The sequence below is a fragment of the Cnephaeus nilssonii genome (assembly GCF_951640355.1).
Source record: "Cnephaeus nilssonii genome assembly, chromosome: 13".
NCBI lineage: Eukaryota > Metazoa > Chordata > Mammalia > Chiroptera > Vespertilionidae > Cnephaeus > Cnephaeus nilssonii.
The window spans coordinates 12,806,583-12,878,671 of record NC_137084.1 but is presented as its reverse complement, the minus strand read 5'-3'; positions in this window follow the sequence as shown (position 1 = coordinate 12,878,671).

Here is a 72,089-nt window from a genome sequence, read left to right as displayed (position 1 = left end):
AAAAACTAGTGTGGGTTATTGCGTTGCACACTCAGAAACAGGGACCACTGATAACCCGACTTAATCATAGCCAGGTCACTGTTTTAGGTATCTATTGCTACATAACAGGTTACCCAAACTTGGATGCTTAACGCAACATGCACGTGTTATCTCACAGTCCTGTGGATCAGAAGTCCAGGCACACCTCTGCTGGTTCCTCTGCGCCTTGTCCCACAAGGCTGCCGGTAACCTGTTGACAGGGCTGTGCTGCTTTCAAGCTCAGAATCTTCTTCCCAACTCTTATGGTTGGCACAATTCCTTGTGATTTTAGGGCCGAGGTGGTCATTGCTCACTGGCTGACAGCTGAGAGTCGCCCTGTGCTTTTAGAGGGCGCCATAGCTCCTTGCCAGGGCTCTCCCTTGGCCTTCTCACAGACCACCTGACACATGTGGTAGCTTATGCCTCCACCCCAGCAGGAGCATCTCTTGCTGCCGTCAGCTAAGAAATGGTCGTCTGTCATGTAACAATCACAGAGTGACTGTTGCATCACCTTTGTCCTATTCTAGGACTAGAAGCAAGTCTGATTCTGCCCACATCCAAGGGAAGTAGGTTATACAGGGATTTGACTCATTGGAGGTCACCTCAGAGTTTGCCCAACCCAAGAGACTCAGTTTCAAGGAGCTCAACTGACCAATTGTGTTTATCTAAATCATTGGCAGAACATGGATTTTTAGATTAGTCTTGGGTGGTCTGTCAATAGAAAAAAGTTAAACCAAAATTGTTTGTTGTTTTAAATGCCACACTAAGGGTGTAATGCTGATATAGTGAGCAGGTGATTCGGCAGGTTGTTTTAATTTATATGTGGGATATAAAACTGAAAGTAACAAATAAACAAAGAAGAAAAAAACAAGTAAGCAAAATCTCACAGACACAGACAACAGTATGGCGGTTACCAGGGCAAGAAGGGTGGTGGTAGGGGTCGGGGGGAGTAAAGGGTAAAGAGGGCTAACTATATGGTGATGGAAGATAGGTTGACTTAGGGTGGTGGGCACGCAAGGCAATATACAGATCATGTATCATAGAAATGTACACTTGAAACCTACATAATCTTATTAACCAATATTACCACAATATATTTAATAAAAATGAGATTAAATTAAATTTAAGAAGAGGTCTTCATAGAATGTGAAAACAACAATTGATGAGTTTGCTCCTTTTTCTTTTACAATGTAGGTAAAGTATTTGTGCAAAATATTAAATAGTTAATTTACAAAGAGCCTCTGGCCCTAACATATGGTGGTGGTTTGAAAAATACTAATTTTGCTAAACTCTGATTTTTGTGGTAATTGCAACCACATTTTAAGTAGTCTGCATTTGTGACTGGAATCATTCATGTGGTAAACATTTAGGACTAAAGGAAAGTTAAGTGTTTGGCAAAAAACATGGATGGCTATGCAAATTGAAGGTATTTCTCCATTCTTAGTATTGTTATAGATTCTTAAATATTTTTGGAGCAATCATTTCATAATATGTGGGGTCCCTCAGGAAGAAGTTGGTTATTTTAACTGACCCATAGCTAAGATAGCATATCCAAACCTGAAATGTAGTCGATTACCATCTGTTTCTAAATCTCTAAAGTCTCCTAATTTTGCAGTTGAGTATTTCTTTCCAATATCTTTTTCTATGTTTAATTTAAAGTTATTTCATTTTGACACTCCAATAACAACCATGGGCATATGTTGCATGTATTTGGGGAGATATTGTTTTTTATTGCATTATTAGTGCATTTAAATACAGATGCTATGATTATAATTAGTTTTAATTCTTAGCCCAGGAATAGTTTCTAAAACTAGTTCACCTAATTTGATAAGAATATTATTTTTGATACAATGCAAATACTCAGGTATGCCAATGCAATATTGGAAAGGAATATAATTTTTTAGGTATAACTGATTCCTCATTATTCCAATCATGACCTGCTCTCCTTCTTAGCAGATAATCAGGCTAGAGGTAACTAGCATTCTGAAGCATATCTTCACCATGTATATTTTATATCTTCACTCTATACCGATGAAAAAATAGCTATGATTTTCCTCAGAGTGAAGCTTATTCTGAAAACCTAGCTGAAACAGTTGGAATGTGGTATAATCATTTGCCCTGCACATCTTATTTTGATTATTTTCTAGACAGGTGAGCTTTAACATCTACTAGAATACTATAAGCATGTTTAAACTTAAATTTTGTTTCAAAACATATTAGGAAATAGATTGTGAGAATAAATGAAAGATGTATACTGACATCAGTTCCTTTTTAGGAATCAATATATATATCAACACATTTTTACTGAGTTATATGAATTGTGATATTTTATCATACCTCTGATTGAAGACACACAGATAGGATAGTGCTATTCTAAATATAATAACTCAGTTCTTGATTGTATCCTTATGTCAAAAGTCACATCGAAATTTGGAATGCTGATGACACAAATGTAATAAAGGGCCCTTTATGCATTTATATCCAGTAAAACAACATTAGAAGATGATACATTCCCTCTTCCTTATGGTTAGCAATTTGGGTCTCATGATTCTATATTAAATTTATTATTTGTTGGTATATAATTTCCAAAGATTCTGTTTTTAGCATTAGTGTCTATGCTTTGGCTTTCACTATAAATTATATGTTCACACTCAGATCTTGAAAATATGTACTTGGGGAAATAATCACAGTACATGGCCATTCAAAAACTTCCAGGTTTGGAAAGAGGCTGGTCAAATGCGCAGGAGGTGACAGCAGGTCTTGATACTGAACCTGTGGGCGTATAACTTTCTTTTGGACTCCAAGAATCATGAGAGAATCATAGTGCTTCCGTTCCTCTTAACTCTTGCTCTGTGGTCTATTCTGCAAAATCAACATCAATCATGTGGCAAAATGCACAATTGGAAATAGTCGGGCCTTCGTTAGAATGGATCCCTAAGATAAATCTGCTGCCAGATGGGAAGGAGATAAGTAGAATTGAAACCATTTATAAACCAGAGTCTTTAAGTTTTATGCTGCCTTAGGTGTGGCTCTTATCAAGCCTGGATGGTGGGCAGGGGTAGAGGGTAGGTGTTCGACCCATAAAAACCTTGCTCTTCCTAGTACATGCAGGACATATATAAGGAAGAGTTCATGTTTATCCCGGTCTAGTGTCCACTACAACATAACTTCCCTTATTTTGATATCATTTAGTTGTGTGTTGTGGTTTTCTCCAGGAAGTATTAGTTATTTGATTCAGGCTTCTGGGAAGGTCATATAACGACTGAACACACCTAAAAACTAACTACGTGTATACTCCTTTCACATGAAAAATCTGGCTTTATCACTGAATATACCTTATCCTCGCTCTGCTCTCTGCCCTTAATCCAGTTATATTAGTATCATAGATACAATTGGCTACAGGGTAGGTGGGAGTTTCCTTATTTTTTCTAGATGGAATATATTTCTCTTTGCAGCAGCATACTCTGTGTTGAACATAGTCACATTTAAACATATAGTGATATTAGTACACAGAAAGTTCAGCCTAGACCAATCATTAAACTAACATTTTCAAAGTAAAAATATCTATTGTGAGTAAGAAAGGACATGGAAACTGGCATACCCTTGCTAAACAGTTATTTATTGTATAGTCTTGGTCATACCTTGTATCTTCACTAACCATCAGTTTCTACATGTTTAAAAATGATTAATTTTAGGTAGATTCTCTTTAATTGTCTTGAGAATTATATGGAAGATACTTTCTTTTACTCTGCTCTTCTGGCCACTCAGAGGTCGGCAGACAGCTTGTTAAATGAAAACAAAATCAGAAATATTTAAAATGCATAAAAGTGGAAGATTATGAGTCATTAAAAATTTAAATTCCTGTACAGTTTTTCCCCCATCAATTCATTTTAAATATAAGCTGCAATTTGACACTGCTCAATTCACCAACCTCCCTAAGGGCATCCTGTTTTCATAACAGGAGTTCAAAAATGTGGTGACCTCATGATACATGGATTATATTTCAGCAAAGGGATCGATAGCTCACTGAGTGCCTTTGACTCTAGAGGGAAATAACACTTTTAGGTGGAAACCTGCAATATACTTGGACATCTGCATAATGACTGAAATTAGCATGGGTTTACATAGTACACAACTCTGTTTGAATTTTGATGCCTTAGAAAGGAACAGAAGGTTTTAAATTTTCTAAGGGAAAGGCTCTGAAGGGTGTGAAGGCCTAACACAAAGGGAGCCCAAGGTGAGAGGCATGTCATAAATGGATGAAGGGACAAAAAAACTGGGTTCATCAAAGGAAAATGTATTTTCTAACCAAAAATGATCCATTGCTGCTTATGTGTTACAGCACTCTTACCCTTTAAGGATGTTATTAACAGGTGACCTCTCTCCATTCTGCTGATTGAGAGGTGATGTAGTGAAGCTTATTCATTAGACAGATATCTATGACCATAAGTTCCTCATAGAAATACTTGTGTGAAGGGAGAGGAGGAAAATTGGGAAAAGAGAGGAAACAAAAATGGGAGAAGAAAGAGAGAATAGAGGAGTGGATGAAAGATAAGAAGAGTTAGGGTGAGGTGGGCAAAAAACCCCCACGAATGTCAGAGGGAAGGAGAGGTATCCAGAAGAGATTAACCAAATAATTTATATGCATACATGCATAACCCATGGACGTAGACAATAGTGTGGTTAAAGCCTGGGGAGGGGTGGAGTGGAAATCAGGGTTTCAATGGGGGAGGGGAGATCTGTAATGCATTTAACAATAAATATAAATTATAAATGAATAAATACATAAACAAACTTAGAATCTGCTTGATTATATGGTTTAACAACCATGTGGTTCCAAACGTTTCTAGACTTTGTGGCTATAGGTGAACGAAAAGCAACGTACTCTGCCTGGAGTTTCTGAGATCTGCCAAGATTTTCTGCCCCACTCTGCAAGTTTGGATAATCAGAAATCATTCCTGTCCTCCTGTTGGTACTGACAGTGGTAACCTGTACCTGAGTTTGTGAGCAAAAGGTGACTTACTTGCAAAGCTGGCCAGAACTGTGGGTTTCTGTTGAGTTCTTCAAACTCCATGGGCCACAGAGGAGCTTGGTGAAGTGATTCCCTCCTCTAGTGTATTCTTTGTGTCACACAAACCCCATCATTTGAATTTTGTCCCAACTACACAGAGTCCATAGATTTACTGATACTTAGTGTGTTTTCCATAGTCTTATTACTCAGTCAGCTATATCCTTCTATTCTCATTTCGGGTTGATATTATGAAAGAATAGCAGTAAGCTGATTTAAATCCAGCCATAAAGACATTTAACCTCCTAGACTGCCTTTGTCTTACTGTCGATGATGGTAGTCACTTTCTTTATGAAATACTAAAAATGTCTCCTGGTATTGTATAAGTAGGAGATAAATAAACATATACGATTATAACAGTAAAGCAGAAAGAAAAATGAGTTCAGACATTAACCCTCAGATGTGCTGGATGAATAATAACTGGGTGAGTGAGGTTGGAAAGAGCCCTTGGTGGATAGTTTTGAGCAAGTTTTAATAATTTTCCCCTTACCTGTTTCCCTGAATTTGATAGATATGTGCCCCATTTTCTTACAATACTAGTCCCAGATAAGTGAAAAAATGCAGGAGCAGATAGAAGCAATGAAATTTGAGACAGAACCTGTTCCTAACAAAACCAGAGATTCAAGAGAATTAGCCTGTTTCCCAGAGCTCTGCTTTTCCATCTATAGAATGAGGACATGGACTGTGTGATCCGCTATCTCTTTCTACTGTAAATCACTTTCTGTAGCTTCATTTTTCTTATCTGTAAAAATGGGAAGAATGCCTACTCCACAAGGTGACTCTGAGGAGTAAAAGAACACAGTTGAATATCTTTCTCTGCACACATCTACTGGATTCCTGAATTTAGTTATCGAGAGTTCACAGAATGAGTTCAAGTAGTGAGGGGCATAACACTGTTTGAATCTATTTGAGTTCAGTATTTCATATAGCATGTGGTGCATTTTGAATAGTGAAGATTTGTGAAATGGCTTTAGGTCCTGGATATCTATTGAAGCACCTGACCTATTCTGGTCTCCTTGACCTTGGCGATAAAGACAGCCTTGTTCAACTTTGCATCCCCAGCATCTATCACAGTGCGTAACAGTCAGGAATGCCCAGTGGATGTTTGTGGCCCTGAGGCCAGTCACAGGACCTTGCTGAGCCTCAGGACATTGGCTTTAAAATGTACTAAACAATCTGTACTAAACAATCTGTCAGAGTTTTTTTTAAGAATGTAAAGATCATTTCAGAAAAGGTAAAATCATAACACACATGCAAATATAAAATGAACAGGTAGTAAAGATTTTACATAGCTCATTAAACGAGAGAACCAGGATTATTATAACTAAGTAAAAGAAAAAAACTAAAATAAATGCATATTTTATAAATCAGGAATATTGAGATTAAAATACAAATGGAGGTAAAACTATCTTCTTCCACAGTGGACGGGGAAATCTATTGACCCTTGACTGGACAAAATACAATTTGTTTGTCTATAGAGAAGAATTATTTTGTACTGCTAATAGTTAGTTACAATTTACAGAGTTGTAAATTCTGTAGAATTCTTCTATGGAATCAGAATCTTATAAACAGAAGGGTGTACTATGGACAATGTATGGTTTTACATTGAAGCACAACTTTTTCTCCCACATAAATAAATTAATCATGTAAATCATTTAATGGTGCCTTATGCATAGCAATCTTCAAATAAATGGTTATTAAAAATGTAGCAATAAGATAGTGATAATAAAATAGATTAAATGTTTTATAGGTACTTCATAATTTGAATCAGAATTGGAACTAACATATACTTAGTGTGTTTCCTAGAATTGATATTTACCCTCCTATGTAATTCAGGGTTCTCCTTCTTTTTAAAAACTATTAGCTGTACTATGTTTCTTTAACATGTACTAGAAGAGTCTGCAACAGGCATAGCACCATGCCCATGGTAACTTCTCAATTGTTAGATTCCTTTTCACCCTCTCAGGGCATGCAATTACAAGCAAATTGTAGTCAATCCTAGATATGAAATCTCTAATCAATAAACTTTCATTAAGCCTTTCCATTCACCTGGACTTCTACTAGATGTAATTGTAGATGCAAAACCACATTAACATTCAATACAGTTTTATATTTTAAAAAAATAATAGAAATGGTCAAATGTTTTTTAGTGAGAGTAATGGGAGCTAAAAGCTAACTGATCATCCAACATTTATTGAGGTTTACATATTCCTAAGTACATCATTTTATTTTTTTAATTTATTGCATTGACATCTATAATAATCCTACCTAATAAAAGAGTAATATGCAAAATAACCATCACTCCGCTACACCCACCAGCCACGCCCACCAGCCATGCCCACCAGCCAATCAGAGCAAGTATGCAAATAAACCCAACCAACAGGGCTACAGCCACAGAGAGCAGGAGGGAGGCTTGGGTTTCCCAGGCAATAGAGGAAGCCAAGCTTTCCTCCTGCCCTTGTCAGCCTAAGCCTCCACTCAAGGCTACAATGTTTCAATTATAGAAGGTAAACAAATCCAAACAGAAATGGCGGCAGCCACGGAGCTGGAAAGAGCGGGAGGCTAGGGTTACCCCAGCAATGGAAGAAACAAAGCATTCCGCACACCCTGGCCTGCCCAGGCCTCTGCTTAAGGCTACAAAGTTTCAATTATAGAAGGATAATAAACTCCAACAGAAATGGCTGCCGGCCACAGAGCAAGCAGGAGGCTTGGCTCCGCTCCAGGCTACAAAGTTTCAATTGTAGAAGGGAAATAAATTCCAGATACCAGGGCCTCCGCTTGGGTTGCCAGGGGGCATGGCTGGCCTGAAAACCACCACAGGCCCCGTGCTCAGGCTGCCCCATGCCCAAGGGAACCCTTATCCTGATCCGGGACACCCTTCAGGGCAAACCAGCTGGCCCCCACCCGTGCACCAGGCCTCTATCCTATCTAATAAAAGAGTAATATGCAGATTGACCATCACTCCAACACACAATATGGCTTCCCCCATGTGGTCAAAGATCCTGCCCCCATGTGGACACAAGATGGCCACCACAAGAGGGCCAGCAGGGGAGGGCAGTTGGGAGGCACCAGGCCTGCAAGGGAGGGCAGTTGAGAGGGAGCAGACCTGCAAGGGAGGGCAGTTGGAGGCGATCAACCCTGCAGTGGAGGGCAGTTATGGGTGACCAGGCCGGCAGAAGAGGGAAGTTGGGGGCAAATGGGCTGGCAGGGGAGCAGTTAGGCATCAATCAGGCTGGCAGCAGAGTGGATAGGGGGTGATCAGGCTGGCAGGCAGAAGCGGTTAGGGACAATCATGAAGGCAGGCAGGCAAGCAGTTGGGAGCCAGCAGTCCTGGATTGTGAGAGGGATGTCCGACTGCCTGTAAACGGGCAGTCAGACATCCCTCGAGGGGACCCAGATTGAAAAGGGTGCAGGCTGGGCTGAGGGACACCCCCCCATGCACGAATTTTGTGCACCGGGCCTCTAGTAAAAGCATAATATGCTAATTAGATTGGACATCCTTCTGGATGTCCTTCCAGATGACCTTCCGGATGAAGTCAGGGCTGTGAGGAAAGCCCGGGTCCTGGGTGCCTGCTGGCGGCTGGAGGGAAGCCTGGGTCCCAGGTGCCAGAGGGAAGCCGGTGCCAGCAGCCAGGGGAAGGAAGGCCTACTCTTGCATGAATTTTGTGCATCGGACCTCTAGTATATATATAAGTTTATATAGATTTCAAGTGTATAATTCTGTGATACATGATCTGTATACAGTAGGTCCTCGGGTTACGTCAGAGATCTGTTCCTATGACGCTGGCGCGACATAATGCGATTTTCGCCGTAAGTCGGAAACCACCTACATAAGCACCTACATCATTCACATGAAGCACATACACAGCAGTAACAAAGTGAAACAGTAAAAAAAAAATGTAAAAGAAAGGTCACAATTACTGACCTTTACTTGTAGGTAAATAAATAATAAAAAACATAAAACACATATGTACATATGTAGAAATGATGGAACTTTTTTTTTTTTTATAAATAAACTAGAGGCCCGGTGCATGAATTCATGCATGGGTGGGTTCCCTTTGGGTGACCTGCAAGGATCGTGCTGAAACCCACTGTCCAACGCCGTTTGCAGCTCCTACCTGCCACTCCCGCTCATCCCAGCCCCACTGTGCCTGCTGCGGGCTTGTGCCCAATCAATCCTGATTGGAAGAGGTTCACACTGCCGCAGGAGTGCTCACCAACCATGAACCCTGTGTCTGGCATCTTCCCAAGTGGAGTGGCCTGCGGGATCAGGCTGAAACTGGCTCTCTAACATCCCCCAAAGGGTCCCAGATTGCAAGAGGGCTCAGGCCAGGCTGAGGGACTCCACTGGTGCATGATCGGGCTGGGGATGGCTGTGGAAGGGCTCCAGGGTGTGACCAGCCCATCTCCCTCAGTCCAGATCAGCTGGACCCCAGCAGCAAGCTAACCTACCAGTCAAAGCATCTGCCCCCTGGTGGTCAGTGCACATCATAGCTAACGGTTGAGCAGCCTTAGTATATTATTAGCATATTACGCTTTGCTTAGTTATTTGGTTGTTCTACCGTTCGGTCTATTTGCATATTACCCTTTTATTATATAGGATGGGAGACGGCGATGTAACCACGAAACGACATAAGTCGAGTCTGACATAACTCAAGGACTGTCTGTATTACATTGTAAGCCCAAAATCAAATAATCTTCCCTTATCATTTTTTGTGTCCTTTTATTCTATTTTATACAGGAGTTACTGGATGCAGAGAGATAACGTATCTAGATCACCAACATGGAAACATCCTGAAACTACTTCGGAGTCTCAATAAATTGACTGGATTCAAGTTTAGCAAACAAGGAAACTGGTCCATGGACAATTTGCTGCAGGTAAGTGAGAGATGTAACTTTCTCCCTTAGGATCCCTCAAAGATTCATTGACTGTGGGATAGTTCATTACATTTCAGAAGATTTTAATATCCTTTTGGTATAGCCGAGAGTTTCTCTTCTCTCCCAAACGTCCCCATGTGGATGCCAACACTTGGCTAAATGTCTAGCCATTTCTTTCTTTGCATTTGGGCTTCAGTCAGTTACAGATGGAGGATGCAGGCGGAGAAGGTACCCACATCATAAAACTTTTACTAGTGGTGCTTCATGTGGAGGGGCGGGAGTCCAGCTGTTTCTGAACAGATGTTTCTTCGGACTGCCCCTGGAGCGGACAGAGTGGCCTGCCCAGGATTCAGGATGAAGTAAGCGGACAAAGAGTGATGCCCTCTGCCTTTTTTTTTTTCTTTTTTTGAAACTTGGGCACCAGTTAGGTCATTCATGTGAAACAAAGTGTTTGAGAAAGGTAGCCAGCTGGTGAGGTTGGAAAGCTTGATGTGGTGACAACACGGACGTATTTTCTGTTGGGCTGTTGTGAAAGTTGAACTTGGCTGAATGAATTGGTGGGGGAGAATGAAAGTGTGAGTGACTCTAACAGGTGGCAATCTCTGAGCTGGGCCTGAGTGGTAGCATCGTCTGTAGATGTGCCATCACCAGTCAAGGCCACTTGAGCCTGTACCTATGGCCTGTCCAGGTCTATGACATGAAAATCACCTGTTCATTCTTCTGTGGGGTTTCAATGTGTTGAGGAGAAAATTAAAAAAAAAAAATAAAAAACACATCCAATTATAGTAACATTAAGCTTCATCTATGGCTGGGGAGACATTTGTACTTGCCATTTTAATTGGGAAATCATACTTGAATCATTCATGCTGTTTTAATGTTATAAGAACCTGGGGACCTTGGCAGGTGAAATTGCTCGTACATTTTCCTGTTAATATGTGCCTCTATCTGGGTTGCATGTATAACAGTGATCTCTTCTGAATTCCCAACTCAAGAGCTTCCAGGAAGTTTTTTATTTCTTTTGTAACAACTTCATCACAGTACGTTGATTAAGCTAAATTGGACCCATGTTATCTGTGTTTGAGGAGATCCCTTTGTTTCAAGAGTCACATAAGAACCTAGATTTGGAGGTGTTTTGTAGCATGTAAAGGGCTCTCTAAAGATGAGGAGGCAATGGTAAGATAAAGATACGGTACCAGCACTCAAGAGGAACATGAATCAACAAAGGAAAAATAAAACACTTGAAGGTGTTTTTATTTAAGTGTATGGGTCTCACTCCTTTGCCTGCAATCTTATTCTTCTATTGATGGCAAGAGGGTGGATATTGTCTTCTTTGAGTTAGGCTATTTTGTTTAGTGGAAGAAAAAGACTCATGTAAATAACCCAAGTGAAAAGAGAATTGTTCTGGTAACAAATGTGAACTGAAACTGAAACAAAATTTAAAAAAAAGAAGAAAACAGCAACTTATGTTTGTACCATTCTCATGAGCAACAGGGAACTTAACTCCTTACAACCTACTTCTCCCTGAACTTCCTATTCCATTCCCTCTCTCTCTCTCTCTTTCTCTCTCTCTCTCTCTCTCTCTCTCTCTCTCTCTCTCTCTCTCTCTCTCATTCAGTGTGATTCTCGGGAGATTCACTTGAGTTATTGGGTACATCAGCAGTTTATTCATTCTCTTTCAACTGACTAGTATTTCGTAGTAAGGATATACAACAGTTTGCTTAACTTTGTACCTGTTGAAAGATGTCTTGATTTTCTTTCCAGTTTGGGACTATTATACTTAAGAAATTGTTATAAGCATTCATGAACAGGTTTTCGTGTGAGCATAGAATTTTAATACATTTCCCGGAACTGCAATTGCTATATTAAATGGAGGTCTCATATTTGTGTTTTTATTTCCAGCTTTAAGATATAATGGACATTTAACATAGTGTAAGTTTATAGTGTACAATGTGATAATTCAATGCATGTACACATTGTGAAATGTTTACTGCAATATGGTTAGTTAACGCATGCTTCAACTCACATAATTGTCATTTTGTTGTTCTTATGGTGACAAAATTTAAGATCTACTCTCCTACTTTCAACTATACACTACAGTCTTGTTAACTATAGCCATCATGCTATACATTAAATTCTTCAGAAGTTATTCATCATATTCAACGTTTGTACCTTTTGACCAGTATCTCACTTACCATTCCTCTCGGCCCAGCTCCTGATAACAATCAATCTACAATTGTCCCCCCTGCCCCCCGCCTTATTGTCAGTTTTACCTTCCACTGTTTCAATTACCCATGGTAAACCATCATCCCAAAATACTAAATGGAAAATTCCAGAAATAGAGAATTAATATTTTAATTTGCATGTCATTCTGAATAGCATGTTGAATTCCTATGCTGTCCTGGTCCACCCTACCTGAAATGTGAGTTATTCCTCTATCCAGTATATCCACACTGTATATGCTACCTACCTATTAGTCATATAGCCATCTCACTTATCATGTTGACTGTTGCAGTATCACAGTATTTAAATAACTCTTATTTTACTTAATAATGGCCCCAAAGCACAAGAGTAGTGATGTTGGTAATTCAAGTATGCCCAAGAGAAGCCATAAATTGCTTTCTTTAAGTGAAAAGGCGAGTACATACAAGATAATTTGAGAGAGAGTTCACATTCACATAATTTTTTATTACAGTATGTTGTTATAATTGTCCCATTTCATTACTTACCGATAACCTCTTACTCTAATTTATAAATTAAGCATTATCATAGGTCTGTATATATAGGGTTTAGTACTATCTATGCTTTTAGGCATCCACTGAGGCTCTTCGAATGTACCCCCTTAAATAAGGGGGGACTATTGTACTATCTGTTCCTGAGTTCAATGGTTTTAGATTCCACATGTGAGATCATATAGTATTTATTTGTCTCTCTGTGTCTGACTTATTTTACTTAGCTTAATGCCCTCAAGGTTCATGCATGTTTTGCAAAGGCAAGATTTCCTTCTTGTTACAACTAAATAATACTTCATTGTATTTATATAATAAAATAAATTATACATTTATATATTTTTTCTTTATTCATTAGTTGATTGACACAAGTTGTTTCTCTTTTTTTTTATTATTATTATTATTTTTTATTCTTTTAATTTCTTTATTGATTAAGGTGTCAGATATTTGTCCTCATCCCCCCATTCCCATCCCACACCCCTCCCCATGGATGCCCCAACCCCCTGTTGAACTTAACCATTGGTTAGGCTCGTATGCATGCACACAAGACCTTTGGTTGATCTCTCCCTTCTCCCCCCACCCTCCCCTATCCTCCCTCTGAGGCCCGATAGTCCGATCGGTGCCTCCTTGTTTCTGTTTCTGTTCTTGTTCATCAGTCCATGTTGTTCATCATTTCCCCTAGATGAGCGAAATCATGTGTCACTAGAGATGTACTTATAAGAATTGAATGTGCGACGGGCAATAATAGTTATGCTGACAGGCAAAAAATCAGTCTGTAGTGAGTTTCTTTCTGGACCAACAGTTCTTTTGAGACCCAATATCAATGTCCACCAGTTCCTTATGAGTACATGTCGGCACTGACCCCTCAGCTCTGGATGGTGGACAAATGGTGATAATGCAGGTCCGACTCCCTCTGGTTTGGTCTCGGCCGGACCCAGGGGGGGCACGGCTTCACCCGGACCCGGGACCCAGGCTCACCCGGATCCAGGGGCCCGCGGCCTCACCCGGACCCGGGACCCAGGCTCACCCGGATCCAGGGGCCCGCGGCCTCACCCGGACCCGGGACCCAGGCTCACCCGGACCCAGGACCCAGGCTCACCCGGACCCAGGGGCCCACGACCTCACCCGGACCCGGGACCCAGGCTCACCCGGACCCAGGGGCCCACGGCCTCACCCGGACCCGGGACCCAGGCTCACCCGGACCCAGGGGCCCGCGGCCTCACCCGGACCCGGGACCCAGGCTCACCCGGACCCAGGGGCCCGCGGCCTCACCCGGACCCGGGACCCAGGCTCACCCGGATCCAGGGGCCCGCGGCCTCACCCGGACCCGGGACCCAGGCTCACCCGGATCCAGGGGCCAACAAGTTGTTTCTATGTCTTGGTTATTGTGACTAATGCTACAATAAACAGGGTAGTGCAGATATCTGTTTGAGATGGTGATTTCATTTCTTTTGTATAAATACCCGGAGATAGAATTGCTGGCTCATCTGATACTTCTATTTAAAAATTTTGAGGAGTCTCCTTACTGTTTTCCACAGAGGCTGTACCAATTTATATTGCCATCATCAGTGCACCGGGGTTCCCTTTTCTCTACATAACTTGCCAACATGACCTAGCTCTTGTCTTTTTAAAGTAGTCATTCTAACAGTTGTAAAGTGGCATTGCATTGTGGTTTTGATTTGCAACATGAAAGGCGGAAAGAGCTCCCCTTGCTGGGAAAGGGAGAGTGGAGGGACCTGCCAGCTTCCACAGTCTTTAGGGACACTGCATGAAGGACCCTCTTTGGTCTCAGCCCACACAGAGACTGGCAGAGCTGAGATGTACAGAGAGGCTAGGAACAAGGAGGCCAGGCAGGGGCCACCCGTTTCTGCTGTGCAGTGGGAGCAACCAGGGTTCCCAGGGTCCCGCTCTGCAAAGGACCGTGCCAGCTTTTGCCACGAAAGAAACTAGGACAGCTGCTTCAGGCCCCTACAGATTTCACTGGTTTTAGCCCCACAGGTTTTCACGTTTGCAGATGCCAGCCATCTGAGTGCCACCCCACTGTCCCCTGGCCCTGGGTCCTCAGAATGTGAACTGACAGCCAGCCAGGCCTGTGAGTGACTATTTAAGGGTAAAATATCAGCTGAGTCCCCCTTGTTGATTTTTGCCCTTACAGCTGTGCTTTTGGTGTCATATAAAAATATATATATATATGTATATTGTCAAGACCAACATCAAACGCTTTTTCTCTAATTATCTCATCAAGGTTTTAATTTTTATTTCCCTAAATACTAGTGATATTTGACATTTTGACATCACTGTTTATACTTATTTACCAGATTTATATTCTCTTTAGTGAAATGTCTTTTTATGTCTTTGGCCCATTTTTCTAATTGGATTGTTATTTTTGTTATTGTTGTTCTTTTTGGTGTGTGTTGTGTGTGTTTTTTGTGTGTGTTTGTTTTTTTTTTTGTTTGTTTGTTTTTTGCTGTGAGTTTTGAGAATACCTTAAATATTCTATGTACTAGTTTTTGACAGATATGTAGTTTGCAAATACATTCTCTCATTCTGCAGCTTGTCTTTTTATCTTCATAATGAGAATTCACAGAGCAGAAGTTTTTATTAATGGAGTCCCTTAATCAGTTTTTCCCTTCGTTTGGTAGGTATACATGCAAACCCATCTCAAAGAGATGGATGCTTTACATAGAAGGGACATAAAAATAATTATCAAATAAAGACATAATTGCTAAATTAATTGATTTAATGAACTGTCTTCTACAGGTTAAATAATATTCTAGGTACTGAGAAGAGCATATGTATGGGATACAGAGCTAATTACCGAGTTACATAAAATCCATTAGCGATGCTACCATAGAAAGGCTGCCATAGCTATAACATAGAAGGAGAGAGTCCTCTTTCATCTCCTCGGAGTAAGGCCATGTCTTGCTGATCTTTGCAAACCATTACTCACCATACATAACTTGCTCTAGAGATTTAGCATTTGAGCTGCTGGGAAGTAATCTGTCTCATATTTTCCAACATTTTTGAAGAAAATGAGTTTTTTAAATATTTCTAGATAAAGTACTCACACAGTTCACTTTTTTTTTTTAAACTAAGTTAGACAGGTCTTTGTGTAAATCCTATTCCTTCAAATGAATTGAAGTATTTATTGTTCTGGCCTTGGTAGAATCAGAGGAAAGATAAAAAGCATTCTTCACTACTTTTAAATATTTAAGATCAATTGCCCCCTTTATCTCATTATATCTGACCTCAAATGTCAACCACAATAGCAGGATGTTTGACCATATATGTATGTAGACTGGTGGTCTGTGAGTCAAATGTCAATCCCCCCCATCCCATCACATGCAAAAATACTTTATAAAACTACAATGATTAAATAAAAATGGCAGCATAGGTTATCAAGATGATTTCACAACTTGTTAAGTCTATACGTAAATATAGCCCAAGGGAAAGCTCTGAATCTTATCTATTTCTATCAAATCTGTCAGACTGGGGATCACATAAACAGTGGCTTTCCAATTACCTAAAGAAGGGACTTTATCCACAAATATGAAAAGCCCTTGACAGAAAGTCAGAAGCATAGCTAACAAACTCTTCAGTACGTCACTCCCGAATGGAGGATGCAGGCTCAGAGAAAACAACAAGAGCCCTATTGGAGAGCATCATAAACCCTGCTGCGAGCAACCCTGATGGAGCAGAAACAAGCCTTGCTTAATGCAAGGCCAGGGACCTGCTTGCAAAAGCATATGAGTTCTGCTCATCACAGGCTGATGAAAAGACGTATTTCTGACCTACATCATAGACACTTAGAGGACATCAACTGTGTATTTGATAAGGTAGGGTATATTCAACGGGCTTTCTAATAATGAATATTTATAGGATCTTATTTTTCAAAGCATCCTGGTTTTTGTTAGGTTGGCTTCATCATAAAAGGTTTGCACTTTGGGTGAAAAGCTTTCCATTCATTGGTGCCTCATGGAATAAAATAAATAAATAGAAAGTGAAGTTTAAAGTAGGTTGAGTTGTACTTTACACAACTCTCAGTGAAGAATAAGGATAGCACATTGAAATAGGCTGTATTTATGGTTGGTACATCCTGTTTCATGGAAATTCACTTTAATAAGTTTTCTATACAGAAAATCAGACTCAGAACTTACACTCTTAAAACTTCCAAGAATTTAGAACCTTATGGCAGAATTGTATCTGTCATTTAAACCTTATAGTTGCCACAGTTGAGAGGGTCAGGGTGCAATACAGTACCCAACATAGAAAATGATGGATATTCATGTAAAAATCTGTGGGTTTTAAGGTTTCCAATGTTATCGGGTTTTAAAAATTGCCTTGCATTAAGTTAGTTCTTTTAAAAGTTTTATTACATTCAGATTTAAATTTCTTTTAAAGGTACATTTGATATTGTCATAAACAAAGTCATTATTAGAAACTCAGAAACAAAATAAGATTACAATCACTTTGTTAAGGAAGAGAGAGTAAAGATATTTAAAAGATATGTATAAATGAGAGGCAGTTACTTCTTATTACAATCATTCTGAATGTGATTTTGCTGCTTCTCTGATGGTATAATACAGGGTTTAGTCATTTCTGAGCCTCCTTCACATGACCTAGTTGAGGGTTGAGAGGTGATAAGGAGAAATCACAGGGGATATAATCAGAGTGACTGCATCTTCTTGCCATATTTCAGTTTATCAGACATTAAATTTAAAAATTTCAGGTATACATGAAGCACCATTTGAGAGAAAAATCAGTTCGTATTGTGTCAGTCTCTTTTCCTGGCTTCCCCACTAGGTAAAACAATTGTATTAGTGGCAGTAACTCAATTTTCTCAACTTATTTTTTTCCAGTGACAAATGTGCTAAATATTATGGGAATCCCTTATGCTTGACTTTTCACATTTTACATCTTTAAGCTCCATGTTCATGTTGCAAATATAATGGCATATCTCTGCAGTAAAGCAAAATGTGTCACAGTGCATATTTACTATTAAAAAACAAACAAAAAACTAACCCATAAACCAGAAATTTCAAGGCACTAAAACAATTTGAAATGAGCATACTCTTCAACCAAATGGGATGCATGTATTTCAGAGATCAGCCCCTAAATGGAGTGTCCTGCACAGAAAGGCGTGGCACTAACATATTGGTGAATGAGTGGTTGTTTATTTCATACCCTTAGAAATAACAAGGGAGAGCTAATGGTATGCTGGGAAATCAGCTCTCTGAGGAGGAAAAATAGCTCTGATTTGTAATGTTTTTTCCTGTTTCTGTGGTGCAAATACTCCCCCTATGGCTCATTTTACTGATGTCACTGAACACAGGTGGGGAGAGGTGTGCAGACAGTTCTCTTGCAGGTTGATACAAGCTGATTCTCCTCCCTACCAGTTAAGAATTTTTTAGTTGGTTTCACATGATTTGGAAAAAGAATATCATGCTGCCTGATTTCCTGTTGGTTAATTAGATGACCTGATTTTGGTTGAGACTAGAATGATAGTTTCCAGTTACTTTTTTTCAGGTAGGTTACCTGCAGGATGAAAAGTTGTAAGAATGCCTTCTCAGGAGTTCCCATGCTCTTGCTAGCAAATAAAAATCAAGAGAGATTTCAAGTATACATTTATTTCTGCGATACAAAATCTGTTCATTACACTGTGTGCCCACCACTCAAAGGCAAACCATCTTCTGTCTCCATATATTAGGCCCCCTCCAACCTCCACTACCCACCACCCCTTCCCTCTGGTAACCACCACACTGTTATCTGTGTCCACAAGTTTCACTTTTATATTAATTTAGTCACCCCATATATGAATAAAGTCATGTTTTCATGTGGTTCTTAGCTTTTCCTGACTGACTTATTTCACTTATAATATTCGCGAGGCCCATCCATGTTGTCACAAATGGCAATATTTTGTCTTTTTTATGGCTGAGCAGTATTCCATTATCTATATGTACCACATCTTCTTTATCCAATCATCTATTGAAGGACACTTCCATTGTTTCCATGTCTTGACCACCTTGAAGAGTGTTACTATATAATCCTTTTAACCAATGCCACCCCAATAAACTTAGTTTTTATTAAAAAATCAAGGGAGGCCATGAGGATTTTCCTGAAGTTGAAAAAAAATCTCTTTAACAAGGACCATCTTCTTTGGGGTCTGGGAGCTATTAAGAGTGCCTTGAAGAATTCTTCTTCTTAGTTACTGCAAGCTCAATAACTGAATAAAAAAGCCTTAAGCATGATCTCTTTTTGCAACATAGTAGGTTAAGTCTTGGAATTGATAAAATCCTCCCAGCCCCCCATTTGAAGTCAAGAAATTTAGTGCATTGAAGAATTTCTTAAGGATAGTTAAATTACAGATAAAAGAATCATTCTTTATAGAACTTCTATGGACCAAACTCTGAGCAAAACATTTTCACTTATTTTATATTTTTTATTTAATTCATGTGTCTTTACTTTGTGTGATAAAAGTAGAAATTCTTAGCCATTTAATGAAGATTAAAAAGGCATTACACAGATTATTAAAAATAATATTTTAATAACAATAGCAATCATCATTTGTTTAATGTTGACTATGTCCTAGACATTTCACATATATTATTTTGTTTAATGCTTAACATTATTTCTATTTTATAGAGGTAAATGAGACTAAGACTGAGAGAGAGTTATTCATGAAGTCAAGAGCTAATAAATTATAGGAGAGGAATTGGTTCACAAATGGGTTTTGCTCCAGATTCATTGCTTGGCACGTGTTAATTAATTCAGTCATTCCACAAGTGTTTATTGAGCATCCACTATGAGCCAGGCACTATTTATGACTTTGGAGATACAGCAGAGAACTACACAATACAAATTCTGGCCCTGATCCTTATCAATTCATATTTTAGTGGGCAGAGACAGTCAATAAACTACTAAGTAAAACAAACTAATAAGTAAAAGCTACGTTGAGTAGTAATAAGTTCTATAGAAAAATATAAAGTAGGAAAAATACACACAAGTAGTGCTGGCATAGGAGTGCCTTGAAATTTTAAACTGATAGTAGAGGCATCGCTAAGAAGATGAGAGGGACCAAAAGGAGGTGAGAGGTTGAGAACAAAGATTTTCAGGTCCAGGAAACAAATGGAGAGACCTTGAAGTAAGTCCATTTGAGGAACATCAAAATCTATCGAAGAGCTAAACAGAAGCAAGCAAGGGAGAAAGTGATGAGAGTTGAGGTCCTAAAATGGGAGGAGTGGAGTAGGATGCTAGATTCCTTTGGTTTCTGTGTTGAGATAGACTGAAGAGAGATGAAGGTGAAAGATCAGAGGACAATTATCAGGTTATTGCAATAATACATGTGAAAGATGATAATTTCATGCACCATAATGATAGAGGTGCAAGTGGTTAATAACTGTTTGGATTTTTAATGTATTTTGCATAGATGTAATCTGTGGGGTGGTTAAAGGCAGAATGTGAAAGAGAGAATTAAAATTTAGAAGAGGCTGATGTATAGTTTTGTCTACAGTTTCTTAGGATAGAAGGAAAAGTCAAGACAGATGAAGTTTTGGAGTTGGTCCCGCCTAATGTCTGTAGAGTTGTTAAGAACAGAAATCAGCCCACCCCGTGTGGCTCAGTGGTTAAGCATTGGCCTATGAACCAGGAGGTCATAGTTTGTTCCCATTGCAGGCTTGATCCCCAGGGCGAGGACATACAGGAGGTGGCCGATTGATGGTTCTCTCTCATCGTTTCTATATATCTCTCTCTCCCTCTCCCTTCCTTTCTGAAATAGATAAAAATAAAAAGAGAACGGAAATAAAAGAATCTGGGTTACTAAAAGAGTAATTAACTCTGGATGTGAGCCACACTACTCTGGGAGTCCAGTTGCCAATGTCAAATGCAGGAATAAGGAGTCAATGATTGTTCTATCTCAGATGCTAGTGTGACATTGTCAATGGGAGATGTTAAAGGGCCATCAAAAAAAGGGTGGTTGTGCCTCTAAGCAGCATTCTCCGGGTGCTCACTGCCAAGTGCAGGCTGTAGCGTAGCACCTTGACCAAGAAGACAGAGTGAGTGGATATTTTCTGAGCAATGTGAGACACCCCAGAGATTCCCAGAAATAACTGGTCAATTTCATAAAGAAAGTGAGTCTTTGACTCTAAGCAAATTAAGAAGTATCTTATCTGGCCATTTATGGGGCCTCATTTCCACTCTCCGGTTCAAGAGGCCAAGGGTTCTGCTATACTATACACTGAGTGGCCAGATTATTATGATCTCTGAACGCATAAGAATCTGGCCACTCAGTGCAGACTGACCACAGAGTTGGGATTTTAAAATAAGGTTTTTCCATGTATAAGAACTGCATTGTGGGTAGTTAGAAAGAAGCAGAGGACTTACTAGCCAGAGGCTGGGAGCCACTATCTCCTGGTCCCTTGACATATCAAGATTTGCAAGCTTTCCCTTATACATAAGAACACTGAGTGGCCAGATTATTATGCGTTCAGAGATCATAATAATCTGGCCACTCAGTGTATATGTGACAGCCACCTCTCCAAGCGATTCCTGCTAGATGGTGACCTGTTCATCTGGAGGCATTAGGGACCTCCATGGGCACTTTGACAGTTTAAGTCTCAGTGTCACTTCTCATTCCTGAGCTTGCCTCCTGAGTTCCATTTTCTGGTTTTCCTTTACTTCCTGAGATGCCATTATCCTTTGCATTCATGATTCGCCCTAAGATAGCTCAGTTTTCCTAGCTCTCATTGTACTTGTTCTTCCTGAAAATAAAAGGGGGGAGGGGTGCTTCCACCTGGCCGTACCTTGCATATGCCATGCTCCCTTGGCTGAGGACCTCGGGCTCCTGCCATGCAGTTCACTTCGTGGTTCCATGTACCACTTTTCCACAATGGGTGCAGATGTCTTGGCAGCTGGCTACCGAGAGAGATGTCCAATGGGAGAGCACCTCCTTGGTCTCACTCACATAGCCTAAGGGAGCGGTGAGTGTCGGGTATTGATTATTGTGCTTGACCTGGGAACAGGGCCACCCTAGACCCTGCAAAATTGCCCCAAGGTCAGAGGGGTCAATGTTTTGCTGCTTATCTGTGCCAAGGCACACCAGACATGGCACACTCTCCTTTCCTGACATAAGCTTATTGCTCATATGTTATTCTTTTTTCCAGAATTTCCTTCTCTTTTCTAAATTCAGCCTTTCTCCCGATACTGGGGTGAATATCATTGTTATGATGCTTCTCCTGATTTTCCACTACTGAATATGAGCTCATTGGACTGTCAGTGCATTTGGATGGGCAGGTCTTATAGTATCTTTAAATTCACTAATTTATATGTGCTTGTGTACATTTCTTCCTCCTGCTTGAAAGTGAGCCTCTTCAGCCAGACTTGAACAATAAGTGCTGTTTAGCTCTCCAAAGCCTGAGAGTCCCTGGGGCAGCGGGGAAATGTAATGAGGCCCATAAGCCAGAAGCCTGGGATGTATTAGGAAAGGCTTAAGAAAAATCTTCACGTAGACAATGAACTTTAGTTATAATTGAGATTTAAATTCATTTCAATAACCGACATTCACTTAGGGCGCTAGAGCTTAGGGTTGTGAGTTTTATCATGGACCACCAGGCTGAAACAGGCAAACAGGAAAGGACTGGTGAACATTAGCTGGCTGCTAAAGCTATCAGTTTGACTTATGTTATGATTATTTTATTTCCAGGGGTAGGGGTGTTGGGAATATCTTTGCAAGACTGCCTTAGGCCATGAGAACAAGTCTGTGAATTAAAGACAAAAGCCTTTCCATCTGTAGTACTTTGATAACTTCTTTTTAAAAATTGTATTAAGTGTATTGGGGAAACATTGTGAAATTATATCACTTTCAGGTTTAAGTAGCCACAGACACCCTCTCTTCTTTTCCTTTAAATTAATTAGAGTAAAAACAAATGAATCTAAAGAAATAGAAATTGGGACTCAAAAGAACTCTTGGCCCAGAAAGAAACTCACTATAGACTGATTCATTTGCCTCTCAGCATAACCATTATTGCTTGTCTCATTTTCGGTTCTTATAAGTGTATTTCTAGTATCACATGAGTTCACTCATCTAGGGGAAATGATGAACAACATAGACTGATGAACAAGAACAGCATCGATCAGACTGTCGGACCTCAGAGGGAAGGTAGGGGAGGGTGGGGATAAGGGAGAGAGATCAACCAAAGGACTTGTGTGCACGCATATGAGACTAACCAGTGGTCACTGACAACACGGGGGTGGGGGCATGCGTGGGGAGGGGTTTGGGATGGGAATGGGGGGGATGAGGACAAATATGTGATACCTTAATCAATAAAGTAATTTATAAAAAAGAAATAGAATCCAGATTTTATTGTTAGTCACACACATTAAAAATAAGGCACTTATTTTTAAAACAAACTGTCTACATGCTGGCAGGAACGTAATAAATTTTGAGATTTATGAGAAAGTTGCATTTTTCCCCATCTACAGAGTACTAATAAGACTCACATATTTGACCCAGCTATTTTTCATAGATTATTTGAGAAAACAACATATTTATTAAAAATCTATAAACCCTGAAAACAACTTGCTTTCATCTATAATAAATTTAAAGACTCTTTTCAGTGTTTTCAATAGTAAGAAATCAAACTCCTTTTAGCATAGGCAAAAACACATATTCAGTAGCCTTTAGGTTAGTGCCACTTAGAATTAGGAATTATTATGAAAATGACACTTAGTCTGCACTGCTTTCCAACACTATCTGCCCTTTATCGGTCAGGCATGTATTCTGAAACCTTTTTCCTGGCACTAACACTGCCATTGGCCCTGAGCTCCAGAAAAAAACAAACAAACAAACAAACAAAAACTAAAAACACCAACATCCTGACAGTTAATTGTGAGCAATAAAAGGTTGTTAAAGTGTGACTATGACCTGGCACAATATTGTACCCACCAGTGTATACAGGAGAGGAGTGGGAAGCATGCATTTACAGATGCCATTATTTACCCAACTTTGCACCCATTTTGTTTAGTCTACAAATGGGCTTTAAATTTAGAGATTTCTTTCTCTATTTGTTTAGTTTTTATAACTTCACTGATTTTATGCCTATAAAATGCTCATGTAAACTAAAAATCAATCATTATGGAAGTATTGTTATTGGAGAAATTGGGGTATTCTCTTCCTTACTGGGTGCTGAGGGTGGAGTCCTTGTGATACCTCGAGAAAAAGAATTTTATGATTCAGGAGGATGAATGCTTTTTATTTGCATGGAATTATATTCCTGGGTTTCCAAAGCCCCATTTTCCTTAGTCCAGTTACAGAAGAAGTGTAGCTGGGATTTCAGTGGAGCTGAAATCAGAGCCAGAGTTCCCATTCCACGTTGCAGCTGGGTCCAGTTCGGCATCAGGCTAGCTGCAGTCTGTTAGTCCATTGTGTGGGGGTATACATGGCCAGGCCATGGACCACACGGGAGAATGTCGGGAAGCAGGAGCAAGAGAGCCCCGCAAGCCAGGAGTCAACCACTACACACTAAGAGGAACCAAGAGCACAAGAGAGTGAGCTTTCTTTATTCAGGGAATTACATATCCCAAACTTCTGCCTGCTTGCAGTGACCATGCCCATTCTAGCCAATGGCCTCTGTTCCCAGGTGTGACTGGCAGCAAGCACCTACACTAGTCCCCCCAACTTTACTGGGCATGTATCTATCTTCCCTTTGTACTATCCCTTGGGGAGTGTAAAGTTGTAGCTTCCTGGTGAAGCTGCCCAAATGACATGCCTATAATACTTGACCTTCCCTTTGCTCCTTTCCTATTATTAGTAACTAGGTTAATTACAATGGTATTGTTAACATAAAAAGTCCAATTTTCTCCTAACTTTATGTTGTATATTATTTGGCTATTTCTGTTAGAATCATGATGAGAACCCTCATACCCTCATTTTTATAACAGGTAACTAAAGCTTAGGCATGTAATTAGGCCAAACCATAATTTTCATCAAGGCTTCTTGTTGCAAAACTCATGGTAGGTGTGTGTGTGTGTGTGTGTGTGGTGTATTTCTACTCCTTTCGCATTATATAAATACTTCACATTCAATAGACAAAGATGACTTTTCTTTTTTCTGCTTGCAACATTTTGTGGACCCTACCTGATCATTTATTCATTTGTTCATAATAAGTATGAGTATGAATTGGGAAAGTAAAGGACATTAGAAGAAGAAAAAGAAGGTAAAGAGGTTGATAAAAGGGATCTAAGTAGCTGTGGCAAAGATAAAGGGAGTGGATTTCACTTAGGGAAGGAGAAGCGGAATCTGGGCTAAGACAAACTTCCTTTCTAAACTGTGCTCTTAAGCACTGCACCATGCTCTGAACCTCCGATGAGCTTGTTTAATTGATATGTTCCCCTGAAGGTTTCATTACAAAAGTATCATCAGTGCTGAGATCCTCCAGGGTCACAACTGGAGAGGGAAGCAACACTTGCTAAGTACCCCACACCATCCTGAGCATTGGGGTCACAGAAAAAATTAGGTGATATCCCTCGCTTCATGATGCCCAAGTCAAGTAATGGGAGTCTGTCCATGGTACTGATCTGTGAGGCTTTGCAACGGCTTCCTCAGGTGACATGAGGTACTATTGTTCTCAACACTACTTAAGGCTACGTCTAAAAGGCAGACTGTCTTCCTCTGCATGTCCCCACTGCCTTCTTCTATCCCTGCCTGCCTTTCATCTTTATTCTGCATAGCAAGAGCTAATTCTGGTCCCCGGAAAATATAGATAGACACGTGGGGACCAATGGAAAGAGAAGCACAAGGAACAGTCTCATCTATCTTCTCTCGTCTTGACCCCAGCAAATCTTCGGAAGCTTAAGTTGAGCTCTCTGGATCACATATGCTTCTCTGAGTCATTCTGCATTTGTGCTTTTTGAGATGTTCTTTTTAGCTATTCAGTAATATGTCTCTAACCCAGAAGATCACACAAAATACTTCACTTCTGAGTGTGGGCCAGCTTTAAAAATAAAAGTCTAATTTTAAATTCACCCTCCAGTGTACAGTTGTATTCTTTTGAACACAAATCCTTTTAACACATATATTTTTTAAGAAGCATGTGGTAGTAGGGACAGCAGAGTAATTACATCCATAGTTCTGGGGAACAGATATAGGGCTGCCTCTAGTAATTTACCTTCTCTGAACCTCAATTTTCTCTTTGATAAACTGTTGTTAGTAGTACCTGCCTCAAGTATTTGTAATGCATGTTAAATAGAAATGATATTTGCTAAGAGGCTTTGTTGGTAGTTTTGTGTTAGGTAGTAGTTGTGAATAATAATAATAATAATAATAATAATAATAATAATATATCATACTTTATAGCTGCCAGAAAGATCATGACAGAGCTTCTTTAGGTCAAAGAAATTATATTTTGGGGCAAATATGCTTCACGTACATAATATAATCGGCACACAATAGAAGACAGATACGGTCACATGATCACACATAACTTCCAATGTGCTATTCCAAGTGGACATTTTTGTGAGTCTACTTTCCTAACACTGCTTTATTATATCCGGAAGGTAATTCTCATGCAACCAATTATGTGTTAGGAAAACATCAGGATACAGTGAGGGGAGAAGAGAAATGAAGAAGGAAAGGCTCAAACCTTTCTGAATCTTCCCATTTGTAAATAACTCCCAGTATTGGGGGAAAGGGCAATAAAGAGTTTCCAGGGTTAAGCCATTACCTTTCCCATTTTGCGGCCATATGTCTGTCTCAATATTGAGCTGTCACATATTGAAATTACTTGTGTGACATCTTCATCAGTTTCAAACTGACTGCAGCCCAGAACAGTTCAGGCAATGATTGGGACCCCAGGCTTGCTCCACCCTCCATCTCCCTGGCAGCTTAGGAGAAACGTGCTCTCAACATTGGACATACCTCTAAGGCAAGCTAACTTTTGGGGGGATTGGCCAACACTTGGCACACATAAAGACCCCAATCAGCCTCATCCCCGATTTTAACTGTAAGAGCCCAGGAAAAAACATCAGACAGGCAGACGATAGTCTGCTTGTTCCAGAGAGTGAAAGCCAAAGTCACTTTCTCCCAGCACTGGTGCACACCAGACATTCAAAAGAGGGATGAGGAGAGCCAGAAAATGCTCCCATTGTTGTCTGGAGTGAATTTTTCTCTCTCCTTTTAAAGGACTTATATTGAATTTTTATATCATTATTACTTCACATTGAGAAATTACTCAATTTCTTTTAAATATCTCTGTTTCAAACTGCACAGAAACTGTGCTCCCCTTCCTTCAAGGAAAATGAGATTATTCACAGGTGGGCTAGGAAGGTATAACACACATTTCATGTCATAAACATCTCTATCTGTTATGCAGTGAAGTCGCTTGGAATTGTGGGATGCTGTTGGGAATGTTAAAATCACTGATGCTTGGGTCATGGAAGCCAGAGCCCACTTTGGATTCTGAAAGGCAAGCAGCCGAAGATGGAATTTAGGTGTGTTTCAGTGAGAGTAATGGTGAGAGCATCCGCTGGCAACTGGATAATAATGACATGTTATATAGCAGCTCTGAAGTTACAATCCCAGCTTAACCACATGTGTGTGTGACATCACACAATTTATTTAACCTCTCTCAGATGTAGTATTAGGAGCTACAATAATAATATTTGTGAACTATGTAGTAATGAGAGAATGTACTTCATATAGTATCATTCTGATTATGTAAAGGTATAGCAAAAATGCTTGCTGCATAAGAAGATATCCATGAACATTGGCTAATGGCAAAAAGGGTGGTTGTGTGAACCTGACTATGAACCAAACAAGTCTTAAAAGCAAGTGACTATATTAAAGTCTAGATCTCCACAACGTATCTGGTCTTAGTGTATGTTTTTCCCTATTGTGGTCTTGTACTTACCCTTTTTTTGAAAAATGTTCATGAGATTTCTTAAATAAGGTTTACAACTGGTGGTAAAAAAGAAAAAAGTGCAATGAAACCTTGCTTTAAAATGATGCATAAGAAATATTGGTGATTTCAGTATTGAGGAAAGATTTTTAGAGAGATGAGCTAATTTGATATCTGATATATTTCCTTCAAATACATTAACTAAAATTTTTATTTATTTTTACAAAGAAGGAGGGAGGGAGAGAAAGAGAGAGAGAGAGAGAGAGAGAGAGAGAGAGAGAGAGAGAGAGAGAGAGAAACATTGATCAGTTGCGTCCTGTACTCCGGTACATGTGTCCCCACCAGAGATCTAACCCACAACCTGGGTATGTTCCCTCACCAGTAATCTAATCCAGAACTTTTTGTGCCTGGGATGATGCTCCAACCAACTGAGCCACCTAGCCAGGGCCTTCACTAAATTTTAAAAGATGTTTTATATATATATATATATATATATATATATATATATATATATATATATATCACTATGCATTGTAACATAACCTATACATCTGTATAGAAAGATAAAAATATCTGTATAAAATACCACACAGTGCCTTTTACATGGTTATGGTAAAGCCACTTGTTAAAAATAACTATTTCCATCATAAAATCTTGCAGCTGCTATAAGGCTTTTGTTTGCTTTTTTTACAAAAAGGGAAACTGAATTACATTAAGTGTGAATGATTAAGAAATGGAAAGCAGTGTTTGATCTTGGAAGCTTAAATGAAAATAGGAAAGATATGGAATTGAGAAAGGGGATAATAATCCTTATTATATCAAAAAGGAAAACACATCTGTTTTATCTTTTGAAAATTGCAGGAAGGTATGTATCATTCATGCTGATGTGGCACGTAGATGGAGATACCTAGGCTGGGTTAGGTAGAAGGAATGTTCCGCTGAGGCTTTGGGTGGAAAGGGATCCCAAATCGCTGTCATTTAAAGAGAATGATTCTGGCACAACTAAGCTAGAAACAAGAGTAAGAATTAGTATATTTGGATCTGGGTAGTGCATAGCAGGACAATGTGTGGAACTTAATGAGGATTAATAAGGAGCCAAATTTTAATGGTCACAAGTCTTAGAGTTTCTTTACATAGTGCTGGTTTCCAGGTGCCGGGACTGGGCAACAACATAAAGAGATTGCACAGAACTAGGCAAACAGGAGTCTTCATTCATTCATTCATGCTTGCATGCATGCATGCATGCATTTATTTGTGAAATGTTCATTCAAAGCCTATGCTATATCAAGCACATTTACAGGTACTGGGGATACAACAGCCACAAAGTATTCTCATGGAGCTTACCTTTGAGTAGGTGAAGACAGAAATAAATAAGACAAATGAAAGAAACACAGTATTTTGATGTCATTAAATGTTAAAGAAAATAATAAAAAAGAAAAGGAAGGCAGGAAGTGTCTCAGCATTGCAACTTTAGACAGAATGACCAAGAGAGGTGTCACTGAGGATATTTCATTTAGGTAAAGGCAAGGGAAATGTGAGGAAGGAAGCCATAAGGATATCAGGGAAAAGAGCATTCCAGCAGAGGGACCAAAAATCCTGAGGAATAAATCAATCAATCCTGGGTTTGAAGCAGAGTGAGTGAAGAGGAGTCTATCAGAAGTTGGGTTTAGGGAGGATGTGGGCATGGCAAGTGATAGAGTGAGGATTAGACCAAGTAGGTTCGTGTATTTCACCAAAAGGGACATCACTTTTATTATGAGTGAAAAATAAAACTATGGAATAATTTTGAGCAGAGGACAGAAAAAAGTGAATTTATGAGTTAATAGGGTCAGTTTGGGCTGCTTTTCTGAGATCAGAATGGGTAAAATGAAATGAAGAAAAGTCAGGGAAAGTACTTAGGAGAACTTGGAGATAACCCACATAAAGAAGATGATGAGTTGGTTTAAGACTGGTGAAGGTGTTGAGAATGGCCATTCTCTGGAAAATGTTTGAAGGTAGAAATGACTGGATTTAATTTACACAAACTACCAAGTCACCTTTGCTCAGCTGCTTTCAAAATGTAGAATTCAAAGGACAAGGAAATTAGGAAAAAATGATAAATTTTATAACAGTAAATTATATGGTATACAGTGGCTCAAACTGATATGGAATACTTTGAAATAACATATAACAAAACTTTGCAATAGTTTTTTTATGAGAATTTGACATAATATATCATAATGATTAAGAGCATGGGCTTATATCAATAGATACAGCTACATTAAAGTCTGAGCCATGCCAATGATAAAAAAAGGTGACCTTAGGTGCCTTATTTAAAATGCTCAGTTTCCTTCTCTGGGAAAAGGACAATAATACAACCAACATCACAGCATTCTTTGGAATATTACATGATCCAATGTTTGGACTATAGCAAATGCTGACTAAATATTATTATCCATTCTTGTAATCTTACTTTGGCCTCCGAAATTTGTCAGGTTTGGAAGGAATATAACACCTTTAAGGGATCATATTAGACTATAAATGCACTGGACTTGAAATTAAAAGCCCTAAGTTCAAATGTGGTGGTCATTTATTCAGCCTTATGTTTATAGATATCAAGACGAATTCAGGTCTCATGGCTTATTTCAGTGTGTTTTCTATTATGCTACCATTTCTCAGAAACACCAATGTCCCAACATCTAAAATGGTGCATAGCTAGGTGATCCTCTAATAAGACAACCAGACAAACCAAAGAGTCAGCTGGTCAAATATAATACCACTTGGGACACATCAAGATTGATTTTCTGCTACTGAGCTAATGGTGAAGTTACCAGTTTTTTGTCTCTTTTTTGTTGTTGTTTGTAGTTTGTTTGTTTTTAGAGCAGGATTCTTGGCATACACTTCATTACCAAATTTTCAGATTTTGCTTTGACCATGGGCTGCTACAAACTATCAAAAAATTACTTTTTCCTTCACATGGTTACTAATCCAGTTGGAATTAGTGATGGGAGACCAAGTCAACTGGAGTCTAATTCAAACATACTTATGAAGACAACTTCTTAACCAAGTTTTATAACCCTCTCTACATCACATAAGTAACCAGAGGTTAAACAGATACCTTACCCTACTTGCAGCATAGGAATTTGGAACCTGCTTTATCATAGAACATTTCTCTACCTTTTGGTTGACAGATGGGACATACTGAGCAAACAGAGTAGTATTCAGCTTTCCTGGGTACTTTTTATTTTTAAATGAATGAATAAATTTACATTTAAATATTCAAGTGGCTTTGGATAAACTGAAATGTAGAGAAACAATATCTTTCCCCAGATACACATGTACGTATCTGCTCATAAAATATTTTAAAAATTTCAATTTATTAAAATAGTTTACCATTTAGAAGAAATTGTTTATAGTTTGCTAGTTTTTATAATATAGGAAGTGGCTATAATTTCTTTATCCTTTCTGTGGGGATAGGAGCAAGGTTCCAAAGCTACTGTTGAAAAATAAAACCTCTCATGAGTCATGCATTCCCATGTGCCCCCTCTGCAGCATCCAGGGAGGAAGTGACCTCCGATTATGGAGAGCTTCCACTTGCATGCTACTCATGTTCATCTTGTTATCCAGAGGCCAGGACATTATTGGGACAAGATGGCATCTCAGCAGGTTTTCTGGAGTATGTGGAGCATTCGTGTAACCTTCAGCTAGCAGAATAAATTGATTTTGTTAATCAGAAATCAAAGTTTTGGCACTTGGTACAACTGCAAATAAAGATGGTGAACCCCAAGATACTATCACTTTATGGATCAGAGTAGCTACTTCAGGCATTCTAGAGTTCTGTTAGAACCTAAGTAACTGGCAAGAAAATGAGTGTAAGACCAAGAACTGTATTTTCATGGCTGGGTAATTAAGCAAACACAATTAGTTCGATGAGAGTCCCTATTGCTGGAATAGACTTAAGATTATGGAAATTAAAATAATAGAGACAATGGTTTGTATACCTCCACATTTTCTGAATTGTCTTTTTCTGCAACTCCTTTTCCATTGTCCATAGTGGCTTATTTTTTTGCATTTTTAATTTTGTTATACTTTTGTTCAAGTACAGTTTATATTCAATATTATGCTCTATTAGTTTTAGGCATACAGCATAATGATTAAGTAGTCATGCACTTATTGACTATATTGCCTATGCCATACTCTACATCCCCATGACTGTAACTACCTATCCGAGCTTCTCAAGCCCTTCACCTTTTTAACCCAATCTCCCCCAAACCTCTTCCCTTCATACTGGAAACCATCAGTATGTTCTCGGTATCAATGAGCCTATTTCTGTTTTGTTTGTTCATTTATATTTTTCTTTAGATTCCTTATATGAATGAAAGAAATAGTATCTTAAAAGTTTTTAGAAGTCAAGTCACAGGAAAGTTATAACCTGTTAATTAAATGATATCTATGATTATTTTTAACTGTAAAACATCTATGACTAAAACACAGCATCTGCAATATAACCTCTATAATAAAAGGCTAGTATGCAAATTGTCCCCTTGACCGAGAGTTCGACCAGGAGTTAGACCAGGAGGCGGAGCCGGCCAGCTGCCTGCCTGTGGCCCCTCCCCCTGGCCACCCAGACTAATTGGCCTGAATGGGGCAGGCCAGCTGGACCCCACCCATGCACAAATTTGTGCACAGGGCCTCTAGTTTAACAATAAAAGCCTGTGGTACTTCCTGTTTCTTTTCTATTGCTCTTAATATTAGACACCATCTGTGTTCCTGTAAAATAACCTGGGAAAGCTGACCTCTGTGATTCCAAAGCAGCCTGTTAATTTAGTTACTCCAATACAATTAAGTATTTGTCCAAAACAATTTGATTTTAGTAAATGATGTAATTGGCAACCTTGTATAGATAGTACCTGAATGTATCTTTCAAAGAGGAGGGATATTCCTTCAAAGGGGCCAGACTGTTAAATTTTTTAAGAAGTACTTCCTGTGCATGATCTGACTTCTGCTTATTGAAAACTTTCTATAATCTAGTAACATGCTAAGCATTTCACTGGTATTCAACATAGGTTTTTTTTTGTTGTTTGTTTGTTTTTAACTCTTAAAACAACTAGTTGAAGTAGACAAAATTGTTATCACCACTTTGTGGATGAGAAAACTGAGACCAAAGGAGTTCATGAGATTTTCCCAATAGACACACAAAGAGAACAGGGCATATCAAGCCTTTTTTTTTTTTTTTTTCAGCAGAAAATAACTTAGTAACTATCTTTCCAACTCATTTTGCAAATGAGGAAACGGAGATTTGTCACTTGCTGGCTAACAAGATCCTGCAGATCTTGGCAGATCCTGAAACAGAATATATAGCTCCTATAGCCAGAATCCAATGACATAAAACCATCCCCCTGTCATGTTTAAAAAGTGAATAGAGGAATTAGTAACCGGTGGGTTTTTGGATGGATTTTTTTTTAAAAGGCAAGTTTCAGCAAATAGATCTTCCTCAAAGGGAGTTTCTGATTATTGTGAGCTGATTGTTGAAATGATCAGTAAACATAGTCACTGCTAGGGTTTGTTTGCTCTAAGAGAATTATTTGTTAGCTAAGCACAGTACAAATGCTCCAGGGTACAGATACTGTGTTTCCCATTTACAAACAAGAGAGAAGCTAAGTACTTGGCCCAAAGGCTCATCTTTAGAAAGCAGTGCACCTTGGGTTCAAATCCAGTGATCTGCTCTACTCTGTATATCGCCTCCTTTAGCAAAAAAAGTTTAAACAAGCCCGGCTGGTGTGCCTGAGCAGTTGAGCATCGACCTCTGTGCTAGGAGGTCAGGGTTCAATTCCTGGTCAGGGCACAAGCCCGGGTTGCGGGCTCCATCTCTAGTAGGGGGCATGCAGGAGGCAGCTGATCAATTCTCTCTCATCATTGATGTTTCTATCTTTCTCTTCCTCTCCCTTCCTCTCTGAAATCAATTTTTAAAAATGTAAAAAAATTAAAGTTAACTTAAAAAAGAAGTTTAAACAAAACAAATCTGGGTTAATTAATTCAGATCATTCTCTAAGGGATGTTTCTGGAATTGAAGTATGGATTACAGTGGAGAGAAGAAACAGTTCCTCTATGCTCAGGAGCCATCCAGAAACAGGAAGCTGGAATGGGGCTTGGCTCCGCCGCTCATCTTTCTCCATCTGTCTGCTTTCATGGCCAAGAGACAAGTCTAGTTGTTATAGGCATGGAGTATGTTGTGGGCCAGAAGGCAGAAGGCAGAAACCTAAATTTGCGGGAATTGGTCCCATGCCTGCTGTTGTGATTCTTCATCGAATTCTTTGTATTAAAATCCTAGGCCTGACCTCACATCCACTGTCATCATGGGCCGGGCAGTCATTATGTTTTACTCACTTACATGGAACCATAGCCAATCAAATGCTTTCTGATTGGGAAAGTTGATTTATCATATAAGTTTGAAGTTGAGAACCATAAAAATATACCTTTATTAACATTTAGAAGTTTATTTAAAAAAGATCTGCATGAAGTAAAATGCTTAAAATCACAAGAAATTTGTTTAATGTGTGATTAAGTACATGTAAGAATTTATATTATGATAAAGTTCACTGGATTGGAAACTATGAGAGATAGGTTCTAATTATATTTTTGTTTCATGTTAGAATGGATTTGTAATAAAATGGCCTACACTTCCTTAGTCTTGTGATCTCTGAGAACCCGAGCCCTGGATTCCCAGCTTGTGGCCTAGGAAAAAGTCCTTAATTTTAGAATCATTATCTGAATAATATTCATATAATAATCATTATTTGAAAATAGAATACCTATCTCAAAGTTTTTTTGGAGGTTAATTGAGTTAATACATGGAAATATCTCAGAATAGATGACAGTGACTGACAGATGTTAAGCACTCAACAAATGCTAATTATTATCATTATAAATCCATTCAACTAATTTAACTGTGTGCCAGATATTGAGCAAGGAACTGGGGACAGTGAAGAAGAATAAGGCTTATATTTCAGCATATAACATGTAAACAGATACAGTCATGATTATATTCGATGTGAAACAAACAATAAAAGTAGCTCACAATATAGAAGAAGAAAGCAATTTGCCTTAAGATTTTATAGCAGACTTTCATAACATAACAGGATTTTAACTAATGTTAGGTTGGCAATGGGAAGAAAGGCTTTGGGTTAACAGTGAATAAACAGCAGGTGCAAGGTCATCTAGCTTGAAGCGGCATGATGTGTCTAGGCAACTAGAGGTAGTTAGTATTGCTGATGGAGAGGGAATGGTGAATGATAAAGATAAATTTAAAGGTACAGGCAGTCCTCAGGTTACGTCAGACTCAACATACGTCGTTTCATGGCTACATCTCCCATTTATTTATAAAAAAAAATGTTCTGTCATTTCAACATATGTACATATGTGCTTTATGATTTTTACTATTTATTTACCACAGTAAAGGTCAGGAATTATCTTTCTTTTAAATTTTTTTTACTGTTTCACTTCATTACTGCTGTGTATGTGCTCCATGTGAGTGACGTAGGTGCTTATGTAGGTGGGTTCCGACTTACGGCAAAGATCGCATTACGTGGAGCCCTAGGAACGGGTCTTTCACGTAACTCGAGGACCTACTGTATAGACAAGGGCTAGGTAAAATCAAATTTATGTTGTACTAAAGTTTTCCCATTATCTCCAGGCTAGGAAGAGCCATTAAAGAGATTAATTAGAGAGAATAAATGATCAGATTCATGCCTCAACAAGCTCACGCTGGCTATTTTGGGTTTCCAATTGGATGAATAAAACAAAGAAATCCCACTGCCTAAGAGGATGTTGTCCAGATTCAGTAATAGATAAAAAGGGCAGAAGAAAGAGAAGAAATTGTGAAAATTGTAGCCTCGTTTTACTTAATTAGATCCAGTGGTATATACACACTCTGGAAGTCACCTCCTCATAGGGAAAAATAAACCTCTTGAGTATATGCAATAATGAAGTGAAAATTTCTATCTAGACTATGGATTCTCTGAATGACATTGTCAACTGAAGGAAAGTGGTTTGGCCTATAGTATCCCACATTTTGTGTTACAAACATCTCAGATAGTATTACACTTCCCCTCCCAATGACAAATTTATGCAGTGTCAGGATCCTTATATGCAGACTTTAATGACTGCGAAGTTGTTTCCTAAATGATCAATGCATAATAGAAAATGACACTATCACCATTTCTTAAATGCACATTGGTAACTGAATATATCATCAGTAGCAGGTTGAATGGGATTGCTTGTAAGTCTGAATTCTATTCAGTCTAGTGTAAAATGACCAAAAACTTATTCATATTTCTTTATCTTTTTATTTGTAACTCTAATGTATTATTTCATGTTTCATAATGAAGGTCAGTTTTGAAGGAAAGGTATCCTATATAATCCTATATAATAAAAGAGTAATATGCAAATCGACTGAACGGGGGATGACCAGTCGGCGGAGAGTGGGGCTGGCAAGCAGGTGCACCAGGCCAGCCAAGGAGCATGCCAGTGGGCAGAGGAAGGGGACTGCAATGGAGAGGGGGAGGCGGCAGCAACCAGCAGCGGTGGAGGGGCGATGGGAGGGAGGTGGCCGCACCTGCCAGCACTGTCCCCTGGTTGCCTCCGCAGAAAGTGGCCAGACTGCAGTTTAGGCCTAAGCTGTCAGTAGGGCATCCCCTAAGGGCTCCCAGACTGTGAGAGGGCACAGGCTGGGCTGAGAGACCCCCCCTCCCCCAAGTGCATGAATTTTTGTGCACCAGGCCTCTAGTGTATGAGTATATATATAATTTCAGAGAGCAAGGGAGAAGGAGAGAGAGGTAGAAACATCAATGATGAGAGAGAATCATTGACCGGCTGCCTCCTGTATGCCCCACACTAGGGATTGAGCCCACAACCTGGGCATGTGTCTTGACTGGGAATTGAACCCTGACATTCTGGTTCATAGGTCAATAATCAACCACTGAATTATGCTGGCCAGGCTGGAAGGTTTGTTTTTATTGCATGCTATCCCTCAATGATCTCAATATAAAACCAGTTTAATCAAAGAAATTCAGGGAACTGTACAGGATCTTATAGTACTTTTAAGTCTACCTCCTTCTTGTCAGAGGAACAATTTTTGACTCAGAGAGGCAACTTAGTGGTTATGCCTATGACTGTTGAGCAGGAGAAAAGCAGAAAGAAACCCAAGACTCCTTACCTTGTAGATTTTTTTTAAATTTGGTTTATTATACCAGGCTCTAATTATTTATTTATTGTATTCTCATATCCAGTTAATTTCTGTTAGTTTTACCTGCACATAAAATGAGATAGAAGTGATGGAGGAGGTCACACAGAGAAACTCCTCCCATTATTTCTGACTGCAGACTTGGAATGCAGGAGTTAGAAGGTCAGCCCTGAAGCCTAGCCATGGGGAACACATTGTAACGACAGAGTCAGCTCAGCTCTCAGTTCTCTCTTTATTTTCCTTTCACCTATGCTTCTTTTAATCTTCAATTTTTTATGTCTGAAGATGCTACATGTGTAATGGACTTTTGCATTTGTTGGCTAATACACTCATAACATCCCATTTTTGCACAAAATGTAAACTACCTACAATAAATAATAACCACCACCATTATGCAGCATTGGAAGAATTGCATAAGCATTGGCAATTTCTGTGCATCCACTAGTGTTTCACCCTGCAACTGGCCAGGTTAAAATAATAGTTACTGACACATTAGTGAACGTTGAGATTCTCTATGTAGAGGATTATAGATCAACTTGAAAGCATAGTACATATTGGCAAGGACAAGGTTGTAGACCATGTCATCAACACTAAAGTGGAAGTGGTAGGGGAAGTTGAGAAGTATTTGGGGGAAATATTTACCAAGACAAAATAAAATAATAGCTGGAAGTGCTTCAGTGATAAACCACTAGTGATGGGCATCCATACTTGTAAAGACTCTTAGGAACGGAAATATTAGGGGTAATTGCCTAGAGTATTCAATTGAGAAGTAAAATGAGCCTCCATTAAGCTTAGTTGGAAAGAGCGCAGTGCTTATACTAGTATTTGGTGACCCTGATTATGGTCCAATCTACCCATTTGTGATTGAGGGATGGGGGGTGATTCCCAAATGTTATCTGTTTTCCTAAATGAGTATAGTCATTAAGTGGGAGAACTTGACTTAAAATACAGGTAATATAGTCATTCCAATGGAAGTGAAATGGACCTCCAAACCAAAATTGGTTCAGATTTTGAAGCTGATGATGCCACATGTACACCGAGAGGGTTTGAAGAGATTTATTGCTTACCTAATGAGGCTTTATGGAAATAACAGAGCAGGCTCTCAAGCAAATCCAGTAATGGCTTGGAGAGCGGGGAGGAAGGAAGGCTCTCTCTGGCTTTGGATTTTATTGTGGTTAGGTGCTGGGCCCAGGGTAAGGTTTTCCATGCATGGACCAGGGCTTGCATGCCATATTATTTTTTAGGGTTGTTGTAACAAATTATCACAAACCAGGTGGCATAAACACCAGAAACTTTTTTTCTCTACATTTCTGGAGGCTAGAAATGATATCAGTGGTAGTAGGGTTAGTTTATTATGAAAGCTTTGAGAAAATCTGTTCCATGCCCCTCTCCGATTTACATCTATAAAGACCCTATTTCAAAATACATTCACTGGCAATTCTGAGGTTCCAGATAGACATGGATTCTTGGAAGACACTATTCAACCCAGGGCATGTGATTAGAACTTCCTGCTGGTGCCACATGAGAGAGCTCATGGGCTTTCTTATTGACATGTTCGGTTGTGGAGCAAGAGAAGAAGATGGAAGGGTGAGAGTCTGGAGATGTCAGCAGTCAAACAACAAACACAGTCAGACTCTTTATTGCTAAAGGTCTGTTGATTCCTCAGGAAGTTATACTCTTTACTTCATTGTTTTTCAGTAAGAAGGGAGGCACAGACATGTATCTTTCAAACTTGTGCTCCATGGTTGTAAAAGAAAGATGCTAATATATTACATGTGTTGAATTATCTACAAAAGTTGTATACCATTCTGTCCTAGGCAAATATGGTCATATGTCCATTCTACCCAACAATAAAGAACCCAGAATTAGAAAATATTCAATGATAATTTTCAGGTCAAATAGAGAATATAAGGAATTATTTCTCCATAGGGCATCAGATGAAGAGAGAGGTGAGGACTGGAATGGCAAACATCAAGCAGGACCCCCAGAAAAAAAAGCTTTGGAATAGCAAAAAAGAATGCAATTATAAGAATTGCCATTTGAGCTATTGGACTGAGCTCAGAAAAATGGCTCAGGCTCATTTAATTCAACTTAAGTAAAAATTTAACATTGGAGCCAGGAGCCCTGGTGAATTGATAATTAGTTCCTTGACCAGAATGCTAGAGAAATGTTAAATACATTTCAGGGCTTGGGACCACCATAGGAGTGAGCAATATATACCTATGGGACCATTGTGACCTAATACCCCTTTGACATAGCAAGTGTTCTACAAACCATCCCCTTTGCTAGCATTCAATGGAATGTAAAATGTTATCTACATCACACATATAATTCTGATAATCAGTAATCAATATAGCCATCTAAATGTAAAAAAAGGAGAAGTAAAGAAAAATGATTTAAAAAAAGTGTTGATCTGTAAATAGATAGGTTTTTCCACAATGTACAGTGAGATGCCGCCACTGAGGTAGCTGCTGAGAATGAGAGAGCTGTTAAATGCAAGTCCATCCTATCAGTGACTTAATAAGTCATGAGTGTAGCAACCATCTCAGATGTAAATTTCTGAAATGAGGGCCCGCTGTTGGTAAAGATATTAACACACGAGGAAACAGTTTTCCTTTGATTTGCGTGATACTTTCATTCCTTGTTATTGCAAAAATTTTTTAATTTCTATGTAAAACAGAATTAGGCTCTAGGATTGGTCATCATATACATATTTTTTCTTCACCTGCTTGAGTGTCTGGTGGGACAACTATGTACCAAATATTCCTTGTGACAACCAAAATGCTCCCGAGACCCATTAGAAGAGATGGTTTCAAATTTCTAGACTTAAAGAGAATATATTTCTTCTAGTATAACAGGTGGTTATTTAATTTTTAATGTAATTTTTGAAAACTTGCAATTAAAGTCTATTTTAACAGATCTGTCAGTCATAGAAATTAACATGCCTTCACCTTCCTAACTCAGTGGATGTATTTAACGCTGTGAAAACACTTCACTCTGCTGAGAAAGGGAGACTAAGGGGTTTGTTTATTTTAATTAAATGAAGATGAGTGTCTTCAGTAAATATTTATGTGAATAGGACTCTGGTTTCCCATTAGCTTAGGGTGGAGAAATGGAGACACATTTCTCACCTGATATTTATGAAGCTAGAGGTCAGAAGCCATATACACCAGTTTTATTTTGTGAAGGGATTAGAAATGGAGCATAGGTTGGTGGAATCTGATGTCTAGGAAATGAATCATAACTTAATATGAACACATAATAACTGACCCCTGAGAAAGAGTTTATAGAAATATATATATTTATAATATGTATTAAATATGATATAAAATCATTGACTGATTGATTCATTGATTGGGCAATCTATACTAATAAAAGGGTAATATGCTAATTCGAGTGGTCATCTTCTGGACATCCTTTCAGACAAAGCCACAGCTGCTGCGAGAGCCGAGGCTCATGCAGCAGTGGCGGCAGCAGCGGGGTAATGGGGGCAGTGCCTTCCCCAGATCTGCCAGGTCGCCTCCTTCAGAGAGAGGCCAGACTGGGGACTGAGGCACAGGCAGTTAGGAACGATCAGGCCGGCAGGGGGGCAAATTAGGGTTGATCAGGCTGGCAGGGGGGCAAGGTAGGGGCAATCAGGCTGGCAGGCAGAGGGGATAGGGGAGATCAGGCAGACAGGCAGAGGGGTTAGGGGCAATCAGGCAGGCAGGCAGGCGAGTGGTTAGGAACCAGCGGTCACAGATTGCGAGAGGGATGTCCTGTGGGATAGGGCCTAAACCGGCAGTTGGACATCCCCTAAGGGGTCCCAGATTGGAGATGGTGCAGGCTGGGCTGAGGAACCCCCCTCCATGACAAATTTCATGCACCCGGCCTTTACTATTAAAATAAGTATAGTGTCTAGAACCAGAAAGTTCTCTGCACTGATCAGACACTATCAACTATTGTGTTCATTCTGGATCCTGCATTTAAATAAATCAATAAATTGGAACATATAAAAAAAATGCAACAAGGTGTCAAAAAGGCTAAAAAATGCGTGTGTGTGTGTGTGTGTGCATGTATGTGTGAATGTATACAGACATATGGATATTTTATGTATGCAGACCACCAATCCTGAAAAATATACTCACGTTTCACATTATTATATTTACACTTTTCTTTAACTAATAATGTATTGAGTTGTATTGTCAAGTGTATATTTAAATCAATGCTCTTCTTAAAATTGTGATAAAAAGCATATAACATGAAAACCAATCTTTTAAATTTTAAAGAGTACAGTAGAGTGTTATTAACTATATGCACATTGTTGTAGAGCAGATCTATTAACATTTTTCATCTTGCAAGTTAAAATTCTATACACACTCAACAACTTCCTCATTACCACTCACCTCAATCTCTGACAACCACATTTTGCTTTTATGAATTTAACTACTCTAGATAACCTATAACTAGAGTCTTATAGTTTGTCCTTGTGTGACTAGCTTATTTCACTTATTATAATGTCCTCAAGGTTCATCAGTTGTAGCATATAACAAAATTTCCTTCTTTTTAAAGGTTGAATAATATTATATTGTATACATTATGCTATATTTTGTTTATCCATTCTTCTATTAATGGACATTCATGCTGTTTCCAACTTTGGGCTGTTGAAAATTTATGCTGCAATGAACATAGATTAAATTATCTCTTCACAATCCTTATTTCATTTATTTTGGATAAATACCCCAAACTGGGATTTCTGGGTCTTCTGGTAGTAGTTTAATTTTAAATTTTTGAGTAACCTCTATAATGCTTTTCATAGCAGTTGCACTATTTTAAATTCCCACCAAGCTTACACATTCTTGCAATCTAGGTAGGATTGTTATTTATTATATATATATATATATATATATATATATATATATATATATGTAAAAATAGATACATATATATGTATATATCATATAATCCTAACATTTGTGAGATGATATCTTATTATTGTTTTCAATTGTATTGCTTTGAGGATTTTCTATACAAGTCATTTGCCCATTTTTAATTGGATTATTTGTATTTCTATTTATATTTTGCTATTGAATATATATAGCTAATATATATTTTGAATTTTAACCTGTTGTCAGACATATGGTTTGCAAAAATCCCTCCCCCCAACCCCCATTCTCTAGATTGTCTTTTATTCTGTTGATTGTTTTGTTCACTGTGCAGAAGCTTTATGGTGTGAGGTGGTCCCAATTGCCCAACTTTGCTTTTGTTGCCCTTGCTTTTGGTGTCAGATCCAAGAAATCATTGCCAAAACCAACATCATGAAGCTTTCTCCCTATGTTTTCTTTTAGGAGTTTTATAGTTTCAGGTCTTACACATAAATCTTTAATCCATTTTGTTGATTTTTGTGTATAGGATAAGGGATTAGACAACATTTCACTTTTAGTCTTTTGTATGTGGATATCTAGTTTCCTCAAACTCCTTTGTTGAATAAACTCTTTCCCCATTGTGTAGCCTTGATGATGACCATGTGACTGTATATGCTTGGCTTTATTTCTGGGCTCTTCGTTCTGTTCCATTGCCCCATAGGTATGTCTTTTTGCATTATCATCCTGTTTTGATTACTATAGCTTTGTAATATGTTTTGAAGCCAGGAAGTGTGTGTCTCTATCTTTGTTTCCTTTCTCAATTTGTTTTGGCTCTGCAGGGTCCTTGTGATTCCATATGAATTTTAGTTTTGTTTTTTTAATTTTTTGGATAAAAATGCCATTGATATTTTTATAGGGATTACTTTAAATATGTAGATTACTTTGGGTATCGTGGACACCTTGACATTACTAAATTTCCAAACTGTGAACACAGAATGTCTTTTCGTTCATTTGTGTTATTTAATTTCTTTTACTAATGTTTTGTATTTTTCAGTGTACTTTTTATTTTCTTTCTGCTTTCTTGTTTAAGAGAAGGATACCTATCAATGCCAAAAAGAGAAGGTCACAGACGAAGATGATTATCTTTTTGGAAATCTATCTTATTGAAAACTTCCTTAACTAATAAAGTTTCAGATAATATTTAGCTTTTCAAGGATTATTTTTGTTAAAATGTTGGTGATTTATTTGATAAAGTTAAATTTCAGGTTTAATTTTTATGCTCGGGTAAATGTTTCTTTCTCTTTGTATGTGTGTTTGTGTCTATAATTGAGCTGTAAACATACAAATATGCATAGATAGATTGTACTTTGTGATGACCCAAGGTCAGTAGCTAATGATTCAAACAGCTTATAGCCAAGAATTATGAAGAACTTTTAGTACCTTTAGATCTATAGGCCGAGACTTTTTACATTTTGAATTATTATGCCAGACTTTTGGAGAGCTTATGCGACTAAATTGTTTTCTGTGATTTAATGTTTTCTTATAACACTGCTTCTCCAGTTCACTCAGAGCTGCTATAGCTTGGTTGAAGTGTGTGTCTAAATTACAAATAAATTGCTTTTCAGTGAAGTCATGAGGACCTCTTCTGTGTTATAGAGTGCATAAACTCAGTAAACTCCCTTTATGCCATACACAAGCTTTTTGCCATATTCTAGAGAATCGGGGTTGCCCTGAATCTCTGTGCACAATCCATAGCCGCTTAGATAGTCTGCCCTGACATTTAGCCACCGTGTACTCTGTACACAAGCTTTGCTTTTTCCATAAACTCTGTTAAGGTTTGTATTGGATTTTCGATATTAGCATTCCAAGTTTGTGTCCGCACACATTATATGCAGTGTTGCTAGGAATTAAACTCACTTGAATATTAGGACAGGAGCCAAAACAGACATAAGATGTGACTGAAGAGCAGGAAGCAAGTCTTGGCAGTAAAGTGGTTCTTTTCTCGCCTGCGTTGGCAGTGCTCACCAGCCCACTTCAACTCACATGTCAATCTTGAAATGAGAATTCTTTTGGGAATTATCAAAGCCATTGCTGGTGTAATTTTTGGAAGGAGAATTATGCCTCAGTTATGCCTCAATTTACCATAAAGGCATATTTGGTGTTCAAACGACTGCATTGCATTGCTAGTCATTGTCCTTGGACTCATGTCCTCTCCCTTATATTTTCTTGCTTTGTGCCTGTGTTCCATTCCCTTTAGTCAGAATGGCTTTGGTATCTCAGATACAAGATCTCCTAATAGTAAAGAGATGCTCTGATTGTCTTTTGTCATCCTTTTAACATCTTCCTTTACCCTCTGTATGAATATCTCTTCCTGGGAAGTCATGGTGTGGAGGGCTGGCTCAACAAAGACACATTCATGAATTTCTTGGGGCATGCCCAAAATAATATGAAGAATCAGGATTAGAAGTAGATCTATGGTGAAACAAATAAAACTAAGTTTCAAACCCCTTACTTACAGCGTGCCTTCTCAGACCCAACACTGTATCTGTTATTTTCCATTATTTTACTGAAAGACTGTTGAGATGGAATAAAATATAATTATAAGATCTAGTACAGACAGTGTGAATGAACATTGCCCATGAAAACATCTGTTTTTCTTTCCCTTTTTTCCTTTATTTTAACTCACCATTCCCTTAATTCTTCTTTATTTTCTCTTTTCCGTCTCTTTTCATTTTCTTTTTTCTCTCACTTTCTTATTTTTCTTTTTCTTTTTTTTTCTTTTTTTGATAATTTAGTTTTCTTCTTCTTCTTCTTTATTCCCATGGTTACCATCAGTGCATTTATCATTTGACTAAAAATATCCAACCCTTGGGAGACTAACACTCATTTTCACTTTTGTTCCTTTCTTATGAACACAATTTGTACACATGGATTTCCACCCATATCAAAGCTATACAGAACACACATCTCCAACTGGGATTTCAAATGAGTTTATCAAGAAAGAGCTCACGATATTTCTACCTGTTAAAATATTTTGTGAGACCAACAGCATACAAAAATAAATCTCTGCTAAAAGTTATTGAAAGTTATTTCACTTAGTAGATATCCGTACCTTTCTTGAGGAAAAAGAGAGGCAAGGTAGCTTTACGATTTCATATTCCAATCTAGAATTGGCCGCTGTACAATAACATGAATTTTTTATTTATTAGAATAAGATATATTGTCATATTGGCCATAAAAAATATGTCAACATAACTATAAATAGAATGTCAATTGATTCACAACACATCAGAAAATATTTAAGTAATTTCTGTAAATTAGGACTTTGATGGATTAGACCTAGATCCACCCATCAAGGAAATTTTGATGATACATGAAATGAAGAAATAGTGATGATGATGGTAAAATTAAAATAAAGCTATTAAAATGAAATAATTAGATGTGCCAGTTGAATAATTTCTGAATGTGGTTGATCATCAGAAATTGCCAGCCATATGTTTATATCTTTTAATAAAAGTTTATGGGCTCTACTCCAGATATATTTAATCAGAACTTCTAGATTTGCAGACAGAGTACTTGTACCTTTAAAAATATCTACAGGCAATTCTGGTGTCCAACCAGATTGGAGAATTACTGATAGGGAGGAATACAAGTTCTGGGCCTTTAGAAAAAAAGAGAAATAGCTTTAGATTCACATGGCCATGAAGAAATAAATATTCGGCCAGTGATGGATAGAGAGCACTTAGATAAGCATCAAGTTTTAAGAAGAAAATTATTGGCAAGAGAAATGAAAAGAGTATACAGTATATCTGAAAATGAAGGTTAAAGGCATCAAGGAATAGTAAAGAGACTAAATTGACAAGAATTAATGACACTTAGTGAGAAGCAGAAGAGAAAGCTAGAACATCAGATAAAATCTCAAGTGTAGAGGACCTTGAAACAGGAAAGGGAAGCATAAAGTGTTTACCTAGTGGCTCCTCATTGCTTATTTTAGAGTAGGATGTACCACCATGAAAGTAGCATTTAGAAGGATTCATCCATAAGGTTGCAGACGCTGGGTGGGAGAGACACTGATACTAAAATTAGAGTCCAATTAATAGTAGTAAAATCTTAGGCCATAATAGTATAGTTTCATTTCCATATGACACAGTAACTAATTTTAATCTTGGCTCTTCCATGACCTTCACAAGTGGTTTCCTACATTATAGTGATATGCATAAATTTTAATGATGTTTTTTTCTCTGAATATAATCCAACTAATATGAAATCACCATATATTGAATGCACCAAGATAAGATGTCTCATTTGCGGTAACCAGATTTCTTATTTATTTGTGAGCAATCTAGATTAACAAAGTTACAATAAAGTCTCTGGTCCAGTGTGGCCCTGGGGAATACAAATAGGTGAACTCTGGTTTGGGAAGTTTGATCAGCAAGATTGGTAGTGAATGGAGATATTGCTCCATAGGTTCTATTAAGTTTACAAATGCAATGGCCCTCAACAGAGGCAGGTCGAGAGTTCTAGAGGTGTCACAAGCATTTAGTGCAGAGAGCCAGAAATGCTATGTGAAGGAGAGTCCTGCCTAAAAATAACTGTTTGCCAAAATGCCAGTGTCCTCAGAAACATGTAGTAATAAAGTGGTTTTGAGTGTGGACGTGGAGTGAAGTCAATCTGGGAGAGAGTTCAGGGTGTACTATAATTTTCTCTGTGACTTTGGGCAACTGACTTAATCTCTGTCAGTCTCAGTAAACTCATGTGTTAAAGAAAGCAAAAATATAATACTTATACACAGAGGTCTTGTTATGATCAGAGAAGATAATGACTCTAAATGATTTGGCATAGTGCCTGGGACATACAGAAAAATTACCAGTTTGGGTGGCCATTGAGTGTCTGTGAAGTCCCTAAATTGAGCTCACCTTCTCCAGTCATCCTGAACCTTCAGATTTCTTCCAAACTCATTCCATTCTAAACAGCCAGTGAGATACAGATATAGAGTGTATAACATCAATTATTGAATATCAATATTTATTCCTGTACTAGATGAAACCATACTGCTCCCACCCCCATTTTTTTACCTGTCACCAAGACTGTGCCTTGAGAAAATCCTAAGAGTTGAAACTCCCAGGCCTCTTTTCTGTTGGACCTGTTCCTCTGTTAATCACCTAATATTGTTTCCTTCATGCTCAAAGAAAGGAATAGGCCATACTAGGCAAAAGCTCTTTTTTCTTCATTTTAATTTTCCTGAGTCCTCATGTGCTCTTCTATCCTGATAAACTCATCTTGTTCTTGGGGAAATTCTGAAGTACCTCTTAGATCCAAATTTCTCCCTTCATTTCTTCATTCCTTTCAACAACTATTTATTGGGTAACAACTGTATGTTGGATGTCATTAAGCACTAAGGATATAGCTTTGTAAAAGACAGACATGGGGCCTGTCCTCATCCAGCATCCATTCTACTGGAAGAAGCAGACAGCGAACACAATATCCAGTAAACAGATAGTGAAGAGTAACTTTAGAGAGGCAAAAACATGGTCAGAAAAATGACACAGGGTCCTTTGATGAATAACAAAATAGATGTGAGAAAATAAAGAAGGCCTTCTGACATTTGATAGAAAACTTGAACAGCTATCTGAAATGAAATTGTTGGGGTGGGGAAGGGAAGGTCATAGTACTGAAGGTTCAAGAATCTGAAAAGTAAAGGAAAGGAAAGAGAGGGGAGGGGAGGGGAGGGGAGGAAAGGTAAAGAAAGAGCCCTAGCTAGTTTGTCTCAGTGGGTAGAGCATAGGCCTGCAGACTGAAGTGTCCTGGGTTCTGTTCCAGTCAAGGGCACATGCCCAGGTTGTGGGGTCATTTTCCCAGTGGGGTGCGTGCAAGAGGCAGCCGATTGATGATTCTCTCTCATCATTGATGTTTCTCTCTCTCTCTCCCTCTCTCTTCCTCTCTGAAATCAATAAAAAATAAAAAAATAAAAAAGAAAAGAAAAGAGAAAGTCAGTCCTGCCATTAAACAATAGTTAGGTGTTAGGGGCAAAATCAGTAAGTGGGCAAGGTTGGGAATGTAGGCAGCAGCCCATTCTAAAACCTAGAGAAGATCCAATGTAAATCAATCTTTGCCATCTCCATTGAGCTCTCTCCCTAGCATCATCCTGCTTAACTTTCTGAGGGTGAGCGAACCTCCCATGTTTTAATTTTACAAAAATTTTCTCTCCAAGTGGATTATAGAGGAATGATTCAGCAGCCATGTCACTGTACCCATCTTTCTTCATGTCATAACAGGCACCTCATAACTTTCCCTTGGCAAAGCGACAGTGGTGTTACAAGAGAAGATGTGCCTCTAACAGAGACAAAACCATTTTAAAAGTTAACTAAAGAATATAGTGTAGCTTGGCTGATGTCACTTAGTGGTTGAGCGTCCACCTATGAACCAAGAGGTCTCAGTTCTATTCGGGTGGGTCCGGGCACATACCCTGGTTGCAGGCTCTATCTCCAGTGTGGAGTGTGCAGAAGGCAGGCAATCACAATCCATGATTCTCTCTCATCATTGATGTGTCTATCTCTCTCTCCCTCCCCCTCTCCCTCTTTGAAATAAATAGAATATATATTTTAAAAAAGAATCTAGTGTATAATAAAAGAGGCATATCCATATATTGTAAAGTTCCTAAAAGAAAACACAAATCTTAGTGTGTGAGTTTAATCAGGACAAGCTTTCTAAGGTATGTGTTGAAAGAGATGGAAAATTCGGACTCACTGTGACGATAGAACAGAACATTCAAGATTAGCCTTTATGGTAATAACACAGCTTGTTTTGACCTTTCCCTTCTCACCTGGTACTAAACAGTCAACATGTTTTGAGTGCCTACTAGGCAGCATGCTAAGTGCATTGACAGTGACTGGGTAACAGAGTGGTTTGGAAGAGATCTACCCAAAGAGGGATGATTTTTTAAGTGATAGTAGATAAAATTAAAAATAAAACAAACTTATATAAACATAGTCCTTCTTTTTTTTCCAGCAACCAAAGTCATCATTAAGTTTTGTTCTGGTTTGGTTTAAACTCTAACGTAATTGACTAGGAGAAAGCTGGACAAGCAGAGTTGCTCAGAAATTTGTTCATTTCTTCTCCATCTCATGGAAAGAGAATAAAAGCAATGGTTTTGGCTCTCTTGGTTTCAGCAAGAGATATCCACTCAGCATCACTGAAAAGAACTAGACTTTTATGTGGCTTGCTTCCCCTTAGGAATAGTTTCTGCTACTTCATAAGGAAATTTTGAAAAAGCACCTATGAGTGACAAATGATAATGGATTGTACTCTGAACCAGGCATCCAAGCAAATAAAAAAGGCTTTCAAATACTAATTGATCAAACCTCACAGCAGTCATCTGGACTTCATGCCTGCTTACAGGCTTAATTGTAATAAAGCTCTTTTAGAGACAAAAAATATTATGTAAACTGTTGGAAAATGTTCTTCCTGTTATTGGTGCTCATTGACTGCAATCTCTTTTCATTATTGTACTATTATGGGGCTGACTGCTAAGTCAATATGTGCAAAGGCAGTCAGCCAGGGGACCAGGCAGAGGGAATGAATTTGCCTGACCCAACGTTCCTGAAACCCTATCTACTAACTTACTATCCTGCATCCTGTAGTAGCCCTTATCCCAACATGTTCTTGGAGTGAATATGACTTGAATCCTTGAACCTGTGGCAATGAATTTCTTCTTTCCTGTTGGATGTTCCTCAATTCACCTCTGCTATATATGTGTCTATATTTTATGCACATTTAATATCTGGAGCTTAAAAAATAAGGCTGGGTAGTAAAAGAGTCAAGGTGAATTGATAGCAGGATGATAGAGATGATAGAACTGTGAAGTAATGCTAGAAAAAACTCCCAGGATATGGGCCTTAAGTAGTGCTTTGGAATTGGAGTTGAAAGATTAAAAAGGGGATTTCAGTCCAATCAGATCTAATACATAACTTAATTTTGAATTTCATTCTTGTAAGAATGGTAGTACCTTGAACTTGCACATTCTTAGGAGCCACTCCCTGGGATTTGGCAGGGGTTCTGAGGCTTTGTGTCATGTCAAGCTGCTGTCCTCCTTCCCTGGACTATCATAGCTTTATGGATCCATAATGCTGAAGCCTGCCTTTTTCCATATCCATGGTCTGTTCAGGTTTGGTGGTTCTGTGCAGTTTCTGTGTTTTACTAGCAACACAAGGACTCTTTGGTGAGTCTGGGGCTATATGTGCTGGGCAACCAACTCACTCGCTCTCTGTGTTTCTGTAAAGGATTTGAGCTGTTCAGACACCACCCTATAGCCATCTACTTCCCTCAGCTTATTTGAGGGACCTCTGCATCTGCAAAGAAACACCCTATACTTTCCTTCCACCTCTTCCCTAAACCCTCAGTATCCCTCTAAAATCCAGGATTTGTGGGAAGGAAAATGCAGAGAGACACATAGGCTACTTCTGCCTCTTGGAGAGGAATCTCCTCAAAGACAGTGAAATACAGAGAACCATTTGAATGGGGGAAGAGAAAAGGGAAACTCAGGCTGAAAAACCCCTGATATCTTAATATTTAAAAGCATGGGAGATAAGGACAAATATGTAATACCTTAATAAATAAAGAAAAAATAAGTAAAAGCATGCTGACCTCTTGATTAAAGTGTCTCATAGATCATGAACCAAAGAATGATCCTATTAGTAAAGAAGGACAAGGATTGTTGGAAGAAGAAAAGAAAAAGAGGAGATGAAGAAGGAGAATGAGAAGGAAGAAGAAGAGGAGGAATAGGATAGGGAGGAAGAGGAGGAGGAGGAGGAGGAGGAGGAGGAGGAAAGGGAAAAGGAGAAGAAATTCAAGCATGTTGGGGACCAAGGAAGTTAGTTTGCATGAGAAACACTAACATGATTCCCAATATTGGACTAGTCACTAGTCTTCCAGGTCCCCGCTGTGGTGTAGTCAGACTTGCTCCCCTAAGAACTCAAAAAGCTCAATTCAATACTTCTCTAAAGATTTCATATTAATTAAGCCAGTCTTGCCAACATCTGGGTAAGACTCTACAGCTTGAATACGTAGTTTTTGATGGATTTTTAAAGTAATACCCAATGTTTGTAAAATTGAGACATTTATTTTTGGTTTAGCCTAATAGATATGTCTCTCTCTTTCCCAAATACTGTAAATAAAGTTCTATGTTGCCTGGAATTTAATTCATAGAGGAAAATTTATCATAGAAAAAAATTGGAAATGATTTATGCATGTCTAATTAAAGAAGAATGAATAAATTCTGATAAATACATATGATAGAAAACTATACAATATTAAAATTCACTAGATAAAAGAATAGCCAAAATAAGTTAACTATATTACAATCATTTTTTAGTATTTATGTATATATTGTATATATGTGTGCATTAAAATTAATATTTCTGGGCAGCTCAGTATTAAAGGATTTTTTGCCTATTTCCTAGCATGCTAAAAATATGAAATAATATTAAAAAGAGAGAAAAACATTATATTATTGAGATAATTGCCAAATATGTCTTTAGATGCCTACACTTGCCTAAAGCTGTCCTGAATCTGAAATGTCAGTCACAGTGTGAAAATCTTTTGTGCATAGATATCCAGGTTGGTTAAATACTGGGTACTTAACCTCTTCTTATCTTAAAAAAAAAGAAGATATTACTTTCTACCTTGCATTTTGAGAATTAAATAAGAGGCAACATATATAAAATGTATGTATATAAACAACCACCTAATAGGTCAGCCGTAAACATTTATTTTCTGTTCTTCCTCTTGACTGTTAATTAATAGAGCAGTAGAAACATCACAGAGTCCCCAGTCAGAGAAACCTAAAACCAAATTAAAGGTTAGCATATATTTGCTATGTCCTAGGATAAGGACAAGGTCTCAAGTATCTCTGAGCTCTTGCTTCCTCGTCTATATAATGAGGATAAGTGCTGTTCCCCCTCAGAGGGAAGTCCTGAGGATTACATAAGATGATGCACACAGAGAACCCAATATAATACAGGGCTGAACACATAGCAAGGGGTCGGTAAATAGAAGCTCCTTGTCGCTTTCCCAGCCATTTAAGGAGCTAATATTTCAATGACAAATGGTATAGGCTACTACAGAGATGGCAGGGATATGGGGCTCATGGGGTGCAGGAGGGTCCAGATGTCAGAGAAGCTCTGTTGGAAAACAAAGCAGGACCAGAGTTACGATGCTGCTGGTGACCCAGATAGTGTTTGAGCTCCCAGAGCTTCAGCCACATCGTTACTGATTCTCTACAATCGCAGAGAATATGATCTACATCTTTCAAAACATGTTTCTTCTAAAAGTGTCTTTTCTTTGATTTCTTTCGGTCACATCTACATTATTTTAAAGTTTTAAATAACTCTAAAGGATATGGTGAGGTTTTCATTTTAATTAAAATGAAGCAAGGGCTTTAAAAAATATGAAAAGAGCAGAGTTTTCGATTTTCATATTCAGGTGGAAGAACTTTTAGAACAGGAAATGCATCCCTAAGCAAGTTTTACTTCCCTGCACGTAGGAACTGTCTGTCCAGAAAAGTCTTTAGATATCATATCCCCCTCTCCCATTTTGCAGATGGGGAAACTGAGGCCTAGAACAGGAAATTGTTTCATCCAGAGATAACTGAATGCAAGACCTAAAAACTAGACTCTCATGGTAGCAGAATGTGTACATCATTACACATCTCTAGCTCTGTGTTTTTCTATTTCTCGCTTGTTCATTTTACATAGATAAGTATATACCTATATGTATATTCACATGGCATACATCTATGTGTTTCGATATTATATGTACATATAATTGATCATTTTGTGTCCTCTAATACAAATCGTACATATGCATATGAGCATGTGAGACTCTTTAAGCTACAGAGAGAGGCAAACGAACCTGCCTATCTATGAGGCATGATTAGTTTATAACCTAGAGAGTAATGTTGGTTGCTCTCTCTAAAACTGTTCAAGCTAAGGTAGCTTTGAGAAAAGTACATTTTTATTCCTGATCATGTAATTACTCCCATGTTGAGTCCCTCCCAGGTAATCTCTTCCTTTGTTTGACAAATTTGCAGCATCTCTGTGCTTTCTCTCTGCTCTGGTCCTGAGCACTCAGGCTGTGAATAATAAAGCCTCCGAGGCTGTGTCTGGCTTGTAGAGTTGTCAGTTGAAAAATTGTAATTTGTATTGATTAGTAAATTCAGTCTTCAGCGGCATATCAGAAAGGCCCACTGGAGTCGGAGTCTCTGCTATATTAGTTCAAAGGCACTCTTGAGAGAAAGAACGCGTTTTTCTGTAAGATTAAGCCCCCATCTCAAGAAAGATGATCCCAGAGCATGGCTGAACATCTTCAGCATTCTCGCAATCGAAGATGAGATACTGGCACACTTTTTGTAGGTGCCAGGGCTGCTGTTTGCCTTTCTCTGGACTGCAACCATGAAAGCAATCCCTAAGTCCCGGAGTGGGAGACAGACAGCAGAGTGGCCTGGCCCACTGGGAGGAAAGGGATTGCCCTGCTGGAATGTACAAAACCTGGGTGTGGGTCTCTTGTCTGCTATTTTCTAGGAGTGTCTATGGCAAGTTTCTGAAATGTCCTTTGTAGGTTTTCCATGTGTAGAAAGGCAGAGCTTTCTAGTCCGGTGTGGAACAGGCCCAGGGAAGCCTCGATTCCTCTTCCCATAGGTCCTTTGCCCAGGTTTTGCTTTGCTCAGAATGTGCAGTGGGTCCCAAAGTGTGCTTTCCAGAACTGCAGTGTAAGCAGCACAGATCATATAGGAATGTGCGAGTTCTGCAAATTCTCAGGTCTAGCCCGGTCCTATCCATGAGAAACTGGGAAAGGGGCTCGGCACTCTGTGATTTAGCCATCCCTCCAGGCGATTGAGATGTGGACAATGTTGGAGAAACCTTCCCCTGGTAACTCCAGTCTATCTCTTCCCAGGGAACACCTTCTCTGCCCTCTCCCACCAGATCAAATTCCCCCACTATGTGTCAGCTGCCATTTACAACTCATTGGATGAGATTCTAATTGCTCCATGAGGCCAGAACTAGGCCTGTGTGCGTTCATCATTGTACTCCCGTGCAGCAAAGCACCTGCCACACAGTAGGCACACAATAACCACTTGTCATTTAAATGAAAGTTAATGGCCTTACATACATTATTTAAACTTGCTGAGATTCAATGTACTTCTCTTTAAAAGGACTCAATAAAAGGTACCTTGTTAACTAGTGAGTTAAGAGTAAAAATTCAACAAACAATGTCTTTAATTTCATATATATATACATATATATATACACACACATACAACTCAGTGTATATCCTATATAATAAAAGGCTAATATGCAAATTGTCCCCTCGACAAGGAGTTCGACCAGTAGGTAGGCCAGCCAACCGCCCATGTCCCTTCCCCCTGACCAGGCTGGCCGGACGCTACCCATGCATGAATTCATGCACCGGGCCTCTATATTAGAGGCCCGGTGCATGAATTCATACACACACACACACACACACACACACACACACACACACACACACTGAGTTGCCAGATTATTATGTGTTCAGAGATTATAATAATCTGGCCACTCAGTGTATATATGTATATTTATTATTTATATACATTATTTATATATATATATATTTTTTATTTTAACTGGAAACCCTCTTTTGCTTCTGGGTATGTAAATTAATCTGACTCTCCTTTGTGTTTCCTTCCCAACACTGGGTTGAATCACCATTTTATGAAGCTGCTCTATGAAGACATCTAATCCTCCAAATTTAGGACACAGAGAGACCTGCTGAAATGCTCATATCCTCAACACACATTATACTCCCTTAAAAATCTGGCTCTCTATGCCTGTGATTTATTTATTTGTTAAAAGTCTGTCTGCAAAGACCATATAATCCTATCTGCCTATGCCCAATTGTACTCATTTTGTTCTGAGGTCTTGCCTACATCCCATGGCACTGCCAGGATATAGGCCTACTCCTGCTCTACAACCCAGAAGCCTCTCTGCTCCCATCCCCATCAATCATATCCCTTCAGCCCACAGGAATTTCTTTTTCACTGCAGGCTAATCTTTCTCCCTTTATTTTTCAGCCTAACACCCCATAAAAATGCTCCTGGATTCTTCTTCTTTGCTTTTGGCCAGTGCATTTTCTCTCTAACAATATTTTTCCCCTCCATTTTGGGACTTGAGCTTTTTGAAACAAAAGCCAGGAAAACTAGAAGTATCTCTGTTTATTTACCCTGCTTTCATTCTCCTCCTGAGACAGTGGACTCACAGGTTTCTACCTGAGGTGGGGAAAAATACTATCATCAAAATAAAATAGTAGCCCTCCATACATGTGTTTCTCAAATGGGGGCAATTTTGTCCTCCAGATCACATTTGGTAATATCTGGAGACATGTCATTATCACCACTTAGGGGAATGGTCTTGTGTCTTCCAGTGAGTAGAGGTCAATGATGCTGCCAAACATCTTATGATGCACAAGACCGCTGCCACCACAAAGAATAACCAGGTCCCAAATTTCCACTGTCAGCCCACATTGGGAAACCCTGCTCCACATGCAGCTATGCAGTAAATGCTGTGGAAAGTGGCACAAAGCAGGTGTTGCATGAATCATCTTTGACTTTAAATCTTGGTGTCTTCCATCCCTGATATCCTTGCAACCTTGGCACTTTGGAGAGACTTTAGAAGCTTTGTGTTGTCACTAACTTCAGCATGGGCACCAGTCTTAGCCTTCAGCCACACTCCTAGTGAGCAGATTTCCATGCACACGTCTAAGTTGGTTTTTTTTCTGCCTTAAAGTCATACATTTTGTTGCTTCTCTTTGTCCTGGTTGTATATTAATTTATTAGAAAAAGTGGGACTGATGTTTGACCTTGATTTCAATGTATTCACCATGAAATGATAAAGGACGAAGTTAATGCACTACAAGTGTATGATGAAATTGGCTAGAGAGCTAAGCACAGAGGGACAGAGGACTACCAAATAGCAGGTGAATGTGCAAGGGGAAGGACACAGTGGGATTAGTCAGTGGGACAGGAGAATTGGGGTCAGTAGAAATTGTTGATGAGGAAAATGAGGAGTGGAGTATGTCAGGCAAGGATGTGGTGTGCCTAAGACATAAGCATGAGAAAGATGACTAAGGGTGGGGAGGGCAGGCCACAAAATTTGTGGATCTCAGTGCAAAATGAAGTGCAGAAACTCTTGTTTGAAAAGCAGGAAAGGGTTACCATAAAGAGTATTAAAATGTAAAACTATTTTATTTCTGCTGCAGTTTCTCTCTCTTGACCTTTTCCAGTGCTCTGTATTAGCTATTCATTCTTACAGCAGCTGTGATATGGGCGAGAGTCGAATAGTTAAAATTAAAGAATGGATAAGAAGAAAAAGGTGATTTAAGTTGTCTGGGATGAAGTTGTCTGGCACATGTAGGAACTCTTGTGGGCAGAAGATCGTAGGGGGGGCATTTGGAATTAACTGCCATAAAGCAACCTGAGATGGAAATTTATAGAGTGGGGAAAACTGAGTGAAGAAGATATGAAACTGAACCAGGGGAGAAGTAGGTGCAAGAAGAAAGTTTAGTTATCTAAACTATTAAAAAATGCTATGGATCAGGTTAAGTCTGTCTGTGAATAAAATGATCAATTTCTTTTTTGTTTATTTAAGTACTAGAGGCCCAGCACACAATTAAATCGTGCGCATGTAGGGTCCCCTACGGCAGTGATCAGCAAACTCATTAGTCAACAGAGCCAAATATCAACAGTACAAAGATTGAAATTTCTTTTGAGAGCCAAAAACCGACTTCTGTGCATGGGTCACAAAGTTTCAATTGCACTGTATGTGCGCGCCCGCACTTGGTATTTTTTGGAAGAGCCACACTCAAGGGTCCAAAGAGCCACATGTGGCTCATGAGCCACAGTTTGCCGACCACTGCCCTAGGGCTAACCTGCCATCAGGGCCATGTCCCCCGCCCGGCGAAGCCTCACATGCTCTGCAGATGCTACCAGCAGCCCGCAATGCTTCTCAGATGCTGCTGGCGCCCTGCAACGCTCCAGAAGTCCCACCTGCCATGAGACCCAGAAGTCCCGCCCACCGAGGCTGCCATGGGACCCATCAATGCACCTCCTGATGAGTCCAGTAGTTGGTCATGACGCCATGATGTCCTTTTATGATATAGATAGTAAAGTCATTGTTTAGTACCATCTGTTGCTTGTTACACACGTATAACAACTTATGTACTGATACATCTGGTATTATGATTTTCCAATCATATAACTATTTAAAAATCACAGTTTGAAAATAGAATAAAATTTAAAAACTTATATAAATATATTATTACTAGAGGCCTGGTGCACAAATTCGTGCCTGCGTGGGGTCCGGCCGGCCCACCCCAATGGGGGCCAATCGGGGCTGGGCCGGCGAGGGGGAGGGGCTGCAGGCAGTTGGCTGGCAGGCCCCACCCCCGATCAAGGTGGGGTGGCCGATCAGGAGCCAGGCTGGCAGGAGATTGGGGCTGTGGGAGGTTGGATGGGGGGGCGATTGGGGCCCCGATCAGGCCGGTTGGCCGCCTCAGTGCTAGTCATAGTGACCAGTTGTTCCGGTCGTTCTGCTCGTTCCATTGTTCCAGTCACTTGGCTTTTATACATACAGATTTTACATGTTTCCTTTCAGTATATATGGATTAACAATAATATTTTTATACTATAGGAGCACCATTATATAAACCCTCTTTTTTAAACTCAACATTACATTACCTATAAATATTTTCTGTCTAGCTGCATAGTCTTTAATCTTCTTTTTTATGGCTATATAATAACTCATAGAAGAGATGAATTTGGATTTTTCTTAGACTTTACCCATTGTGGGATAACTGGGTTTAATTTCTTGGCATTCCTGAATATATATACAATTTCAGGACAATTCAGTTTTACCCTTTTTTTATATTAAGCACGCTTTTGCAGGCAATTTTCTTGGGACCTGGCAGGGCAACATACCATACATAAACATAAAAATATAATACAAATAAATTACTGTTAATAAAATAAAAACATAACTAAACAAAACAGATAAATAAAAGTATAAGCTCCAACCCTGCTAAGAACTTAAATTAGGTTTAAAATACAGAGAAAACCAACTCAGCTGATGGCTAGTCTTTAAAGACAAATGTATTAGCAAAAATCATCAATATTATTAGAAACATTCCTAATGAAACATTGTCCAGTGCCCTGAATGTGTTTTAATCATCCATTTCACAGAAGAAAACTCCAGTGTTATAGAAAATAAATTACCACAATTTACACTGAGTTACAGTTTTCATATCACAGTTGAACACACTGATATTTGATGGGGAAATTTTCTGTTAGTGTAATTATCCAGTTTGGACTTGTTAAAGTACATTTGCCATGCCCTCAAGATTATGGTTTCAGAGAGCAGAAAGGGAAAAGGATGGAAAGGATTGCAAACAAGACCAAGCTTGATGCATGAAGGCGATAAACACTTTAGAAAAAAATATCAATATTGCATGCTGACACAATTATTCACTGGGACAGTTGTCTGGTAGTACAAGGTCATATATAAGTGGCAATAATACATCTGAAATAGTTCATTTAACAAAAGGAAGTTGTATTATTGAGTCCAACGTAGCTATCAAAACTTGTTTAACTGCCTCAGAATGAAACATTGAGAGGCAAGGGTTTAAAGTAAATGCCCATTTATCCAATTCTTCATCAAATGCAAATCTTATCTCCAAGCTAAGATTTTTGAATTGGACTCTTATCAGTACCATACATTTCATCAGCAGCATTCTCTTTGAAGTACTAAGCTATTCAAGATTTTAAAATTGAGGATTTGCCTTTTAATGGGGAATTTACATCTGTATTTCTCTGTGCAGATGAAATGTGTCACTGAGTTATTCTGTGAAGAATGTTGGAGTGTTTATTTATTTTTGGTTATAGATACTTATTACAAAACTGGATCAGAAATTATCCAGATATGCATTGCTGATGTATTCTGAGAATGGGAAACTTCAGGTAATGAGCACACATATTTCATTCTCAGAGGAGAGCTGATAAAATTCAGTGGGTTGCAACTATTTTAGGTGGTTTTCTGTATTTGTTACCTCTTCTTTGTCCTTAAAAAATGGAAAAGCAGTAATATGAACGTGGTGTTACTAAATTTAGGGAACAGTTAGAGTTTGCTTGCTTAATTAAAGAACTCTGGAAACACTCAGGAATTTCATCCATGAATAAACAAGAGATTATCCCAAACTCAGATGCATTGTCAAATTTCTACCTCGGTTTCTAATGTGCTGTTCTGAGGTTTGCCATGATCCTAAGAACATTTAGATAGTTATTATTTAGATAATTATAATTATATAAACATTTACATGATTATTATTTCATTGTCTCATTAGGAAACAAAAAGATCGACTTGGATCAAAATATTAAATCAGGCATGCAGTTTAAGTTTACCTATCTGCTGGCAACTCCAAAACCAGAAAATAGTATATTTTTCTGCTTAGAAGAGCTAGCTCTTAGCAGACCTTTCTTTTTCTTTGTCTTTTATTCTGGTTTTATTGAGATATACTTGACCTAAATGTTAAGTTTAAAGTGTATCAGAGTTGTTTTGATACACATATATTGCAAAATGATTACCACCATAGTGTTAGCTAACAACTTTATCACATCATATAATTACCATTTTTTATTGTGATGAGAACATTTAAGGTGTATTTTCTTAGCAACTTTCAAATTAGCAATTGCTAATCTATACAGGTGTGTTCTCCTCATGATCCCTGTATTAAAAACCTCTGGCTTGGCTTAGTTTTTTCCTTTCTAAAATTAAAACAACAGACACATTTCCAGAGTCATATTTCTATGGTCATTTGCTTTACAGCTCAGAAGCAGGAAAATAAAGATAAATTGGAAGAAAATAAAATGAAATGAAGGGAGCTGTAATTTGTCTTCAGTGTTAGCTATTTTGTATGTGATTTATCGGGTTATAATTTTGTAAGCAGAAAAATGCACCCATTAATTAGAGCAGAGGGAAATGAAGCCACATTTCACATTCCATCCGCCTACATTCTCCAATCCGCTGCTGGGGGAAGGTTTTCCATCTACTGCTTATGTCAGTGGTGTAGCTTAGAAAATACTTGCTTACTCCTAGAAATATGTCCTTCTTATGATTACTATTGCTTGCCATTGATGAAACAATTCTGTCTTCTGAGTAAGAACTGTCAGCACATTTATGGAATATTCAGCCCTCGATACTACAGGGGGCCATATTCTTCATTTTATGGATGAAACCCAACAAGAGAGGCTTAAATTCACACAGCAAATTAGTAGTATACTTCAGATTAGAAGTCAAATATTTCTACATCTAGTTATATGCCTTTTCTACCACCTAGATTTTTCTTCTAGTACCATGGTTTTTTGTGCCCTGCAAGTGTGAAAGTAGAGTGATGGATACATCCTGGCTTGTGTGGGATTTATTATTTTTAGCACTGAAAGCAAATCCCAGTTCCCAGGGAACCCCGGATGGCTGGTCACTTGCTTTGTTTTCTGTCTCTGTCTTTGTGTCTTACTCACACATACTCTTACGGGCTAGACACCTGAGATTTCCATAAACTGTACTGTGTTTGCTTTCTTGCTTTCATAACCTGTGCTGAAAGTGCCAACTGGATTGCCCTGAAATATGGGCAAAAGGGGCATCTGCCTTTTGCTCATTCTTTACAGGAGGCTGCTCAAAGCTTCCTCTGGCCTTGCGCCAGTCCATGGGGTGGTGAGTCTTGCAGCCAATGGGATGGGCCCACACAGTCATGCCCCTTTTCTGGACAACTCCCGCTGCCAGAAACCTTGGTGGTGACATGCATTCTTCTGCGGCCTGCACAGGCCTCTTCATAACTATATGCGCACATCCAGTCAAGGTGGCCAAGGGCAACTATTTGTCGGCCCTAGGGAGAAGGATGTGGAAGGGTCTGGAATAAGTGAGCTCTGTCATCTGCATGCCTGTACATACATCTCCGGGGTGGTGTGGGAAGGAGCTTGGCTGGAAAAGAAGAGGAGGGTGAAGCCAGGAATTGGATCCATAGCTTCACTCTCCCCTCATCCCAAGTCCTGCCCTGATTTCTAAGGCTTGTGGGAATTCTGCATTCTAAGCCTGGCCTTCTAGATTCGTATGAAGGGGCACGTGTCAAGATAGGAGGCTTGAACACATTGTATTTTACAGTTGGTTAGCGTAGTTTATAATTTTAAAATATTTATCATATCGTGCTTGGGTTTGCATGTGTACCATTGTCTGCAGCTCTTACGGGAGGGCCTGCCCGCTACCTTCCCTCGGGTCAGATGTGTCCTTGATATCACCTCTACCTGTATTTAGAAATGTTGGCTCTCTAAGCAACACAACAACCAAATAAAGTTCTGATACATGCAGAACTAGTATGCCTGCTTCTTAAGTCAGGGTTCTATGGCCCATTCTGTACTCTTTTGTTCCTGACTCCATTTTCCTGGCTCGCCAAAGGTTTCAAGCAATTGGAATCATCAGGAGCTTTGGTCTTCCGTCTGGTTATCTCAGTTATTGAAAGTAAATAACAATCTTTTCCCAAGATAGGTAAAGATAGAGGGAATTGTCACTGTGAGATGGATACAGCAGAATTGTTTGAATTCCATTTCTCTGGGGAGAATGATTTTTTTTTCTCTCAACATAGTTCAAGTACAAAAAGGATCCTTTCTGTTTTATATCACACATACATTCTCGCATACACATACTCTCACTTTTCAACCGTACACATCACTGCATCAGTAAATGACTGAGCTACTTGAACACAGTGGCCACATTTCATAAATGCAGATAGGGAGCACTAAAAATCTAAAATATATCAGTTGCCACTCTTCACTGAGGATTTAAAATGTATCAGCTTTGCCCTAAACGATGTACATGCATTGTCCCAGTTAAGTCTTGCAACAACCTGATGTCCATGCTGTTCCATTACGTAAGTGAGAAAACTTAGGCTTAAGAGTTTGTATCTTGCCTGAGTAACATAACTAGTGTGTAGCCCTTTGTCCTCTGTCAAAGCTTTAGTTAAATCCTCCAAGAAATATTTATTATACACTGTTCATATAGCATGGCATGTGCTAGGTCCTCCTAATGTGTTGGGTGAATGAACAATAAACAGTTACTTATGAAATAATATAATCTAGAAGGCTTAGAATTTAGAAAAGGGGTCAGAAGAGATCCATTGAACTCAACCCCAGGTGGAGCTAATGTCTGAAAAGGTAGGTTTTCATGTGGAATCAAAGCTGAAGCTGAGTCTGGAAGAAGAAATGGGTGTAATTAAAGTCATGGAATGAGGCCAGATTTGTCAGATGAAGGGACCAGCACATGCAAAGTCATGGAGACATAAATGTTTCTGGAGTGTGGTTTCTAGAAAATGGTAATGGCTTTCCTGTGGTCAGAATGGCTATAAGGGAGGGACAGATGAAGGTACACATTTAAAAGAAGATAGACAGTATAAAGAAAACCCTCCTGATCTTTAAAAACAGTGGGATTTGTCTCCATAGGTTCATAGATACACAGAGCATCACTGCAAGAACTCTGGGAAGCTTACCATTCTCTATCACACATTAAAGATGAACACATAAAACCTGGGTATAGTTAAGCAACTTGCTTAGCCTGAGAGCTAAAAACTAGTTGAATGTCATTATTTTGAATCCTCCATCTCAAGACTCAGGCTCTAATAGTCACCCTAGAGAGACTATTATTTCATTTGGCTTTAACTAACCTAGCAAATCAATTCAAATACAATTTAATGAATCTTCTCTAATTGCAGACTGAATTTTAGTGAACATATTTTTGCAGACAATCAATGAATATGGATAGACTTGGATGAGGGCAGTTATCCATTTGCAAAATGCTTTATAATCATTTCATTTTCAATAGTTGTCTCATTTTTTGAACGGCAAATACTATCATGACAACTATTATTCACATCTAGAATGTGTTCGTTAAAGGTGATCAAACTCACGTTAAAGTTGGGACCTCTCCAATTTCCTCACTCTGTATGATTCCCATCTCAACAATTCTGGTCCCAATTTTAGGATAAATCCTAACTCAATATGGGAATAATTGAGTGTCAACATTTTAGACATCCCAATTTAAATAGCCAGGTTTTTGTCTTGTTCCCTAAACCAAGACCCTGCCTTCTATTCTGATAAATGGACCTTCCTATTATTACCTAGCTCTTCCCTTCCCTTTCCAGTCTTCTTCAAAGATGTGTTCAGCTCTAAACTCCAGCCTACACTGAACTCTACTTCCTTTCTATGATATTGTTGATTCAGTCACTTTTTGGATTCCTAAGCATATAGTATATACATGCATGCATGAGCCCTTTGCACCTTCTGGAATATATGGGAACTCTCCATTAAATGCCTCTGATGGGTGCTGACATACAGAGCTATCATCTGCTATTACTCTTTCTCTCAGAAAGTATTCATCTGATTGAGTAGGGATTAATTCTGGAATCTTTCAATTCAGGTATTTGAAAAAATATTTATATTTCCCATAGGAAACTAATTGCTGTTGCACGTGCCTGCCTTATGCTGAACCAAGTAGCATTCTTTTTTATAATGTAAGACATGGTGGTCCTTTGTTAAGGGTGGGCATATGGAGTGGTGGAGACTAAGAGAGGATGGAGAAGACTGTGTGTTGAGATCCCTTCAGGAGAGAATAGGGTTGCAAGGAGTAGAGGGTAAAGGAAGCCCACTTTTTGGCAAAGTAGTCAATTGTATTTGGGGAAAATTCATTTATTGGAGGAACAGAGGTGAACAACTGCTCCAGAGATAGGTTCTCTTTGCCAAGTGAGTTGAAAAATCTGAGAGACTTCCTTTTTTATTCTTAAAACCGGCTTCTGTGTTTGCTATGATTCTTTATAAGGAAATGTTGCCAAAGAAACCTGAAGCCCTCATTCTGGAAAGATGTTCTAAGACACAGAAAATATTTAAAGATCTAAGAACAGATGGAAATATAATAGAATGGGAAAGTTAGGATCAGATATTGTTTTATTTAGAAAGAGCCTTTTTAGCTATTTCTAATTTTAGAGAAAGCAGGACCGTATATAGAGAGAACCTTAGGCTGGGAGTCAAGAGCCCTGTGTTCTAGTCACATTTCTCATTGTAACTGGTTCTGCAAGGTGCCCTTGATTAAGTCAGTTGAGGTATTTTTCTAGCTTGAGCCAGATAGTAAAGGAAATTAAGTGTGTTTTTTTTTTTTTTACAATCCTCTTTATCTTGGAAATTCGGTTTTATGAGGGTATATGACTATCCTATATAATAAAGATATAATATGCAAATGGTAGTTATGCTGTGAAGCATAATGACCGACAGCGTAACTGGATCACGGATCAGTAGGAGGGTGGGGCAGCAAGCTACAAGTGGGCAGCAGAGAGCTACAGGAGAGGGCAGGGCAGCAAGCTATGAGGGCGGTGGGGTGAAGAGGGGGCGGGGGGAGCTATAGGAGGGCGGGGAAGTGGGTGGAGAGCTACTGGAGGGCGACAGCGAGCTACTGGCAAGCTACTGGCACACGGATTTGTGCTCAGGGCTACTAGTTATCTATAAAAGCTATTAGTCAACAGTGAATGTCACAATATGAACAAAGAAAATATAACTACAAATAAAATAAAAAAACAACCAAACACACATACACTTTAACATTTGTGGGCCTTAGCCAGTTTGGCTCAGTGGATAGAGCATCAGCCTGTAGACTGAAGAGTCCAGGGTTTTATTCAGGTCAAGGGCACATGCCCAGGTTGTGGGCTCAATCTCCAGTAGGGGGCATGCAGGAGGCAGCCAATCAATGATTCCCTCTCTTCATTGATGTTTCTCTCTCTCCTTCTCCCTTCCTCTCTGAAATCAATAAAAATATATATTAAAAAATGTCTTTGAACCCTTCAGATGTCTTTTATCTGAATAATCCTAAATAAATCATTCGTTATTTAGGATTGTTGCACGTGCTGGTGTTACTGCCTTGGGTACCTTCTCTGTAATCCAGGCATCACTGGCTCCTCCACATCATTCAGGTCTCAGCTGCCCATCGTGCAAAGAGACCTTCTCCAACCAACCCAGTTAATATACCACCCATTGTCAAGTCCTCTTTAACTTAATTCCCTATTTTTCTTTCTACAGATTACCCATTTCTAGCTCATGAGGTATTTTTGGATTGATGATTACTATTTGTCTTCTCTCATCAGAATGTGAGCCCCATGTTGGCAGGAACTTTATCTTGTTCACTGAGGTATATCTTGTGTTTAAAGTAATGTTCTGCATGTGGTTATTGTTCCCAGAATATTCATTACAGGAAAGGATATGTCCTTGGAAGAAAATTCAACCCTAACAATCCAGATCAGATCCTGAGTTTGTTGTTTATAGAAGCCATAATTAAATATCCTATATTGTACCATTAATGCAATTCTGTTCTAATCTAGTTATATATTCATGAGGCTACTTAAATACAAAAGAAGGAACATTAGAGACACTATTTATATACTGGATATCATAATTTATAATAACAGATCCAAAATATACAGTTTTGTATCAGCAAAAAAGGTATCAAACAAAAGAAAATTTTATAGAACATTGTATGTTAATATGTATTATAATTTTGTCTTTTTAAAAAATATATTTTAATGATTTCAGAGAGGGAGAAGGATATAGAGATAGAAACATCAATGATGACAGAGAATCATTGATTGGCTGCCTCCCGCACGTCCCACACTGGGGATTGAGCCCGAAATCCGGGCATGTGCCCTAACCCGGGATCAAACCATGGCTTTCTGGTTCATAGGTTGATGCTCAACAACTGAGCCATGCTGGCTGGACAATAATTTTGTCTTTTTAAAACAATTCTTTAATTTTTGCCTTCTTAATGTTTATTTTTTTAATTTAATTTTTTTTTTTTAATTTAACAAGTCAGAGGTTTGATTGCCTACTATCCTTTTTTTGTGTATTCAATATTCACAATGGCTGAGGATACATCAAGGAATCCATTCAAATATTTGGAATAATAGAAGGCAAGGGGAATAAAAGTGTCTTTAGAGCAGATATAAAGAGAAAGAATCAGATTTCAGAAAGATAAAATGGGGAAGAAAATGAGTACATAGCATATACTGAGCCACTGTGATCGAATTAGGAGCAATTCTGTATCTAGAATGAACATCTAATTCCCCCCCAAAAGTCATACTTGTTAGGGACTTTTTTCACTCCTTAAATGATGACGGAATTGCAATTATAGAAATACAAAATAACAATTCTTCAAGATGGAGGGACATATATAACCCCTTAAAATAGTCTAGAAGTGCAACCAGCCTGTCGCTAGAGTATGAGTGTGCCACAAATAGCATCAGCATCCCTATACCTGGTGGTCCTAGTGCTACGCACTCAGTGAAAGTCTTCCATGTCAAACAGACTTTGAGTTGTGTGCAGTTAGGTATTCCATCCACAGAACTCTAGCCCTTTCTGCCATACTGTCTTTGGTCATCTCATTTTAACTTGCCAATATTGATTTTTCCTCAATCTGAAAGTGATATATGCTTAATCCAAAAATTTGAGAACTTTAAATACGCATAGAAAAATAATGCATGTATAATTACACCACTCAGACATTTTACTATTTTTCCTAGTACTCATGTATATGGTTATTAATATATGTAGATGCATACAATGTATGTATACACATATGCATGTGCATATGCATGTATATATAGTCATCTATACAATGTTATTTTATATATGTACATATATATATAAATAGTTTATAAATGTAATCTATTATTATAAACATATTTTAGAAAATATTATCATTATGATAGCTTATCTGATTTGGTTTTACTCTGAACATTTTCTGTCTATATATATTCCTGAACAATATGAATTTAATTATTTTTAGTATTCCACTATGTAGATATATTACTTCTTTTTTGTCCAGTTTAGTTTGTTTCATAAAATATTATGAATGCTTGAATTTTAAAGAGTCCTATTAGTACATGTAGAATAAAAGAAGTCTATCTTCATTAAACCATCAGTATAGTGGTTGAACTTATAATGGTCCATTTGTTCCAGCCATTGTGCTGACAACTTTATGCAGATTAAATCATTTAATCTTCACACTTCTATGGATTAGATACTGCTATTATCATTTTACAGTAAAGAAAACTAGATAATATAGTACAGTCAAGAAAAATACATACATATACACATACCTAAAAACACAGAAGCATCAGCATCCCTCTGCCTGGTGGTCCTTGGGCTACTTGCATACACGTATACTGACTGGGAAGTTTCCCTACATTTAGCCATTTTCTCTTTAAGAGTTAATAGATGACCTCAGGCCAGGGTTTTTAGTCTTGTAGTATTCTTAATGTTAGAAGTCTGTGTAGTTTAGGGGACAATAGACTCTCAGAACTATTTAGATAGGATACTAGGTTTCTTCTGACTTAACCCTATTGTTCTACAGATGAAGAACTTGGATAATCATGTTCATATCAGTTTCAGCATCAGAATCTAAATCCAGACTATGCCATACAGCATTTCTTCATTAACTCATTCCTTCAGTGATTACTTATTGAGTGCCTACTATGGGATGAACAATATATAAAGGCCCACCCATGTCAGTAGATCAAATTTTCAACAGTGTGTTATCCCTGAGATAGACCTTTGTTTATGCATCAAATCTGCATCCATGTATAGTTTCTTCCTTCTCTCATCCGATGATGATGTCTCATAGTTGACCATGGATTATATGCATGAGCCGGAGACATTGATAGATTTCTTCTGTTCTAGGCACGTGATTCCTAGGATGGGGGTAATGTTATTTCCTCCTTGCTGTATGACAGATTGTATAGTCAGTGTGGCCCAGAAAGAGTTTCTGCCCATATTAATCAAATCCTCCAAATCCTAAGCATGACTTCAATAGTATCAGACAAGTCAGATTGGGGGAAGTGCTGAAATAAAGATGATATTGCTTATTTATTACCTTGTAACAAATTATTCTCAAATTTAGTGGTGTAAAACTACAAAAATGCATTCTTTCATGGTTTCTGTGAACAAGAAATCCAGGGATGGCTTAGCTGGCCCCTCTGGCTCAGGGGATTCTCACAAGCCTGGGATCAAGGCATCACGTAGGGCTGTAGTCAGAGGAAGGCTTAATTGTGGAGGAACCACTTCCAAACTCATTCAAGTGCTTGTGCCTTAATGAGCTGTAGTATTGAAGGTCTCAGATCCTCTCAGGCTGATGGCAAAGGTATCAGTTACTTCTCACGTTGCTTTCTCCATAGGGTTACTCATACCATAGACTTGTAGTCCTCCAGAGTTTGGGGTCTGACAGAAAGAGTGGAGTTGGGTAGCCAGAAGGAAGGCACACTGATTTTATAACCTAATCTCAGAAGTGGCACCCCACCACTTCTGCTATATTCTATTTATCTGAAGCAAATCACTAGATCTAGCACACTTTCAAGTAGAGAGGATCACACAAAGAGCAGAAAAACTGGAATTGGGGGTCACGGAGAGCCATCTAAGAACTTGCCTGGCACAGAAATAAATCAAAGAGAAGGAATGAATAATTATGACTAGGGATTTCCAAATGTCTTCATTGAAGAGATAGTATTTGAACTCGACTTTGAAGAATATAACCTTAAAGTGAAAGGGGATCTGACACGAAAATAAACAAGAGAAAAAGGGTATCATCCTGAATAAAGGCACAGGGAAATTGAGGCTCTGGGATTTATTCAAATTCAATGACATTACAGGGAGACTGCCAGAGTCATAGTGAAGTAGGGCTGGGGTTCAGGACAAATCCTCTGTCTAATCTGATTTTCAGCAGAAAGATCATTAACCCCTTTTCCTCCTACTGCTAAATGCCGCTCCATCATTTTTCTGAAGCAGTGCTGTGCATCAAGCTTCTTTGTAGAATCCTGGCACTGGAGAGCATTATAAGTCCTGGAGCTTATTTCAGTTTATGCAGAAACTATAGACTTGAGCAGCTAAAACACCTGAATCCCATTTGGGTTACTTATCAGCCCTTTGCCCAAGTCATTTAACCTTGATAAGTGCCAGTGTCCATAGCTGCAAAATGGAGTAATTATAATTATATCAAACTTCTGTTGGAAGGATTAAAGGATATAACATTTGTAAAAATACATACTTTTATGCCCAGTATATAATACACGTTCAGTAAGTTTGCCTCACTTGCCTTTCTTTTCTTCTGTACATCTTTGCCTACTTTTCTCTTAACCATTTAGAAAGTCTCATTAAAAAAAAAAATGATTACCTTGTTTTTAAAAGCCTGCAAAGGAGAGTTAACCTCCTTTACATTAAGATGTGATATGTTTGCTCTCCTAGAAGCGAAGATGTAAGGCCTATAAAAGTAGGACAAATTTAACCCCATTTTAATTCCATTATACTGAGTTAATACAATGCGCATAATACGCACTCATTAGATGCTTCTTAATTGAGTTATTTTTCACCTTAGAGTCAACACTAATATAACTCCTCTGAAAGGTAAAACTAACACACAACTAATTGTACAAAATCTTAAGAACTTTAATGAGTACTAAGCAAACAGATGGTTAGTTTAAATGACTTAAGATACTGTGTGTTTTATCGTAAGAAAGACATTTAATACCTGGGCTAATTATAGATACAACACTGCCTGACACATTGTAATGTATGTTTATATTCTCATTTCTTTTTTTACTTAAAGAAACTAGGTTCCTTGGCATGAGGTGTTCCATGCATCTGAGACTGTTATGCAAACTATGGCTAAACTTAATTCCAATATTTGAAACTGCTAGCTTTAATCGGTACCTTCTTAAGGAGGAAAAATTGATATTGCTGCTTGAGCTCATTAGCAATGAAAGAAAGAAAAGATATACCAAAAAGCAGATGCATACTTTTCTTGTCTAGACCCTGCACAAAGAGTATACCTTCTTACTCTATAGATTTGAATATATGGCTTTTGAAAGTTAAATTAAGGAATCTTTTGAAGTTGTAGATTGAACCAAATTCTGGTAATGAGTCTATAATTTGTTATAGATTGCATCATCATGTGTCATTACCCAATGTAAAGAGTATGTGACAGCACCAACTTAATCGTTATACATTTGATTTCTGTCTTAGTCTGATACATATAGTGGAAACTTAGCATTGAACATATAAACGTTATTTTTCCCCCTTTGGGAGCAACCCTAAGCATCCTTACAGTTTTGATGAAATGCTAATATGAATTATTTGTTCTTTAAGAATCCCAAAATTATGAGCAGAATTTGTCCATCACCCAGAGTTCTTGCCAGGACCTTCAACCCAATGTCCTAAGGAAATGCTCCCAGGTCTACAAGCTCAGTTATACATTCTGGCCCTGTTAGATGAATCACCCTCAAAACCCAATCCCAGGTATTCTCTGGCTCTTTGTGATATGTATTAACTAATTCCTGCAGCTTCCTTGGAGTACAACCTCTTTTCTTAGTTTTCAGGCCAATTCACACTGAGATGTAACCTTAGTTATTGGCCTGGCAGATAAAGATGAAGCAACAGGAGCTCCTAAGAGTACCTACTGCCATGAGGAGGCAGAGGGCTCTGCAGCATCTCAGTGCACTGGGGAAGCAATTAGGGGAAGTCCTCCCTGACAGGGGCGGATCATGTCTTAAAGCTCAGAAGCCAAGTTCCTCAAGAGCTGCTTCTCCAATGTCCATGTTTAATGTTTCAGAGTTCATGATTATCCAGATCAGCATAACAGATCTACCAGGTCTGAGCATGTATTTGACTCGGGAACTCTGTGCCTTCAACTATTCATGCTTATATTTACTGTCAGTTCTGTCTGCTCTTCCACTAAAGGATATAATGACCTCTTTGTATGTGACCAGAGTCCCTCTTGCTTCACATTTAGCCTTTAAGTGTTTTTTAATTACCCTCAGTTTCTCATTATCCCTCTGTCTGGTGTCCATATAATTTAATAGTAGTCAGCCCACTTTACAGTCCTTATAGGGAATTGTTACTCTGACACTTTTTCAGAGCCTGAATCATCTCATCAGCAAGGGCCTCTTCCTCTAGTGCAGTCTTTAGTGATTGGTTTATGACATGGGGCCAGGGACTCTCCTTGCCCTATATTTCACAGTAGATGAGGTCCTTCCCTCCAGCTGTAGGGAGTGATGAAATCCAGAAACCTAATCATACCACCTGCTTTCTCAGACCACACTGTGTACCAGCAGTGTTAGTTTGGGTCATCTAAGGATCTGAAACCAAAAGGAAATTGGATTTTCAATATATTTATTGATGGGTGTAAGAGGAGAAAGGGAACAAGAGTAGGTGGAGAGAGCTTTCAGACCACAAAGTGAGTCTGAAAAGAGCAAGGGAAGGAAGGATGATTGAATAGAAAGAGCCTCACATGGAATGCCACACTAAGACTGTTGGAGCCGGACAGATGGAGAGGTCTGGAGAAAAGATTACCTGTTTGAGGAACTACAAGATGGGCAGGGATGGTGCACCTCTAATATAGCTACTTATCTCAGTCATTGACAGGGGGCAGCCCTGGATGAACAAGGTCAATGTGAAATCTGCAGAAGGTGCTCTCTTGTCAAGAGGTCTGAGTGCTGCACTTCCAGGTAGTTTGATATAATGGGGGAAAAGGAAGTACCAGGTCTAGTCTAGACTAAGATAAATAAGAGTTTCTACCCCAGCTCACTTTCTCTAGTTCTGTAATCAGCGCAAGTTATTTGATATTTATGGGGTTCTCTTTTCTCATATATAATACAAAGACAATATTACCTTCTTCAAAGTTTGTAATTATTCAATATGAAGTTTTTAAAATTACACAGCACAATGATTGTTATATAGTAGGTTTAGAAATGTCATTTGACCACCCTTCCATCAAATTCTTCTTCTCTCCAGTCTGTTTTTATTTGCTCTGTATATTAAGTTGGGATAATAATAGTGTCTTTCAAAAAAAAACAACCCAAAAATTATAATTGTGTTTTTCAATATTTAAGAAATCTAGTTGCTTCAAGTTGGTAATTAAAGAAACATACCAATTAGGAGTTTTAACATTTATTATAGAACATGCAAATTTTACCTTGGTAATTCAATTCTTGAAATTTGTTCGTTATTCTTACCTTTTTAGATAAAAACTTTATAGTTTGCAAATCACTGTACTTCCAGTCCTGGCAGAAGACATATAAATCAACTATGTACTCTCTGTACTGCCTATATGTATGATATGTGTGACATGTCCTCTAAGTTTATTTTATATTTTCAATATAATATATAATAACTATGTCTGTTGTAAACATGTCTTCTTTCTCAGGACTATAAAAATTGTTTGATGTACTCTATTATGGGTAACAGATTACAACTATTCTTCAATTTCAACTCCATTAAAGATTATATGAATAAAAGTC